Source organism: Nuphar pumila, chromosome 2, assembly GCF_984573655.1.
Source record: "Nuphar pumila chromosome 2, dmNupPumi1.hap1.1, whole genome shotgun sequence".
Classification (NCBI taxonomy): domain Eukaryota; kingdom Viridiplantae; phylum Streptophyta; class Magnoliopsida; order Nymphaeales; family Nymphaeaceae; genus Nuphar; species Nuphar pumila.
In genome coordinates this window covers 45,609,276-45,662,510 of record NC_143250.1, presented here as the reverse complement: position 1 = coordinate 45,662,510, position 53,235 = coordinate 45,609,276, and the positions used below count along the sequence as shown (strand labels likewise).

Genomic DNA, 53,235 nt, shown 5'->3' with positions numbered 1-53,235 from the left:
TTGTTTCAGGGATAGTTTGAGAAACTCTGATGTTATTATTCATTGATAATGAAATGAAATAAATATTTTGGTCTTGCTCCCACTCTAATGTTCCGGAATACTTAACTTTATAGTATTGCTTATTTATGTTGTTTCAAAAAAATAATAATAATTCCTCAAAATTTGGGTTAAGATTTTAGAGTGTTACATCTAACGGTTCATATAGAGCATAAAACACTTAAAACCATGAATTTTTTTAGGGTCCTAAAAGGTGGCCTAACGAGAAAGGAGGCAGGATAATCCTCCTCTCTCGTTGTAGCTAAATTGAAAAAAAAAAAAGATAGATCTCCCCTAAGGGCTTCACTAATCAGGCAGGGGCAGCACGTGAATGTCACCAAGTTGACGGAATGTTACGAATTTGAAACTCACGAGTTGTCACAGACATTATGCATATCTCAAGACTTATGTATAGCAGGTAAAAAAGAAACGAAAGAACTGATTGATCTTAATAAAATTTAAGAGTGCTAAAAGGTCGTATTACATCTGATTTCAGAAAAATGCATTACTCGCAGAAAGACACGACCCATCTTCATCGCATTTTGTTCTCTCAAGAGGTTAAATGAACAAAACAAGGAAAGCCTCCAATGGGCTAAAGGAAGAAAATTTATGAGCTGCAAAGCACATCAAAGCATTGCAGATACCCATCTGCTCTGTGCCATTTGAAGTACCACACAAAAGCAACCGGGAACAAGAAGTATCATGGTACAGCCATTTGCAAGCAACTACTCAGAATAACTCATGAATCCACTGATGCATATATCGGAGCCGGCAAGAAGGGAAAAGGAGCAATCGAAGCATGTGCAACAGGAGATCTCGCTTGAGCAGAAAGTGCAACTTTCGGCGGCATGCTTTTGCACTCATTATCGTGCTTCTCTTCCATATAGCCATCCTCTAGAGGGAATTCTTCTCTTGCATATTCCTCCTGCAAATTAGGCAGTCGATGGAAAAGAAATCCTGCCATAAATAGTGGAAGGTAGAGGAGGCTTGCATGAAACATCCTTCTTGCACTCTTTGCCGTGCAGTTAAGGTAAAATGATAAGGAAGTAGCAGACATGCACAACGTAAGAAGTGTCGACTCAAAACAGAACCATCCAGAAGTCATTCCCCCTGCAAGAAAGTTGGTGCTCTAAGACAAAGCTGGATGTTGAAACTCTCAAAATGCTTACTCGTTCCATGAGCGTGCATAGCGTGTGTACGATTAATAGCAGCATAAGCAACTTCGGACCATCAATGACAAAAAAAAACAGGAACTCTCTAGAAAGATAAAAAATAGTTCAGTTCAGTTTCCTCTAGAAACAACAAATTAAAATTAATGAGGACCATATAGCGCAAAGGAGCAATTTTTTACAGGCAAGACCAAGATTAGGGGTTATGGTTTGGTTTAGCTGTTTCATAAAAAGACGCACCAGAATCCACTTGGAACAATTTTAGTAGCTAGGGCCAATTTTGACCAATATCAATATTTACTCAGACGTGTTGTATACATAAATAATATGGTTGAATTGGAATGACAATCAAATTTTCATTTTGAAGCAAGTGGAAATTCCAAGCCCATAACATGCAACCAATGATTAGAGTACACTGGAAATAACATCAGGAAAAACAAAGAATGACCCAAAGCTGTAACTTCTGGCAAACAAGATGACCAGGAAGAAGATGAAATTACAAAAGAGGATTAAAATGGCCAATAAACCCAATTAAGAGAGCAACCTTCAAATTTTACTATGCTAGAACTTACAGTCATAAGCAAAGAAGCCCACTGGAAGCAGATATAAACAATTACGTAAAGCCACCAAAGCTGTCCTTTCTCCAGAAGAATCAGAAAATGAGAACATTCGGAACCTGAAAACAGATGACAACACATACTAAGCAATAATTATGAACCGTCATTTCTTATTGAATCAGCCAAATTACGCAAGATGGATACAAGAACATACCCTCCAGCAACATAATCATTTCGGCACAAATAGGCAAGTGCCATAAAATGTGGTATCTGCCAAAAGTAGAGGGCAGCAGGAAGGATCATCCCTCCAGGTGTAATCTCCCCAGAAGCTGCTGCCCACCTGGAACATCACATTGAGTACATCTTTGAATACATGAAAACAAACATGCAGGCACATTCATGATAAAAGTCCAACAAAGATAAACTCTATATGCTTCATGCAAATATACAAATAACAAAGCCGACAACCAATGACAAAAGTCAGAAAACATGTATGAAATACTTCTATTGTAAGCCAAAGGAGTATAAGATCATTACAATTTAAAAGGTGTTAAATTATAGTGAGCTTGCTTACACAAAAAACAGAAACAAGTGTCACCAATGCTATTTAAGGAGTGGATGGAACAAGTCAATTATGATTATTGACTGATATAGCCAAATATTGTCGCAATATTGATCCCCACAATATATTGGTGAAGCAATTTCTGAGGATATGATAAGATTTTCTATATATCTCTGTCAAATTTGGGCATCTCAAAAAAATGAAAATAAGAAAAGAACAGATGTTTTTCCATTAAGGATGGGGAAACCACCCTCGGGTTCAGAGACCTAGTTGTGTTGGCTAAGCTCGCTTTCCCACTGGTGTAAACCTGTGGTGCATCCCTTTCTCCCAGGGAGTGGCCCGACTGCGGCTGAGCAAGGGCTTATCCCTTGCCCTCATTAATGCAAGGGGTTTGACATTTATGGGAATGGAACCCTGACTACCTGTCAAATGGCCAAGGCCCCCTCCACTGCACCAAACCCCTTGAGGCTAGAAAAGAACAAATGTTATTTTTGGTAAAATTACAGAAGTGGTAGAAAATATTGCAAAAAAAAAGTATATTTAAATTATATAATAAAAATAAAAAGTCTTGATAACATAGTGACAAAATGTCATATGCCAATAATATTATCATATTTTAAATTACCATAATTGAAAATATCACAAATTTTTTTTTCTTTGGATGTCCATGACCATGAGGTAGAATAACTCAATCATTCAGACACCTTGGACGCCCCCCCTCCACCTCTTCCCCCCAACCCCCTAAAAGAGAGAGAGAGAGAGAGAGAGAAAGAAACCACGAGTCAAAATTACAATCCCTCCAATACTCTAACCAATGTTGTTAAAATTGGTTCACAAGGTGGAACCCCTTTCTTGAACGATCCAACAAATTCAATTGAATAGAATCGGATTGAACTGGTCATGCTTTTAATGTTTTTTTAACTAAATTAAGAAAGGAGAGTATAAATTTAAAGGGATTTTGCAAAAAGAACCCTGCCTTATGCCTTTTGGGAAAAAGGTACCTGCCTTTATCACCGTTAGTGCAAGTTCATCCTTCTATTAAAGTTTGTTAGGCTAACCATGGTTAGATGGCTATGCTAATTTACTATTATACCCCCATAATTTAGAATTCCAAACTCTACTGAATGTCTGTTAAAAATGTATATATATTATGTAGATATATAACTAGGATAGTAACTAGGTTAGGTCAGATAGGATTTTTTTTATTTTTTAGTTGGGATGGGACTAGTCAACAAAGGTTGACTAGTCAATCCAATGACTCGTTGGGAGTCCAACGGCTCTATTTAGAGTTGTTGGACCCCCAACGACTCTCCCTTTTGTTTGCCGCTTTAGTGGGTGTTTGTGTGTAAGCCCATCTTATGACTTGTGTGTGTTCTTTGGGTACTTTGGTAGAAGTCTTTTGAGTGTCTACATTGTTGTTCTTGGTGAACATCTTCTCACGATCTTGTTTCCTTTCATGGTATCAAAGCTTGAAGATCTAGCTAAATGTTTGGTGCATTGGGAAGCATCTCACTCAAGATTTTCAAGAGATAAAATCTCTTTTGCAAAATTCATTTAAGTGCTTGTGAGATTGTTGTGCCCTCTTGGTGGTGGAGTGCCCGTGTATTCGTGTTTTTCATTGGAGGTGCTCTCTTTGTGGTAGAGTGCTCGTGATTCTTTCTTTTTTTCTTCTCCCTCTCAATCTTTTATTCTCTTTCTTAGCCCTTGTAGACATGGATGACAATGATAATGTCACCCTAAAACCCATGAAGCTCAATGACAAACTTAATAACATGGGCTTCTATCATGAAGCACTTTATATGGAAAAAAGGGTTGTGGGGATTAGTAAATGGGTCGGATTTGGAACCCAAACTAATTCTTACTAAGATAGAAGGAGAAAAAGTACATCTTACGGAGGCGAAAAAAAGAAAGGCTATGGCTTCCTATGAGAAAAAATGGAAACAGTGGAGAATGGGGCATGCCAAGATTATGTCTTGGCTCATTAGTAGTGTTGATATCAAGAAGTACTCGAGTCTTGCTAAATTTAAACATGCAAATAAAGCATGAGACTATCTTAAGATAATGTACTCTCTTAAAAATATTGCTCATGTTTGCAATTTGCAAGACAAAGTGTATACTATGATTGAAGGAAGAAAAAGTATTAGAGAATACTTTAGTGAGTTGTCTGATCTTTGGAATGAGTTGGTTCTTCTTGAGCCACAATGGCATTGTCTCGAAGATATAGAAATTCGCTAAAGACAAATTGATGTGGAACATTTCTATCAAATTTATTAATGGTTTAAGGCCAGAGTTTGAGTCTACTAAATCGGCTTTTCTTCATAGAGGGAAAGTTCCCTCTATTGAAGATACTATTGAAGAACTAAGTATATGGAGGAAAATAAACTCAGAAAGAAGACATCTAAAGATGATGATGACTCAGTCCTAGCAATGTCTAGGCCGGAAAACTTTGTTCATGCCTACAAACCACCACATTATGAAAGATCGAACTACGAACAACATGGAAGACAAGGCAATAAGTTTGACAAAAAGAAAATTATTTGTTACTATTGTCGTGAACCTATGTCACATGGGTGCGGGTGCGGGTGCGGGTGCAGGTGCGGGTGCGGGGATTCGGCACTTCCAAAAAACCTAGGTGCGGGGGTGCGGCGGGGGCAAAAATGTAATATATATATATAAGGGGGGTCTGGGGGTTCCCCCGACGCGGGTGCGTCTGTCGGATCGATTCTCGATACAGATCCAGGTTCTCCAGACCAGACCCAGACCTGGAACCCAAATGGGTCTGGGTGGGAGCCTGGGTCAGGACTGACTCAATGAGATCCGGGCAGACTAATCCACCCAAAATGGGTTTGGATCGGGTCTCTCATTGGGTCAGAATACCCGATCTGACCTCGATAATGAAATCGCTTAAAACTTAAAGTTCAATTTCTGAGAAACCGAACGATCAGTTTCTCAAAAATCAAAATCACCAAAAAAGGGCAAAAACCCCTTCGGCCTCCTAGTTACTAGGAAAATCGTTGGTGAAGCTATCGATGAAATGGCGACGCTCGACGAAAGAAACTCTCTGTTTGCCTGCGACGGCAGCCGGATTGCTGGCCAGAGCCAAAAAACACCAAGTGCTGAAACCCCAGCGAAGAATCCAACTAATGCACAGGTTTGGGGTTTCGGCCAGCAGTATCAGTCTGGTGACAGCGAAAATCCGACGACCATCCGTAGCAGCCAACGACGCAGGCAAGGCCGCCAGCGATCCACGACAAAAAACCCCTTCCAACGAAGGGCATTGGCCACCCGATCCTGCTGACAGAAACCGAAAGTGCCACTTGCGAACGGTGGTACTCCAACTCTGCCAGCGACAGCGATGAGGCCGCCGACGATTGTTGGCCCCCTCATCTCCCCGATGAAAGCCACAATGGGTAAAGGGTATAACTTTTTTTATTGTGCATTCCACCGGCAGCCAAAAAAATGGACCGAAATGAACCTGGGTGCGGTCAACGCACCCAGGATCGGGTTGACTGCACCCGCACCCGCGTCGAGTCTCGTCAACGCAGGTGCGGCACCCTTCTAGCCGAATCCCTGTTACATAGTTGTGAATCAGGACATGTCAAGACATATTGTCTTAAATTGAAAAGACCCTATGAGAAGAAGGTAGCCTCGGTTACACAAGAGACAAGTGAGTCCAAAGCTTTACAAGAATCAAATATCGGGAGCATGTCCTTAAAGTCAACTTATTGAATCCCTTCAACCTTTACTCAAAGGAGCTCCATCAACCGAAATCGTGTAATGAAATATGAAATGGACTAAATCTAAGAACGTCGCTTATGGACAAATAAGAATGCACTTCAATCAAGTAGAATACTTGATTGAATAATCCAAACCACCCTCACAAGGGTCAAAAATATATGGGTCAAAAATATATATATTATTGAGTGGAGGAATTCTCCAAGAGATAAGAAAAATACAAGGCCTTAAAGGCCTATTTATACAAGAGGTGTGAATGGGGGCAGCTCCAACAACTAGTTTTTCATCTGAGAGTCCTGATCGCTCAACAATCTCTGCTGAGTACATAGTCTGTGATAAAAAATAACCACGAGGTGAGTAAGTCACTTCAATTCCAAGAAAATATCGTAAAAAGCCAAGATCTGTCATATCAAAATTGTCTTTTAAGCACATCTTTGATATGATTAACTCCCTTCTTATCGCCTCCTGTGGTTATCATATTATCTGCGTAAAGTAGTAGTAGTATAACCATTCCTACATTGGAAGACTTAACCAATAACGCAGTGTCACTAAAACAAGATTTAAAATGAAGTTGTGTCATCACATTACTGAACCTATTATACCAAGCTTTGGGAGCTTGTTTTAAGTCATAGAGGGTTTTTCGTAGTTGAAGAGTTTTCCCATGTGTTAAATTTAAACCTGGTGGAGGATCCATATACACCTCCTCGTCCAGATTATCATTCCAAAAGGCATTTTTTACATCCATTTGAAATATAGGTCATTTTTTAATTGATGCTATAGAGATAAGAGTTCTAACAGTCGTTATTCGAGCAACTGGGCAAAGGTTTCATCGTAGTCAATTTCATTCGATATTTTTTACCGTATCCCTTAGCTACCAGTCTAGCTTTATATCTTTCCAATATCCCAGCACATTTAGTTTTTATTTTGTAGACTCATCTACATCCTATAGTTTTCCTTCATTTAAGTAATGTTTGGATTTCCCAAGTTTTTGACTTTTCTAAAGCTTCTAATTCAGCATTCAGCGCTTTAATCCATTCTTGATGATTTTTAGCTTTATGGTAGGATGATGGTTCTGTATATGAGTGTATAGCCATGAAACATGATCTATACCTAGGTTCAAAATAATAATATGATACAAATCTACTAGGGGCTTTTGAAATTCTTACCAATTTTCTAATATTAGTAGAGTCCACATTTTGATTTTGAGAATATCTTTCTAAAGCATATTGTGGGTGATCTTCGATACGTCGAGTATAGGTTTGTATGTTATAATGAGATAGGTCATTGTTTACATTTTCACTTGCATCATGAGTATCTTCATTTTCACTCTCATGCTCATTATGAATGTTTTCACACCTTTCATGTTCATTGACAAGATCAAAAAGAAATGAGTAATCATAGTTATCTTGGATTTTTCCTTTGCTAAAACTATTTTCATTTTCAAGAAAAGTAACATTTCATAAAACATATAATTTGTCCATTTCTATATCATAACATCTATATCCCTTTTGATTTTCGACATAACCTAAAAAGACACAAGGGATTGCTTTTGGGGAAAGTTTGTCATTCTTATGAGTAAGAACAAAACAGTTACATCCAAAGACTTAACTTTTATAATCGGGAGATGTTTTAAACAATTTTTCAATAGGAGATATATTTTCAATATTTTTTTAAGGCATTCTATTTATCAAATAAACTGTCGTAAGAGCGGCTTCGGCCCAAAATACTTTTGGAACATTTCTTGATACAAGAAGTGTTTTAGTGGTCTCAACAATATGTTTATGCTTTCTTTCAGCTAGTCCATTTTGTTGAGGAGTGTATGGGCAAGATTTTTGATGAATAATCTCATTTAGATTAAGAAAACTTTTGAATTCTTTTGATACAAATTCTCCCCAAAAATCCGATTTAAAAATTTGAATGTTGGTTTTGAATTGAGTCTTTACATAGTAATGAAACTTTTTAAAGCAATGATTTTTGCTTAAAAAAAAAGATCCAAGAATGTCTACTTATAGTCATCCACAAACACAACATAGTACGATGCCCCACCTTTGGATATAACAAGAGTCGGTCCCCATACATCCGAATGTATTAACTCAAATGGATTTTTAGATATAAAGTGTCTTGGCCCAAAGGGTAAAGCCTTCTAAATTTATTTTTAAACTTTTTTATTATGTTCAAAGCTTTTAAAAAAACTCGAATCAGCTTATTGATATTTTCTATATATTGTATTTTTGGTGTGATTGACCATCCTCTCTCCATAACATATAACTAGTATATCTATAGTTACTTTTGAAATCTTCTTTTATGTTTTATGATATATATCCTTGTGTATAGTTTGGATGTTTTGTTAGCTCTATCTATAGGTTCTTAAGTAACGATGATATTGAAGATCCTAGAGACCCTTTGTGTAATAGAGCATACGAAGAAGATCAAGCACACCCTTCAAGGAAACAACTAATGGAAGAACTTGATGAAGTCAATGAAGACATTTTATGTAATGGGTTCTTTTTTTTGTAATTGCAAACTTACGGTGAGTCACCATAAGTTTGAGGAAGGGTGTTAAAATTAATGAATTCTTTTGTACATTTTTTGTATATATAATATTATATATATGTATATATATTTATATATAATATTATATATATGTATATATATTTATATATAATATTATATGTATATATATTTATATATTATGGTTATTAAGTCAACTAAAGTTTACTTTCTACTAGTCGTTAGAAATTAGTCAAACGGCTATAGAGGAATCCCTCTCTCCTCTCTTTACTCCATCTCTTCTTCTTTTTTTCTATATATATAATATATATATATATGGGGAAGTGTGTGCATATTGTGTGTGTGTGAGTGATGGGTAGTTTTTAGGTTTTTGAGTGTTTTAGTGCATTTTGTAGTGAGATCTTTTGTTAAAATATATGCATTTTGGTTTTCATGTATAATATTATATACATATATTTTTTGATATATATGTATATAGTTGTATATTAACATAACTCTCAAGGGTATGTTTGTCTTTCTTATCATATGTCAGTCCATTAAGGACTTTTCTTTTTTTTATTTTTTACTTTTTTTAGTTTTACTTTTTTGACTTTTTGACCATGGACTAAGTTGTCCACTTTATAGGACTATTGGGGAGCTCCCAGCAGCTCTATTGAGCTCCCCTTGTATAAATAAGGGACCTTATCCCCTCTTATTTGTATGGCTCTTTAGAGCATTTTATTAATAAAATACATTTTTTTTTATGTTCTCTTGTGCTATTGTGCCTAGACACCTTGTGACTTTATGTATCTTGCCCATTAGTAGCTTGTTATTGCGTATTTAGGGATACCACTTGCGATCCCTCATTTCAGTACATGGTATCAGAGCCGAATGGATTCTCTTAATCTTGGAAGTCTTGTTTGTGGTGATTGAAGATCGTGACAAAGGTGTGTTGCCCTCTCTTCCTCTTTACCTATCTTTTTTCGTCATGGAGCATGAATCAAGAGTAGAGTTCTCCTTCAAACTCAATGTATCCAACTACTTGATAATGGCTTCGGCTATGAAAAATCATCTTAAATGAAAGAAACTTTGGGGCTTTGTGATGGGAACTTCTCTTGAACCATCGTTAAAACACACCAAGGTCGAAGAAGGTGTTGAAAAAGCTCTTGTTGAAGATGATCATGTTAAAGCCATCAATGAACATCAAATAAAAGTAGATGATTGGGAAAGCAATCATACAAACATTTTGGCATGGTTTATGAACAATGTTAACATAAAAATGTGTCAACATTACTAAATTTAGAAGAGTCAATGAAGCTTTGTTCTTTTTTAAGGGTATGTATACCCAAAAGGATCTTGCTAGACAATATTTTTGTCAAGACAAGATTAGATCCACTAAGCAAGGGGACATGTGTGTCCGGGATTATTTTAGTATTTTGTCTCCTCTTTAGGATGAATTAACACTTCTTGAGCCTAAATGGGTGGTTCCCGAAGATGTTAAAATTAGAAGAAAGCAAATTGAAAAGGAACACTTTTTTCAATTTCTTCATGGTCTAAGACCGAAATTTGAACAAGTGAGGTTTTCTCTCCTTGATAGAATCAAAGTTATGCCTCTTGAAGATTCTCTTGCCGAGGTATGTCAAGAAGAAACTCGTCTTTGCATGACCAATAAGAATGATGATGTTTTGGTCGTTACTAGGTCGGGTTTCAATGTAAGGGTTTATAAGCCCCCTCACTTTGTAAAACAAAAATAACTATAATAATGGTTTCAACTATAATAGTGAATATAGGAAGGGCGCTATTTGTCACTATTGTAATGAACCGAGACACATTGGACCAATATTCCCAAAGCTCAAAGGCAAAATCGCTTTCGTTGGAGAAATCACATCCAAGAAAGAAGAAACAAGCAAAAATAAAAGAGATATTAAAGACACACTTAGCCAAATATCGGAGGCACTTCAACTTCTCAAATCATCTTCTACCTCGGGTGCCGCCATTGTATCTTCTTCATCCCCTTCAGGTATGTGGATTTTTTACTCGAGTGTTGCCTTTCATATGACACCTCATAAGAATGTCCTCTCCAAAGTTTGCACTAATTCTACTTCATCTTATGTTTCAATGGCCGATGGAACTTCTTTAAAAATAAATAGTATTGGTACACTTACTCAAAAAATTCTTAAAAATTTCTTATTCCAAGAATAAGGGTGGTTTTAAAATTAAATTTAAATCTTTTTTCCATCTCTCAAATTTTCGATCATAGTTGCAAAATATTTTTCTTATCTAAAGATTGCACTGTGTAGGATCTTTAGTCAGGAAAGCTAATTGGGCAAGGTCACAGGAGAAGCGATCTTTACTTTATAGATTTTTTATTCCTTCCACCCAAGTCATTTTGTAATTATGTACAACACAAAAGTATTGATACTTGGCATAAAAGACTTGGGCATCCTAGTTTTTCGAAGATGTATCTCTTTCCTTTTTTAGAAAATATATGAAATGAAAAATATATCTTGTAAAGATTGCATTTTAAAAAAAAATGAAAGTTATTCTCTTTCCTCATAGAACCTTTATTTCTACTCGGCCTTTTAAATTAGTACATCGGATGTATGGGGTCCTTCACCGGTCATATCAAAAGGAGGTTATTTTTATTATGTTATTTTTATTGATGATTTTACTAGATACACATGGATTTATTTTCTAAATCATAAATCCGATGTGTCCTCTTTATTTAAGAAATTTCATATAATGGTTAAAAATCAATTTCTTAGCAACTTATTTATTCTTAGATCGAATTCGAGAGGGGAGTATGTGTCAAATAATTTTGAAAGTCACTTGAAACAAAATGAAATTTGTCATCAAAGATCTTGTCCTATAACTCCGCAACAAAATGGGTTAGAAGAAAGAAAGAATAGATATATAATAGAAACCACTATGACTTAATTTCAAGGGACATTCCAAAAAAAATTGGGTCAAAATCGTTTTAACCTCAACTTACTTAATAAATAAAACTCCGTCTTCGATACAAAATGTTTCTTCATTTGAAAAACTTTTTAAAATAACTCCCGATTTCAAAAGACTAAGAATCTTTCGTTGTAAGTGTTATGTACTTACTCATAAAAATGATAAACTATCTTCAAAAGCCATTGAATGTATTTTCTTAGGCTATGGTAAAAATTCAAAGGGTACCGATATTTTGATCCAATAAATAACAAGCTCTATGTTTCAAAAGATGTCACCTTTCTTGAAAATCAAAATGGGTTTGATAACAAAGAACCTAAAGAAGAAATTGATTACTCGTTTCTATTTGATCTATTACCAAGACATGATGAGCCTAACTCTATTGAGGTGTTTGATTCTTTTGACAATAACTCTAGTATTGATCATCCAATTGTTGATGAAGTTAGTCATCAACATGAAAGTTTGAATGAAAATGTATCAAATGGTATGCATGTGTATACTAGATGGGAGGAAGGTAATCACCCATGTGCCTTTGACAAGTTTTCTTAAAAGATACTTTTAGAAGAATCTCAACTTAGGAGATCAAATTGAATCTCTAGTGCTCCAAGTAGATTGGTATCATATGACTAATTTTCTCCAAGCTTTAAAGCTCAGTGTTGTGAAAAGCGTGTGAAAGTATCTCCAACAAGATACTAATATCAAGACCTTAATATTCTTGATATTGAACCCACCACGAAAGCACAATAAGAACACTTTAGAACACTTGTGCACAAAAAGCACAACCCACAAATAACTCACAAATGCACAAAGGCATAAAAACAATGGAATCAATTTATTGAGAACTTGGGCTTTGACTCAAAGCCATAAAAGAATACAAGGGGAGAGCCCCTATTTATAACAACCCAAAAGGGAGCCTTGGAGGGGCTCCACTCATAGACGTTGGAGGGGCCCAACGTCTATTTGAGTGGGTCCCCCAAGGTTCCTTTAAGTACAAAAATAAAAGAAATAAAAATAAAGAAAAAGAAAAAAACTAAAAAGAAATTACAAACACATTCAAAAGGTGAATGTGCATAAAATGGAAGAAAAGACGAGACTACCCCTATGACTAAATAATAAGAAATATATATATTTTATATATATAAAAAGTAGATACATATACATATATATTAATATATGTATATGTATTACCTTATATATATAAAATATATATATATATATTACATTAGGTGAAAAGGTACATAATTTAACACCCCCCCTCAAACTTAGGGCAGGATGACCGAGAGTTTGCTAAGAAGAAAGTTGAAACGCGGAGCACACAAGGCTTTGGTGAAGAAATCCGCCAATTGATATTCGGACGTGACATATGGAAGGTCAATGATTCCCTTGAGGTACGCCTCTCGAACATAATGACAATCCATCTCTATGTGTTTGGTCCGCTCATGAAAGGTGTGATTTTTTGCGATATAAATCGCACTTTTGTTGTCACAGCAAAGCTTGGTAGGTCCTTCAATAGTGATTCTCATGTCTTCCAGCAATTGGTGAATCCAAACAATTTCCATGGTAGTAGTTGTCATGGCACGATATTCGGCTTCAGTTGATGATAGAGACACCTTTTGCTGCTTCTTGCATCTCCATGAGATTAATGAGTCTCCTAAGAAAACACAAAAATCAGTGGTGGAGTGACGGTTATTTGGGTCACCTCCCCAATCAGAGTCAGTATAAGCAATTAACCTTAACTCAGAAGAAGAAGACAGAAAAACTCCCTTATTAATAGTGTGCTTTAGGTATCTTACGACACGTAGGATAGCACTCATGTGAACAGAAGTTGGTGCATGCTGAAACTGACTTGCCGTATGCACCGCATGAGAGATATCTGGTCTGGTGATACTTAAATACATCAACGATCCTACTAGTTGCCTGTAGGGAGTAGGATCAGAGAGAGGAACACCATCATCAATCTTCATTTTAGCTCCTACTATAGCAGGAGTTTCAGAAATTTTATCATCTGTAATGCCTGACCTGTCAATAATCTCATATGCAAGCTTAGTTTGAGACAAAAAATATCCTCTATGAGAGTAAGCTGCCTCAATACCCAAAAAATAAGTTAGAAAGCCTAAGTCAAACATTTCAAACTTATCCTTTAAAATGGATTTTATGCTTTTAATCCCTTTAGAATCACTCCCAGTAATAAGCATGTCATCCACATATAGCAACAGAATAACAATCCCTGCATTAGACTTTCTAACAAACAAAGCAGTATCAGTAAAGCATGAGGAAAAACCATTATCTAACATCACGGAGTTAAACCTATCATACCAAGCTTTGGGAGCTTGTTTTAAACCATAAAGTGTTTTCCGAAGACGAAGCACTTTTCCTTTAGGATACTCCATTCCAGGAGGAGCATCCATATATACTTCTTCGTTTAGATCTCCGTTTAAAAACGCATTCTTAACATCCATCTGATAGATGTTCCATTTATTTATTGAAGCAACGGTTATAAGACATCGGGCGGTGACCATCCGAGCAACGGGGGCAAAAGTCTCCTCATAATCAATCCCATATTTTTGACCATATCCTTTTGCAACTAATCGGGCCTTATATCTCTCAAGAGACCCATCACTCTTAGTTTTGACTTTAAATACCCATCTACACCCTATTGCTTTCTTATCTTGAGGAAGGTCTTGAAACTCCCAGGTTTTTGCTTTCTTTAGGGCTTCAAGTTCATTATTCATAGCAATTATCCATTCCGGGTATTTTCGTGCTTCCTCGAAATCCCTAGGTTCTATGTACGAGTGAATGGCGCTTAGACAGGCTCTATATTTTGGTGAAAAAGACTCATATGAGATGAACCTAGAAGGGGTTTTTCTTGATCTTTCGGTCCTACGAAGATTTCCTTCACTTGAAGGGGTAGACTCACTATCATATCTTTCGAGGGCACTTCTAAAAGTACTCCTATCTCTATGAGAGTAGGTAATAGGATCTCTATGTGGTTCTTCATTAATGGGTTGATCAGTATGAGTTTCATCATTTTGATTTGTTTCATCATCGCTAGTATCATCATCTTCAGTTAACAAATCAAACATAAAAGAATAGTCTATATTCTCGTTATTAGTTTCAAGTTTTTCGAAACCACTAACATTTTCCAAGAAGCTTACATTTCTGGAAACATAAAGTTTATCACTCTTAACATCATAACAGCGAAAGCCTTTATGAGTTTCAGAGTAACCAAGAAAGGCACAAGGAATGGCCTTAGGGGAGAGTTTGTCATTTTTATCAGTAAGGACAAAACATTTACAACCAAAAACCCTTAACCTGCTATAATCAGGTTCTTTTCCGTATAATTTTTCAAACGGGAAAATCTTGTTCAAGTTCTTAGATGGAAGTCTATTTATGAGATAGACAGAAGTAAGAGCGGCCTCCGCCCAAAGTTTTTTCGGTATATTTTGAGAAATGAGCAAAGTTCGTGTGGTTTCAATAATATGCCTATGTTTCCGTTCAGCCAACCCATTTTGTTGGGGGGTTTTGGGACAAGACTTTTGATGAAGAATTCCATAGTTTTCAAGATAGCTTTTAAATTCATTGGAAAGGTATTCGCCACCCGAATCGGTTCTAAAAATTTTAAAATTTCCATTGAATTGATTTAAAACCATCATATGAAATGTTTTAAAAGTTGAAAAAACTTCATATTTATGTTTAAGAAAAAATATCCAACTAAACCTAGTGAAATCATCCACAAAGATAACATAGTAAGAAAAGCCTCCCTTGGATATCACCGGAGTTGGGCCCCATACATCGGAGTGAACGATTTCAAAAGGTTTTGTTGTAAACATGGATCTTTGAGGAAAAGGAAGACTTCTCATTTTTCCAAGAATACATTCATTACAAACAAAATTTTCATTACAAAGATGCTTAATAAAAGGCAAATAAGAGATTTTAACAATGTTGGGATGACCCAATCTCTTATGCCATACATGAATATCTTTGTTTTGAGCAACATTACAAAATTGATTCTTGGGAATTTTAAGAAAATCAACATAGTAGAGGTCTCCTCTCCTAGAGCCTTCCCCAATCAATTTCCCGGACTGGCGATCCTGTATCCAACATTTATTAGAAGAGAATTTTATATCGCAACCATAGTCCGAGAGTTGAGAAACGGAAAGTAAATTTAAGTTTAGTTTTGGAATAAGATGAATTTTTGGAATAAAGAAGTCTTGTTTTTCAAAATTGCCCATTCCTTCAATTTCAAGAGGGGTTCCATCCGCGGTTGAGACAAAAGATGGAAGACGATTTTCAGAATAATTAGAAAGAAAACAATGATTTGGAGTCATATGAAACGAAGCACCAGAATCAAGTAGCCAAGATGTCTTACCAAGAGAAGAAGAAGATGACATAGCGGCTCCAGAAGTGCCTCCTTTGAGAAGAGGTTGAAGAGCATCCATAATTTGATGAAGCGAAAGAGGTTCATTTGATGTTGAAGGCCGTTCCTCCGATTGGGATGCTAAAGCCGCGGCGAGGAATTTCTTCCATTTGGGACAATTGGGTTTGATATGTCCCGGTTCTTTACAAAAATGGCAAGTTAATTTGCTATAATCTCTCTTGCCATATCGATCATTTTGCCCTTGATTTTTGAAATGAGGCGGTTTGTAGGTCTTCAAATTATTACCGGGTCTTGACACGGCATTGACCCCTTCATAGTCATTTTGAGAAGGTGTAGCAAGAATGCTTGGGTTATTTTTACTAATCCCCATACGTGTTTCCTCACCACTTAGCTTGGTGATGACATCTTCAATAGATGGGGAGGTAAAAGCCGATAGAAGGGATGACCGAATTTGCTCAAATTCGGGTCTAAGACCATTTAGAAAGTTGAAGAACCGATCTTCCTCTAGTTGTTTGTGTCTTAATTCAATAGCTTCTCCGCTCCATTTTGGTTCGAGCATGGCAAGCTCGTCCCAAATAGATGATAATTCGGCAAAATATTCCCGAATAGATAAATCATTTTGTTGAAGAGTCAAGGCTTTCTTTTGAAGGTAGTATTTGTGAGACAAATCCCTTGACGTATACATTTTTTCAAGGTATAACCAAGCTTCGGAGGCCCTTTTAAACTTGATGATGTTGGCGTTGATCTTGGTTTCCACGGACGAAAAAATCCAAGACAATATTTTAAAGTTCTTCATTTCCCACTCATCATGCTTTTTGGAATATTCTTCTAAGTCCTTTTGTCTATCTTCTCCTTCAAGAATTTTAATTTTCCCTTTCTCTATGATAGAAAGCTTGGGTTCGGGTTCCGATATGGAACCTTGAACATAACCCCAAAGACCTTTCCCTTTGATATGGGCTTCCATGTTGCCGGCCCAAACATGGTAGTTCGAACCACTAAGTTTAAAACCGAGGGAGAAGTGGGAGTCTTTTTCACCCATTATGGAGAGGAGAAGATGAAAAATAAAGCGTACCTTAATGGATTTTCAACCTTTTCTTGACAAAAGTTGCTTCTAAAATATTGCCCGGAGCAAATGCTTAACTCAAAAACTTCACTAGCTTGAGGGCACGATTTTCGAGGTGCTTCACAAGAGGCGAGATACACGATCTTCTTTCTTCCAGCGAGGCTCTGATACCATGTGAAAGTATCTCCAACAAGATACTAATATCAAGACCTTAATATTCTTGATATTGAACCCACCACGAAAGCACAATAAGAACACTTTAGAACACTTGTGCACAAAAGGCACAACCCACAAATAACTCACAAATGCACAAAGGCATAAAAACAATGGAATCAATTTATTGAGAACTTGGGCTTTGACTCAAAGCCATAAAAGAATACAAGGGGAGAGCCCCTATTTATAACAACCCAAAAGGGAGCCTTGGAGGGGCTCCACTCATAGACGTTGGAGCCCCTCCAACGGTCACAAATGTGACCGTTGGAGGGGCCCAACGTCTATTTGAGTGGGCCCCCCAAGGTTCCTTTAAGTACAAAAATAAAAGAAATAAAAATAAAGAAAAAGAAAAAAACTAAAAAGAAATTACAAACACATTCAAAAGGTGAATGTGCGTAAAATGGAAGAAAAGACGAGACTACCCCTATGACTAAATAATAAGAAATATATATATTATATATATAAAAAGTAGATACATATACATATATATTAATATATGTATATGTATTACCTTATATATATAAAATATATATATTACATTAGGTGATAAGGTACATAATTTAACAAAGCGTTGAGGCGTAGCGAGGCGCTCCACCAAAAACCAAAGCGAGGCGTAAAGCGTAAGCCTCAAAAAAAATTTTGAAAACTTAAAAAAATTTATAAAAAAAATATCTAAAAATACAAATAAATAAAGAATTGCTTTATTGATGAAATAACAACCAATAAGAAATAGAAAATCTCAAATAAGTACTAAAAAATATGAGATTAACATATAAAAGTAACTAAAAACTGATTGCATAACTAGAAAATATATGAGATTAACCAACAAAAGTTAAAATATACTAAGAAACTGATTACATAACTGAAATAACTAGAAAATATATGAGATTAACCTATAAAAGTTAAAATATATGAGATTATTCTAAAAAATATGAGATTAACATATAAAAGTAACTAAAAAACTGATTACATGACCGGAAAATATATGAGATTAACCAACAAAAGTTAAAATATACTAAGAAATTGATTACATAACTGACATAATTGGAAAATATATGAGATTAACCTACAAAAGTTAAAATATATGAGATTATTCTAAAAAATATGAGATTAACATATAAAAGTAACTAAATAAATTATTACATAACTGGAAAATATATGAGATTAACCAACAAAAGTTAAAATATACTAAAATTGATTACATAACTGAAATAACTGGAAAATGTATGAGATTAACCTACAAAAATCTTGTTAATTATGTCTTAGAAATCTTGTTGTTTGTAAACAAAAAAAAAGTATTTTTTTGCGCCTTGAGGCATAGAGGGCCACGCCAAGGTGCATTTTTTATAACACTAGTGCTCCAAGTAGATTTGTATCATATGACTCATTTACTCCAAGCTTTAAAGCATGTTTAATAACTCTTCACAATTGTTATGAATCATCTCATTATAATGATGTCAAACAATACCCTCATTGGAATGAAGCAATGGAAATAGAACTTGCTCTTAAAAAGCCAACACATGGAAAATAGTTGATCCTCCTTTAGGCAAGAAATCTATAGGATGTAGATAGGTGTTTAAAGTCAAAACCAAAAGTAACAGATCATTAGAAAGATATAAAGCAAGGTTAGTTGCCAAAGGGTATGCCCAAGAATATGAAATAGATTATGAGAAAATCTTTGCTTCCATCGAAAAAATGACTAGTGTTTGAACTCTCATTACCATTGCTTCTAATAAAACATAGCTCATTTTCCAACTAGATGTTAAAAATATCTTTTTAAATGGAGAACTCGGTGAGGAAGTTTACATGGAACCCCCTCCAGGGGTTAATTTAAATGAAAAACTTTTAAAAATTAAAGGCCTTGTATGGTCTTAAACAAGACCCTAAGGCTTGGAACAATAAATTTAGCAATGTTTTGATTAATTCAAGATTTATCATTTATTATACGGACACTACTTTCTTTATTAAAAAAACAGGTACTACAATTGCGATTATTCTTCTATATGTTGATGATATGATCATCACAAGAAATGACAAAGAAGGTGTTATTGAAATTAATTAATTAAATCAATTTTAAAGAAAACTTTTGATATGTTTGACTTGGGGCTTTCGAGATACTTTTTAGGAATTGAGGTTGCCTACTCTCCCAGAGGATATATTTTCTCTCAAATAAAATTAGTTGCTGACATATGTGCTAGGTCAGAAGTTTTAGATGAAAAGAAGGTAGAAACCCCAGAAGTCTTAAATGCAAAATTAAGACTCGAAGATAGCGTATTGCCTGAAGATCCTACTCCATATCGTCAATTGATTGGATCTCTCACTTACCTCTCCATCACCCGAACTGATATCGCTCATGTCGTTCATGCAGCAAGTCAGTTTCAGGATGCCCCTACCACAGTGCACATGGCGGCAATTATGAGGATTGTGCAATACATTAAAAACATCATTTCAGAAGGGTTCTTTTTATCCTCTTCATCATCTTTAGATCTAACTGCTTATATTGATATTGACTGAGGTGGTAACCCAAATGATAGAATCTCAACAAATGGTTTTTGTATTTTTTTAGGGGATTCGTTGATCTCTTGGAAGTGTAAGAAACAACATAATTTTTTGTTATCTTCAACTTAGGCAGAATATCACGCAATGGCAACGACAAACAATGGAGATTGTTTGGCTTAGGTCTCTTCTTCAAGACAAAGGAGTTTTCATCTCCAAGTCCTCAAAAAAGTACAATCTACATAGCAAGCAATCACACCTTCCATGAAAGAACCAAACACATTGAGATAGACTGTCACTATGTTCGTGATGAATATTTAAAAGGAACTATTGAGTTACCATATGTCACATCAGAGTAGCAACTTGCGGATTTCTTCACCAAAGCCCTTCCTGCTCCTCGTTCTATTTTTCTACTTAACAAACTTTAGGTGATCTCACTGTCAGTTTGAGGGGGGGTGTTAAAATGTATGCATTTATGTATTCATGTATACTATTATATACATATATATTTTGATATATATGTATATAGTTGTATATTAACATAGCCCTCAAGGGTATTTTTGTTTTTCTTATCATATGTACTTAGCACAGTCCATTAAGGACTTTTCTCTTTTTTATTTTTTACTTTTTTTAGTTTTACTTTTTTGACTTTTTGACCATGGACTAAGTTATTCATATTATAGGACTGTTGGGATTCTCCCCAGTCACAAATGTGACAGCTGGGGAGCTCCCAACAACTCTATTAAGCTCCCCTTTGTTGTATAAATAAAGGACCTTGTCCCTTCTTATTCGTATGGCTCTTTAGAGCATTTTATCAATAAAATACATTATTTTTTATGTTCTTTTTGTGCTATTGTGCCTAGACACCTTGTAACTTTATGTATCTTGCCCATTAGTGGCTTGTTATTGCGTGTTTAGGGATACCACTTGTGATCCCTCATTTCATTACATCTTTGTGTATTTTTAATGTTCATTATTAATGAAATCATTTATTCACAATATTTGTATTGTACTTGTTTTAATATGTGTCTTGTTTGTATCCAAATGCTTTTTGGTTTGGCATTTGGATTTCGGTTTGGAGTATCTTGGTTTTTGCGCCACTTCGTGATAATAATTAAATGTGCTTCCAGTAAAAAAAAACTAAAAAAGATGTGTTGTAAACGTTCAAATCCACCACTTTCCAGCTAGGCCCTTCTTCCAGCAAAGCATGGGTTTCCTGTCACCATTTTTTGGCATAGAAAAAAAAACTATGGTTTTTGAAAAAATGATGACCAAAATGTGTTTTTTTAATTAGTGGAAAAACCTAAAATGGTATCGAAGACATCAAAAATGTATCATAGCCCCTTTTTAAGTTTTTTGGTTTAAAACTTCACAATCAATTTAAGGAAGAATTGAACCGATTCAATTGATTCTTCAATTTGGGTAATAGTCGGCCAATTATTGAGAGTCCATCTAATCTATGCATTTTGACTATTGTTCCAATGCAAATCAGCCAATTTGATTCAATTGGCATTGACATTAATTGCAATTAGTCTGACAATGTTAAGATATTTCTTTAAATTCAGCCTCATTTTGCATACTAAGTTTCTAGAATAAACCTCAGCAACCTATCCTCTGACTGCTCACAATGACTTATTAGCAAATAAGCAAAATTTAAAAGAGTAACGAAATAAATTATCTCACCCTATGAGTGGTGGAATGGCCCCAACAATTGCTCCAACCCATGTATTTCCTGGGTGTAATTGCTTTAAAGGAGTGTATACAAATGCATAAAGTGCAAGATTTGAAGCTGCCAATCCTGCTGCCAAAGCATTAGCCTGCGCAGACCTTGACAAGGAATTTTCATAAGCAGTAGACTCAGTACATAAAATGTAAACAAAAATGGTTTATAAGCACGTTAGGTAAAGCCAAAATTAACAAAATGATTAAACACCTTCCACGCTAATAAAGTTGTGCCAGCAACCCCAATAGTAGACGCCCACATGAGTGCATGAGGAACACCAAGACGCCCAGAAGGTAAAGGTCTTCGCATAGTTCTTTTCATCTTGGCATCATTAGATACCTCAAAAACCTGATAATCCATATAGACAATGTTACTGCCAATTTGAATGATAGAAAAGATATATGATAATAATAAGTGCTAAACTATGGAGCAGATAATGACTAGAAGTTATCCATTGATAAGCCCAAGTTCCAGCACAAGTTGATTGCAGCCAAGGGCATGGAGTGATACAACCCAAGACGCTGCACACCCGCACTCGGCCTAGGCAAGGCCCCACCTGGCTGGGTGCATGGACGCCCATGACCTTGGGTCGTTCCCTCTTGGTCCTTTGTCTTTTTGGCTATTTGGATTGTGATATGAGGCCTGACAAGTGGTGACCCGGATCGGAATAAGTGAGCTTGTCTATAAAAGCTCGCTATTGGTGAACCCTAGGATTATGAATGATATTGGATTCCTTCTCAGAAGCTCTCTCTCTCTCTCTCTCTCTCTCTCTCTCTCTGGATTGACTTGTAGACGCCTCTCTCTCCTTCATCCTCAGGTTGCAGCAACCCTCTTGGGCGTTCCTTGGGTGACATGGGCTTAGGCAAACCCCGGGAATCGGTAAGCCTCCTGGTGCTGTGCCCAACAGCATCAAGCACACTGGTAGCTCGCTCCCGCATAGCCACAGCCCTCCTCTGCTGTGGGTGACGAGTGTAAGGCCATCACCCACGAGTTTGAGCCTTCCCTACAACTGATCTACCCCCTGCACGCACTGCTTGGTGGTTCTGGAAGCCCTACGCACAGTTGATGTCCCATCGGAAGCGCCAAACGAAGCCCCGCATCACCCGTTCACGCAAATACATTTCCAATATCGACGTAGAGAGCGTGGGCCGCACCATGGAGTTCATGAGTGGTCTTTGACAAATAGAAACCAACATCCATACGCTAACAGAATTTAATATATTAAGATAGTTGTGCTCGGCCTACAAATAGCTACTCTCTAGAGAATGTCAACACCATTACTAATGCAGTTTCCAGAAGTCAACTGATAAATGAATCTAATGCTCCCACCAAGCCCACTAGTAGAGGACCATGCCTCGACATAATATCCATACAAGTCATCCAAAAGATGTCAACACAACCATCAACATGAATAATGCATGGGCAACAAAGTCATAATCAAGCAATAAGTGTTCAACTTTATAATAGAAAATGCTTGTTTTCTCAACTTTGTTAAAATCATCCAGTTGGCAATAGAAACAAAATAACTAGAATGCCCTGGACATTTATTTCTTTGGCAAAAGAATTAAGATGGTTACGCTACCAACAAAGCGCAAAAAATATTTTTATACTTCAGGTGGATATTTGAAGTGACTAAGAAAGCAGCAGTTAAATAACTGAAAAAGTTGGCAGCTATTTGCTAATAGCAAATAGGTTGGGTGGCTTTTTCGAATTTAAACTTGAGATTTGAATCTCATACATGCATGCACTATCACAGCATTATTGCCTACCACCGCTCGTGGTTGTTGGACCATTCATGAGGTACCTAATGATGCATAATAGCACATAGTGGTGCATGAAGTCAATGCAACAGGCACGGCTATGCAGTGCACACTGTAATGAAAAGAGGCAGAAGCACCAATAGAGCAAGTGTCACTCTTTAAGAGTGATCACTAGAGCCAAGAACACAAACGACAAATGTGCACACACAAAAACTCTCAAATATGGAAATGACTTAAAGTCATAAGTTGGATATTATTGAAGAAGAGAAGAGAGGGGTATAAAACCCATCCCTATAAGAGAGGAACACCTCCTCTATTTATAGAGGAGGAGAGCACAAGAAGGGACCACAAGGGGGCTCCCTTGTAGTCGTTGGGAGCCCCCAACGGTCAGAAATCTGACCGTTGGGGCCCCAACGACTACAAGAGTGGGGCCCCTTGTGGTTCCAACAAAAAGCAAAAAAAGAAAAAGAAAAAAGGGAAAAAAAGGAAAAAGAAAAAGAAAAAGCAAAAAGAAAAAAGTACATTTGTAGTTTTACAATAATACCCCTATCGGGTATTTAACTAAAAAGCAATATGTATATATATACATATATGTATATATATACTTATATATATACGAATGTATATATATAAGTATATATATATATATATATATTTTAACATGCCCCCTCAAACTTTACGGGGAGAAGACCGAAAGTTTGCTAAGGAGGAACATAAATCGTGGAGTTGGAAGTGCTTTGGTGAAGAAGTCAGCTAGCTGATATTCTGAAGTAACATATGGCAATGAGATAGTCCCTCTGAGATATTCGTCTCGAACATAATGGCAATCCATCTCGATATGCTTTGTCCGCTCATGAAAGGTGTGATTGCTGGCAATGTATATCGCACTTTTGTTATCACAGCAGAGCTTGGTAGGAGTAGAAATGAGGACGCCCATGTCAGCAAGGAGACTTCTGAGCCATACGATTTCCATAGTTGTCATCGCCATAGCCCGATACTCAGCTTCAGTAGATGATAAGGAGACCTTCTGGTGCTTCTTGCATCTCCACGAGATGAGAGATTCACCTAAAAAAATACAAAGACCCGTAATTGAGATACGATCATTGGGATTTCCTTCCCAGTCAGCATCAGTAAAAGCAGTCAATTCAAGAGATAAGGAAGAGGATAAGAAGAGTCCCTTGGAGATGGTATTTTTGATATATCGCACAATTCTCATTACGGCCGCCATATGAACCGTGGTAGGTGCGTGCTGAAACTGGCTCACTGCATGAACCGCATGAGCTATGTCAGGACGGGTGATGGATAGATAGGTGAGGGATCCAATTAATTGACGGTAGGGAGTTGGATCTTCAAGAAGAACACCATCTTCAAGTCTTAGTTTCGCATTGATAACTTCGGGAGTCTCAACTTTCTTTTCATCAGATATTCCTGATTTGGTACAAATTTCCGCAGCTAACTTCATTTGAGATAAGATGTACCCACGCGCTGAATAGGCCACTTCAATTCCTAAAAAATATCTCAAATAACCAAGGTCAGACATATCAAAAGTATCTTTTAATATAGACTTAACATCATTTACTCCCTTTTTGTCATTCCCAGTGATGATTATATCATCAACATACAGCAGAAGCATAATAATGGAGTCACCTGTTCTTTTGACAAAAAGAGCAGTGTCAGTATAACAAGAAGAAAAACCTAAATTGATTAATACATTACTAAACCTGTCATACCAAGCTTTAGGAGCTTGCTTAAGTCCATATAAAACCTTTTTTAATTTTAAAACTTTTCCATTTAAATTCATACCTGGAGGTGGTTCAATATAAACTTCTTCATTTAAATTACCATTCAAGAAAGCATTTTTAACATCAAGTTGAAAGATGGGTCATTTTTTGACAGAAGCTATAGCAATAAGGGCTCGAACACTAGTCATTCGAGCAACTGGGGCAAAAGTTTCATCATAGTCTACCCCATACTCTTGGGCATAACCTTTGGCTACCAACCTAGCCTTATATCTTTCCAATGAACCATCACTCTTAGTTTTTACTTTAAACACCCATCTACATCCAATGGGTTTCTTGCCATTGGGAGGATCAATGATTTCCCAAGTTTGTGTCTTTTTAAGGGCATTAAGTTCAAGCTTCATAGCTTCATTCCAATGATCATATTGTTTAGCATCATTGTAATGAGATGGTTCATGAAAGGAGTGAATAGCAAGAAGACATGCTCGATAATTAGGGGAAAAGGAGTCATAAGAAACAAATCTATTTGGAATCTTAGGAATGCGATTTGATCTTCTTTGAGAGGTTTCTTCTATCGACTCATTTTGAGAAAATCTTTCAAGGGCACATGGAGGATTTCTTTCATTCCTTCTAGAGTAGACTTGTATTTGTCTTGAAACATTTTCTTCTAAGTTTTGATCATTATTTGGATGTTCAACAAGATCTTCATTAAGAGGTTCATCAAGATCAATATGATCATCTATGATGTTTTCTTGAGGTAGCAAGTCAAATAAAAAGGAATAGTCAATATTTTCATTTGGTTGATGCGAAAAACCATTTTCTTCTTCGAGGAATGTGACGTCTTTTGAGATATAAAGTTTATTATTAAGTATGTCAAAACATCTATATCCTTTTTGTTTTTCGCCATATCCCAAAAAAATACATTCAATAGCCCTAGGAGAAAGTTTATCATTTTTGCGAGTTAAAACAAAGCATTTACATCCAAAAATTCTTAATCTTTTATAATCGGGAGACATATTGTAAAGTTTTTCAAATGGAGAAAGATTTTTCAAAGAGGATAAAGGTATTCTATTGATGAGATATGTTGAAGTTAGAACCAGAGTTACCGGAAGCGCCTAGGCAAAAGGGGAAGCGCGCTTCCCCGAAGCGCGCTTCGGAAGCGCGAAACGTCGCGCTTCCGAAGCGTGAGGGGAAGCGTCCCCCTTTTTTGGGAAGCGCGCTTCCCTTTTATGGGAAACGCGTCCCCCTTTTATGGGAAACGCGCTTCCCATAAATGGGAAGCGCGCTTCCCCCACGTTTCCCCAACGCTTCCCCCACGCTTCCCCTTCGCTTCCCCCTCGCTTCCCCCATTTTTTTCATTTTTTTTCGCTTCCCCTCGCTTCCGGTTCGCTTCCTAGGTCGTTTCCGAGACGGTTCGGAATTTTCTTCTAAGTGGTCCCACGCTTCCCCGCTTCCTAAATTTTTTAAAGTGCCTCGCTTCCCGCTCCCGCTTCCCGTATCGCTTCCCGCTCCCGCTTCCTCGACTGGTAACTCTGGTTAGAACCGCTTCGGCCCAAAAGGATTTTGGGATATTTTTTGAAATCAATAATGTTCTTGTAGTTTCTATTATGTGCCTATGCTTTCTTTCCGCAAGACCATTTTGTTGCGGAGTGTTGGGACAAGAACGTTGATGACAAATTCCATTTTCTTTTAAGAAATTTTGAAAATCATTAGACATATATTCACCTCCCGAATCGGACCTAAGAATAGATAGATTTCCCAAAAATTGATTTTTAACCATCGCATGAAATTCTTTAAAGAACGAAAAAACTTCAGATTTGCGGCTTAAGAAGTATATCCACGTAAATCTAGTGAAGTCATCAATAAAGACCACATAATACGAAAAACCTCCTTTAGATAAAATTGGGGAAGGTCCCCATACATCGGAATGAACAAGTTCAAAAGGCCGAGTGGCAAAATAACTTCTTTGAGGAAACGGAGTAGCTTTAGATTTCCCAAAAATGCAATCTTTACAAGTCATGTGATTGTCTTTACAAGTATTGTCCAAAAAAGGGAGAAGAGACATTTTTACAAAATTTGGATGACCAAGTCTCTCATGCCAAATTCCAATACTTTTGTCTTTAACAAGATTGCAAGATGACTTGGATGGAAGCGTCAAAAAGTCCATAAAATAGAGATCACCCCTTCTATGGCCTTGCCCAATCAGCTTCCCTGACTGGAGATCCTGCACGATGCAATCTTTAGGTGAGAAAGAGACTTGGCATCCATGGTCGGTTATTTGGGAAACGGAAAAAAGATTTAAGTTAATTTTTGGAACAACTCTTACTTTAGGAACAAAAAAGTTTTGAGAATTTTTGAAGTCAAGTGTTCCAATACTTTCTATTTTTAATGGCGTTCCATCGGCCGTTGAAACATAGGAGGACATGGGTTCGGAAAAAACATTGGAAAGGGAGGTTTTATGAGATGTCATATGGAAAGAAGCACCAGAGTCTAGTATCCACATACATGGAGGTGATGAAGAGTAGGCGATGGCGGCTCCGGATGTTGAAGGAGAAGACTTGAGAAGGTGTTGGAGAACTTCAGAGATATGATTAAGAGTTTCTTTGATATCTCCTTCTTTGGTACTTTCTTCCTTCTTTGGAGAATTTTCTCCAACCGCGGCAACCTTTCTTTTAAGCTTTGGACAAACCGATCTAATGTGCCCCGGTTCATTACAATAGTGGCATATGATCCCCTTTCTAGGCCCATTGATATTTTTGTTAAAGTGGGGAGGTCTATATGCTTTAACATTTGATCCGGGCCTATTAACGGTCAAAACTTCATCATTCCTAATGCTCAAACCAAGTCGAGTTTCTTCTTGACATACCTCGGCAAGAGCATCTTCAATAGGTAGGGCTTTGCTTCTATGGAGAAGAGATGCCCTCACTTGTTCAAATTCCGGGCGAAGCCCATGAAGAAATTGAAAAAAGTGCTCCTTTTCAATTTGTTCCCTTCTTAGTTCAATGTCTTGTGGAGCAACCTATTTGGGCTCAAGAAGGGCAAGCTCATCCCAAAGAGGGGTTAGAGAGCTAAAATAATCCCGAACACTCATATCCATTTGTTTAGTGGAACGAATTTTTTCTTGACAAAAGAATTGCCGAGCAAGATCCTTTTGGGTATACATACCCTTAAGGAAAAACCAAGCCTCATTGGCTCTTCTAAACTTGGCAATATTGGCACAATTTTTAAGATCTACATTGTTCATAAACCATGCCAAAATTTTGGCATGGTTACTTTCCCAATCCTCGATTTTGGATTGATGTTCATTAATGGCTTTGATGCGCTCATCGCCATCTAAAGTCTTTTCAACTTCATTTTCAATTTTGGTAAGGACAAGAGAGGGTTCGGGAGTAGTCCCCATAACAAAACCCCAAAGTTTCTTACCTCTTAGATGATTTTCCATAGCGGAGGCCCACATGAGATAGTTGAACCCATTTAGCTTGAAAGAGAGCTTCACTTTAGAGTCACGTTCCATCGGCACCAAATACTCTTCCTTTCTTCAAAACTTTGAGAGGCACGCTTTCCAAGATGACAAAAGAAAAAAGCTCAATCACCAACCGAGCTCTGATACCATGTAATGAAAAGAGGCGGAAGCACCAATAGAGCAAGTGTCACTCTTTAAGAGTGATCACTAGAGCCAAGAACACAAACAACAAATGTGCACACACAAAAACTCTCAAATATGGAAATGACTTAAAGTCATAAGTTGGATATTATTGAAGAAGAGAAGAGAGTGGTATAAAACCCATCCCTATAAGAGAGGAACACCTCCTCTATTTATAGAGGAGGAGAGCACAAGAAGGGACCACAAGGGGGCTCCCTTGTAGTCGTTGGGAGCCCCTAACGGTCAGAAATCTGACCGTTGGGGCCCCAATGACTACAAGAGTGGGGCCCCTTGTGGTTCCAACAAAAAGCAAAAAAAGAAAAAGAAAAAAGGGAAAAAAAAGGAAAAAGAAAAAGAAAAAGCAAAAAGAAAAAAGTACATTTGTAGTTTTACAATAATACCCCTATCGGGTATTTAACTAAAAAGCAATATGTATATATATACATATATGTATATATATACTTATATATATACGAATGTATATATATAAGTATATATGTATATATATATTTTAACACACACTTAGCTGCTCGCTTAACGGTTTAGTTCACATGCCAAAAAGGGTTGGCATGTGCAGGGCATTGGCGCAGTTGAAAAGTAGTGCCATGTCATTGTTTCGAAAACAAAAGGTTGCCTTAGGGGGCGTTTGAATCAGACTGTGGAGAACGGAACAGCATGTCCTGTCCAGTTGCATCCTCAGACAGAGCAGGACAGCATGTCCTGTCCAGTTGCATCCTCAGACAGGGCAGGACAGCATGTCCCGCCCTGTCCATGCAACACCAAAAAAACATTTGTTTGTTTTTTTGTCCGAGAGTGTCCATTCTCGCTGTTCCATGGAGGGGGCACGGAACAGCAGTGGATGTCAAATAAGCATCCGCAGGATGCACCAACTTAGCGTCCACGAGTCCCGCGTTTGCGTGGGTGTATGGGGCCCACGCTTGGTTGTCCCGTGGGCGGGGATTCAAACACCCCCTTAGTGTGCACGTCGTGTTGGTCATGGCTGGCACTGTTAGTGTGAAACAGTAGCACAATCATTGGCGGGCAACAGCACAGCAATGGCAGGTATACAGATCGCATGCAGTGCTGTACGATGTGCAAGGCCTGCAGCAGTGTGCAGGAGGTATGCCAAGTAGCACCATTGACTTGCAATGCACATTGAAGCAGCACTGTGTGTGCATGTTTGAACATTCGAGCATATGTGCACATGCGTGCACACACCCCAGGTACTCTTATACTTGTTTTCACAAAAGCTTTTTCATTTCAAAAGCGATTTCACATCATGAAATTCATGCAACTCATTAACCATTCTCAGGACCATACCTGATTTAGGGAGTTAGCAGAAGCAGCAACCATCATAGTACCAGCACACGTCCAGCACAATCCGGAAAAATCAATCACATTGCTGCTGCCAAGGACATAACCTGATCCCGAGGTAGCTACAACAAGTATGCTGGACAAAATGAGATATTTTAGTATGTAATATGTGTAACACAAACACATGCATGCACACATACAATTGAAGGAAAAAGTTTTTCCACATCAAGAACTAAAAAAAATGGTTGGAATCATTTAAAGTTAAACTGTAGCAGACTGCATATTAAACAAAATTGTTATTGACAAGAGAAAGTTGGGAATTAGTAATTACTACCATTCTCATGCAGCTAAATGAAATAGTATAACAGTATTGCGGTGCCATATATGCAACATCAAAAAGGGAGCTGTTTGACATGGTAAATTTTCCCAATGCACATAAAAGAGATAAGAAAAACGACCTTATACATACATACATACATATGTATGTATGGGTTAATAACTTAATATTTGGTGCTATTAAAGGCATGGAACTATTGAGCTGGAAATCATAAGTTCAAGCTTTATCAACTCAATCTGAACACATAGATGTGTTCAGCATTGTTGATTTGCTAAGTATCAAACCTTGGATCATGCTATTTCTATCTAAAAATAGTATTTTTTGAGACAGTGAAATTTTAGTGCATTGCGAGCCATTGATTTTTGAAGCCCTTAAAAAACCTGCATACATATCACAATTTCAAAACTCATTTTCTACTAAACAAACCTTTTAGATCACATCCATAAGGTCCAATCTACAAAAAGATCAAAAAATATGAAAAGAAGGTGATTTACACTCAATAATCTCGAACCTTCAATAGCAAATTAAAGGCACGGAAATAGTGACATAGAAATCATTTTTTTAAGCTCTATTGACTAAATATGACCACATCAATGTGTTCACCATGGTTTGTTTGCTAAGGATCACACCTTGGATCATGCTATTTCGATCTAAAAATATGATTCCCTGATTAATGAAATTTTAGTGCATTGTGGGTTGTCGATTTTTTAAACCCTTGAGGGTGTGTTCCACGTTGAACACGTATGCGCCAAACGCTGGACCGTGGGCGTCCACCGCGTTCCAAGAATGGTGAAACACCATTCCAACCCCCCCCTCCCCCACTCTCTCTCTCTCGAATTAGGGATTTTCGATTTAGGGTTTCAAATTAGGGCTTTTAGATTTAGGGTTTCAAATTAGGGCTTTTAGATTTAGGGTTGAATTAAATATAAAAATAAGAAATTTCTTTGATTAGGGCTTTGAATCAAATTTCTTTAATTAGGGTTTTTTATGTTTAATTTGATTAGGGCTTTTCTTTAATTTTCTTTGATTATGGTTTGAAATAGGGCTTTTTATTTCTTCGATTTTATGTTTTATTTTTCTTGTAGCTTAGAGTTTTTTAGTTTATTTATGATTTATTTTCTTGAAGTTTAGGATTTATTTATGTTTATTTTCTTGCAGTTTATTTATTTACAAATAAGAAAAATATGATTTCCTATTTGAGTTGAAACAAACACTGAACGAAGAACAGTTGTTAGAGAACAAACAAAACATGTGTTATGTCTGTTTTGTTCTACTGTTATGCCCAATCTTGGACAAGCAATCAAACACACCCTAAAAACCTGTTTACATGTCATGATCACATGATTCAAAACTCATTTTCTACTAAACAAACCTTGTAGATCACAGATTCACATCCATAAGGTCTGCTTTAAAAAAAACACTAACAAATATGAAAAGAAGGTGAGCCATACTCAATAGTTTTGTGCCTTCAATAGGACCTAACCCACGTGCACACACACACACATATATATAGGCATCATTTTAACAAGGATCTTAAGGAGCAATTTGCATATCAAATTACATATGAAGAAAATGAGGAATGTTTTTGGCCCTCTACTTTTTTCCAGAAAACTGTACTTGATCACACCATCTGGCTCTTCTTGACAGCATGAATTGTTGTATATTTGGATGCACTTATTTGAGTCAAATATGATTCAAACTGAAAACAAGAGAGTCTAAATCTGTTATAAAGGAAAATTTTGCAATACAGCTCTTAACAGTTACTGCCCCTGACATGGTTTGTACAACTCACATGATCAACTAGTCTACAACCATTCTATGGAGCACTGACAGTTTTTCCTTATTTCAAGGCAATCAAGACAAAATGTTCAATTAAAATAGAACTAAACAGTATCAATTACCAAATGTTTGAGCAAGCAAGCATGGATTTACGCACACACACTTGCATGTGTGCAACCAAGCAACACAGGAGCACATATGCTTGCAGATAGAAAGGCAAGAAAAAACCCACATAGCAGAATCCGGTAATGAAACATTGTGTGGCCAAGACAATTGCACCTCTTCCAACCCACACCCTCCTACGACATTAAGCAATGGCAATTGCCTCTGTGTTGCATTTGTTACATCATAGTTGGACAAGTAGGTGTTTCTAAGTTCTACATCTAATGTCCCTCTGTATATTTGCATACAGCCATATATACCGCCACAACCATTCCTTCAATTGGACCAAGTTGTGAAGAACCCACATTTCCAGCCAATTGAGAGTTCTCATGTACCCTTATGGGGGGGGGGGGGGTGATTAGCCGTTCTACCGCGGGACGCCCAGCTCGTGGAGCCCATGCGCAACCACGCGCCCACCCAAACGCAGGACAGTGCGGATGGGCGGACGCTGTCCCGCGGACACTGTTTGAGCATCCCCCGCTACTCCACCCCAGACGGAGAGAACAAACTTGAAAAAAAAAAAGAGAGAATGATCTTGATGCCTCCCCCCAACGAATTCCTCTCCCGTTCGCTCCCTCTCTGCCCCCACTTCGCTCCTCTCTCCCCTGACGCCATCATGGCCAGCCTCTCCATCTCTTTCAACACCCTCAGCCTCCGACCCACCTCGGACGCCTTCGAGACATCGAGCTTCAGCCCAAAGTGGCCACCGAACCCACTTCTTCATCAGGAGCTGATCCAAAATTGTTAAATCTGCCAGAGAAATCTGATCTCTCATGTGAGTCCTGTCACCATCAAAGAAATCCTCTTCTCTGGCAGATAGTATTCAAGAAGTTTTTGTTATTGTTTTGATGGAAATCCCCACCTCAGGCAGAACATCTTCTTCCGATAACAAGAAGGAATCCTCCAATGAAACATTGATGGGAATTCTTGGCGTCGAAGAAACAACCTCTCTGATGGAAAATTGTGATTAGAAAGAAGGAATTCACCTGAGATTTGAGGATGAGCCCTCTATTACCATCCAAGAATTCTCTTTATCTCCAAATAATATTCAGGAAGTTTCTGTCAATGTTCTGATGGAAATCCCCACCTCAGGCAGATCATCTTGTTCTTCTGATAAAAGAATTGTTGATACATGTTTACATCCTCAATCCATATGTACCACAAAATTTTCAGTGGTAGAAAGTAGAAACACGTGTTTTCTAATTCATTTGTTTATAAATTTTACAATATATTTTGATATTTGACATTTTTCATTGTTTGATATTATGATTTTGATTTTTTTATATATGCACAACATTTATTTTTTTAATTTTTGAAATTCTCATGCTTCAAGGATTCTACTTTTCTAAATTAGTGGTTTTTAAGTTGTTGAATTTTTTATTTACTTGAATAATTTAATATTTCATTTATTGGAGTATGCTTAGATTTTAGAGGTTTTTGTATTTTAATCCTTATTTTTGTAATTTAATAAGTGAATGATGCTAAATCCAATTTTTTTTAAGATGCTTAGATTTTAGGGATGTAGTATTTTAATTCTTATTTTTGCAATTTATTAAGTGTCTTTAATCTCTATTTTTGCAATTTATTGAGCGAATGCATGCTAAATCCAAAATTCTTTTTCTATACTTAAAATATGATTTTTTTATCAAAATACACGAATTTTAAACATGTGTCCAAGTGTATGTGATGATAAATCAAACACAGGACACATGGACAGTAGTGTTCTACCGTGGTCAATGCAAACGGTAGAAATAGACACCTTGTTACTGTCTGAACAGGGCAGAACAGAACTGAACAGGGTGCTTCCATCCATGGCTGTCCGTGAATCAAACGCCCTCTACCATCACATATAATCGTTGCGCGCACACACACACACACAAAAAAAAAGGATATAAAGAGGCCCACCAAGATAGGCATTAAACTTTCCATGCATCTCTTCATATAGAACACATATGCTAGACGACCATTTAGCTTCCCCATAAACTTTGCATCTCTTCATATATAACACATATGTCAGACGACCATCCATCTTCCCCATAGATGTTGTCACTAGGTAAGCTTTCTTTAAAACAGCGGCCATGAAAAGCATACAGTTATAGGAACACTAAAAGTTGTTCATGGAATCCTGGGCTTTCGAATAAGTGATACCAACTATTCACAATAAACATCAGTTTGCATGGCATTGCCATTCGAGGTCAACAACATCACGCTCGCAAGTACCTTTCCTTCCATGTTGCGTCCAGAATACCAAGCAATCCTTCTGAGAATGTGAGTTCCCGTGAAAAGTATGCATCCATTACAATACCTTCTAGTCACAGAAATGCATGCCGCATGTCAATATGTCATGCTTATCCCACCACAGCTTAAATACAATATTGGCGACGTCAGTCTATTGAAATCTCCATGACCATGCACAATGCGTGACCAGCCATTTTCAGGACTACAGTACAGACTTCAAACAAACCGTTCGAAATTTTGAATTCTAAAGATTTATTTCTCCTCCGTGTGGATCAGCTATTTAACAACAATCGCAAATCCCAACCATGGTGATCCTCGCATACAGAGACACTCTTGCTTCAACCAAAACTTAACAATAACGGACTCGAAAACTATTAATCGCAGTTCCCCACACGAAAACCTCTGCCATCTACTTCTTTTATGCATCATAGGTCCTTTCTTATACCAGCAGAGAAACTTGAAACTCACAATTTGAATCACTGAACCAATCAATTCATAAAGGAAGCTGCTAACGATGAATCTACATCCCGCCCGCAAACACAGACATTATCCCGATATCAACAAAGCGCAATGAATACATAGTTACCAAATTAGATCGTTTCAGTGTGAAAAATCGCCGAATTTTCCAATCTACCACATGAAATCGCCTAGCTCAAACCCGCAAGACGCAAAATCTTATGATGGTGATGCCGATCGAACAGGAAAGGAGATAAGGGATGGAAGGAAAAACTGTCATAGAATCGGAAACCCTAACCTGAGGCGAACCTTGGAGAGCTCATAGTAGCAACGCCCGTAATGCCGAAGCGCCGCCAGCGGGCTCGTCGCCCTCCCGATTACAAACCCTCCCTCGAGCCCTATCCCCACAGAGGAAGGATTCGACGCGATTCCCCTCGGACGGGGAAGCGATGGAATCGGCCCGTGGAGTCCGCCACCGATGCGCGGAGAGGCAGGGGAATCGTGGGCATGTTGGAAGGCGAAGCGAGGGAAAATCCGTTTGAAGGAATCGGGGGACAGGCGCGAGGTGTTCCTGAACATGGTTTCCTCGAGGAGAAAAGCTTTCCTATGAAAAGTTTCCCCCCGAGAGAGGGAGAGAGATCAGAAAATCAGCAGGCCACTCTTAAGAAGACAACTTCCCGGTTCCCGTTTGATTGCGTATTGGATTTGGTAAGTGAACGTTTTACTTTGATGGTCGGCTGGGAACATACGTCACACAGATACGAATATGACGCGTCTCGACAATAGACACGGTTCAGTTTGCAAGTTAGGTATCTTTTAAAAATTGGGGCACGACGACACGAGTTTTTAATATTTAAATCAGTACCACTTTTCTGAATTCGCTATTTAAAATATAATTTATAGTATTTAGATATCAAATCACCATTAAAAAAAATCTTAAAATGGTATCCCTACTTATGGGTGGCAATGTCGGCATATCCAGACGTGTCAATACGGACACGCAGCCGAAAATCGCATGTCCTGTGACATAGCTAGAAACGGGTGGAATATGGGTCAAAATGGGCAGGTTCAACATGGATAAAAAGGAAATTGGTTGTTTTCGACCAGGATGGTACTGTCCATTCCGGACGGTGGTTGGGGGTCGTTGACATGATCATGAACAAAGTAGAAGTCCGTTCGGCCATATGAAAAAACAAAGAATAGGGGTGCAAGAGATAAAAAAAGGCAAGTTCACAAGCAAGCCAGAGACTTGTACTCACCATCAGTGTTGGACTGTACAACGATTTTTTACCAAGAGACAACGTTGGAGCCGAGAAAATCTACAAAATCACAAGTGGATTTGTGATCATCCAGGCAACCAACCCACTCAACATCTCAATAATCCCTTAGTTGGAGCCAGATGGATCGTTGAAAGGGCATTCTACAGTGGAGTGTGTCATTTAGGTAGTTTGACCGTAGACCAATGAAAAATGGTGGGTTATTGCATATATTGACAAACCTTGTTGACAACAAACGCCACGTTTGGGCAAGTGAAGGTAAGATATTGTAAACTTTCAACGATGCTATGGTACAAGATGGCATCCAAGGAGAAAGGAGAGTCATCTAGAGTAAGTTTGGTGTTGCAACTCATAGGAGTAGAGATAGGCTTTGCTTCGGCCATAACAGCTTTGCACAATAGACTTGGAACATAGTGGCATTGACACAATTGTAGTGTAACACCTTAAATTTTTTATCCCAAAAATCGTATATTTTTTTTTTAGATTTTATAAAATTACAGCAAAAATTCAAACGGGATAAAAAGTTTGGCGCATTACTTCTCAATTATATTTTTTTCAAATACACATTGAATTTAAAATTAAACATGCATAATTAATGAATTATCCATTACACATCGAATTTAAATAATAAGAGTCCTTTCAAATTAAAATAATATCAAAGTCTTGAGTACTTATAAATGTTCGTAATCTAAAACAATCCAAAAAGTAAGAAAGGCTTGGCTCGATCCCCATCACAACCTCTCGTCATCGCTTGGTCCATCATTCGCTACCTAAAAATATTTAATTTAATAGGGTCAGACAATTAAGTCCTCAGTAGGACAAAACTATTCAATACACATAAATTAAAACAAGTAAATATGAATTAATTTGACACGCCCAAACATGATTAAGCACACCAAAGCATACATGCATAGAAATTCTTTACAGGGCATTCAAACATACATTTACAAAGTTCTCTCAATCAAAGCATTCACTTAACTATGAATAATTAAATATGCATGAGCAATTAAAATGTATGCACTTACCATTGAAGATGTTGAACTGTATGCATAAGTGTCTTCTTATCTTTGATTATGTTTTCTTTTTAGATGATGCACAACATGCCTATCTTAATACGCAATCGCTTTAAGTTTTAGTTCTTAGTCATGTGAATACTAACACAGGCTTAAACCTCGATCAGGGTCATGGCGCAAGTGGTGTTTTTGTAACGCTCCCAAAATTTTAACCTTAATTATTGTTCAAATATTAAAATTTTAAGACATTTTTTATAAGTATAAGTAAATCATATCTTATAATGCGAAAATAATTTTAAAAAACAGTTAAGACTTTGGGCAGGGTTACACTAAAGATAACAATCAAATCAAAATATACAGCATATACACATTTCAAACCACGTATAATATAAGACTGAAATATGAAGAGTTTTAATTTTATTTAAAATCAGAATATAAAAATAATAGTTCAGTCTCTACATGATCAAGTACTTAAAACGAAAAGATCATGTCTACCAAGATCGCAAGGTAAGAATGGACCCTCGAGGATGCAGCTCGATAAGTCCTCTCCAACTACTCATCACACTTTATTTGTTGTCCCCCATAAAATAGGATCGGACTCGCTAAAGTCTGATAAAGCAACAAAAACTCAAACTTATAGAAAACATATCAAACATTTAAAGGTAAAGACATAATATATTATTCATCAATCGTCAAGTGATAGACAAGCGAACAACATCCTATGAGTCATTCATTTCAAGCATTCAAATATAAAGCATTCATAAGTATTTCATCACTTAATATTCTATTCAACCTTAACTCACATAATAAAGCATAATCTATATGCATTAAAGTCATACAAGTCATCGCATATATATATAAGACATTCAGATCATTGCATCATTTTCATATGCATTCATAATTCTTATAAACAATAAGTCAAATCATATTTAACCATTTCAGCGTAAAACACACGTGCATACCTTCTAAGTAATCTAGTTAGATATTCATGATACACATCAATCATGATACATAGGTATGATATATTCACTCAAATAATCATAATATAATTATTTATAATAAGACTATGTAAGTATGATGTATCATTCGCCTAACAAGTCAAAACTAGTCATTTATAAGCGTGATATGGCATTCATTTATACGCTAACATAAGTGTCACAATCATAACCTCATAACAAGATCTAAAATCAATAAGGATATGATTCTTACATTTGAGTTCAGTATATAGTCATGCTATAACAAAAAGTCAAATCTATAAATTTATAACTGTCTATCTCAATCAACTCAAAATATCACCACAAATCATAATAATATTTTATTTAATCATATAAATATTCATAAGAACCACGCCGGATTGCCTGGTCTAAAAAATGTACAGCCTCACAAGGAGTTGTCGCCCTAGATGGATGGTTTGTCTGGTCTTGGATAATGCACTTCCTCAAAGGAATTTACAGTCTTTGCGGGCTACCCACTCTTGCACAATGCACTTCCTCATAGAGACTTACCGCTCTATTCGGATTACCTGATATGGTCATGCACACCCTCATAGAAAATTCTTTGAGAATAGTTTCTCAACGGGTACCATACCAAGTGAAAATTATTATCATACATGCATCGATACAATTGACTGTTCTCCAGGTCTATAGCCACAAACACGGGCATAAGCATGTATACAATCAAAATATATCACACCGCATATCACTTCATATGGCATCTAAATTATAAAATCATGCATTTAATCAATAAGGTTCCTTGAACCATAGTTCACTATTGAACTTAAACATTTATCGCATGCATTCATAATTTCATATCACGTGGCATTTAAATCATATCATAAAGAAGCATATTATCTTACACATCATATCATCGTCACAAGGAATATTGCATTTCATAAATTGAACATCGAAGCATGCGTAAATAAAACATGAGTTATATGAATGCATACGTGAACATGCACATTTCATAATATGAAGCAACTAAACCTCAACATACGTAGCTTCTACGTAGTTCGAGTTATGCACACATGATTCAAGTCATATATACATTGTTTTATCACATGAATCAATATGCAAAGCATGTATTTCATGCAAATTGTGTCTCATATATATATATATATATATATATATATATATATATATATATATATATATATACATATATTAATAGCATTCACATAAATCATGATTTGTTTATGAGAACACAAGACGTATCAGTCCATGCATAATGGTATTTGCATAATTCTATCATGAACATGATTCTATCATTCATGATTACACAATTATTATTTTACACTAGTATTCAATATGGTCATGTCAAACACATCAATTTATGCAACATTCATTTACATAAATGCATGCTCAAACATGTACTTGCAAGAAATACACTTCATATTCTGCTATCTAAAATCATGACGAGCATGATATTCAAACTATGATAAGAAAATCACTACTATTCTCACACATTCAAATCATGCTCAGCATGATCTCTAAACACCAATGACAACAGTCCTAGATATTCACAGCTAAGTGGTGTGTGTGAGCAGAAAAGTGTTGCCCACAATAAAAATAAATTTATTGGGTGATACATTTATACCACGTACTTACCACGAACATTTACTTTATTTGCATTTTGCATTGTATTGCATCCAAACCACATTGGCTTATAGTTGTTTTAATACTTGGTGTAAGTATCACATTTTTAGTATATCTTACACTCAAATCAGTTAAACATATAGGCAACCATAACACCCCTAGATATCTACAACTACGTGTGGTGTGTGTGCATAACTTCTATGTGTAATTTAGTGAAGTTTTTAACACAACACCACCATGCTTATGCAATTAGTGCTTAAACATGCTCTCTACAAGTTTGGTTAAGAAAACTTACTTTAATAATGTGAAGAACAATTAATCGAAACCCAAAAGACTGAGGGGTTTTGAAGTTCGCAAAGACCGCTACCCAAGCAATACAGTGAATCCTTCGTGTGCGATCGTAAATGTCAAAAACTCTAAAAATGACAATTATACCAAGATTAGCCAAAAATGACAAATTGCCCTATACACAATTACCAAGAGTCGCATAACACACAAATACACTCCAATAATTTACAAACTCCATTAAAAATATATTTAAATATAATTTATATATAAATAGTGATTTATAGTTCAAAATAATTTTATAAATGCAAGTTATGCCATGATTGGCCATAAATGAATAAATGAACATGTAATATATCAATAAATAAAATTCAAAAACTAGAAGTATATTTTTTAATTTAGAGATAAAAAAATGAGTTATTTATTTATTAATAATCCTTAAAAAACATGGGTTTTACAGTTTTCATACAATTATGGCTTTGGCCTGACCGGGCACCTTTCACCAGTTAACAGGTGAAAGATAAGCATATCGAGAAAGTGCTCCCAACACTGTCATCCTGATACATCAGTTTTCCACTAATGAGTTTCTATCATCTATGTTGCAGACTAATGCAGAGGTTTTCCTTATTTTCGTGGTTGGGGAGGAGCAACCTTCCGTACTCAAAACAATGCCCACGAAACCCAAAGTATTGCTTGCCCTCTTCTTGCAAGCATCGATCTTTATTGTTACATGCCTAAACTTTTTAAATTAATTACTTTCATGCAACACTCACATATGAATCCAACTCAGGGATTCGGCCTCTTCTGGGCCCATGGATGCACATTCATAAACATGTATATATTTCAAGTATCTTTGCATAATGTTTTTTCTTTCACTTTGATCTAAGCATACATTCAAAATAAAACAATGATTTTAACAATTAAATGCATACAACCATTTGCATTAACATGCATATACCATTATTTATACAACAACATTCATAAATGATTATAAATTCATATTCAATCAAACTCAAAATCTATTTGTCTCGTTTATTAGCAAATGGCCACAAGTGCAAGTGGGTGCATGAGCACCTTATTCAATTCGCGCTTCATATTAGATACTCATTTTTTGTATACAAATTTTCTTAGCACTTTACATGCAGCATAATACTTATACGTGGAAGCATAATTGAAAATCACATAGAAGTCACACATATAGGCTAACCGGGCCTTGAATCGGTTTAGATGTTGTAAATTCTTAATTTTGTTTGACAGTTATAGATGTCATGAAAAAGTGTACATTCATCAAAAAAAGCTAAATTTTTTACAAGTTAAAGATAATTTTGTCAGCTTTCTAAAGCTACTAAAAATCCCTCTAGATGAGGAAAATACAATCAGTTTAGTGCATGCCTTTACTTTTCTATTATGACTGTAACGGTTCAGTCCTTAGTCTGAAAACAAAGCCCAAAATTTCACAAAAGCTGTAAAATTTTATTAGCTTTCCAGCACAATAAATTGTTCATAAAAACTCCTCTAGACGAGGGAGATACAAACGTTTTACCGATCGGGTGTCAGGCTAGAATTATGTAATAGCGAGTTATATGCATTCGAGTGAGTTGAAATAAGCCCCCCGAATTCATATTTTTGTTTTTTTACATGAACACATCAAATAAAACCTCTAAAATAATATCACATAATTTTTATATAATCTACTATAGTCAAATCTCATTTTTATAGCTGCTAGGTCAGAAAATCGATCTGTCTCTCCAAACCCTATTTCCTCATAAATAATTTGGTATTTTTGCAATAACAAGCACAAGGATGCATATATTTTCTCTGACAAAAATAACAAAAACATGCTAAGCACTATAGCACATGTACATGAACATTAAACTATGATTTCTAACTAAAAGTTTTGCAAGAAATCAATAAACTTTATACTATTTTCAAGTAAATATGCTTTTTATTTCTGACAAGTCCATAACATGCATTACATAATTTTGTTCATTTTTATTTTCAGTATTTCGATCACTCTAGGGTGTGGAACTGATTTCTCCTTGCGGAAAATCATAATCAACCCCTCTTCAATAAATCAAATTTAGGCTTTACGAAAACTCTTTCTTATAACAATATATTAATTTGAACTAAAACATACGTTTTTGTCAAAATGGTTTTTTTAGAGGGATTTGTTTCTGAAAACCCTCTCTATTCAATTTTTGACAAACCCAACACCAATCCCACACATGGGGGGGGGGGGTACAAGGTTTGTTCTTATTAGAAATTAGAATAACTCATGCCTATGAGTTATGATTTACATATAGAGAATAAAACCCCATATCTTTCACATGAAAACACTTATTTCGGTCGAAAAAAGAGATCCTCCTAAGTGAATCGGCTGTTTGCTTCATGTGGTGGCTGCGTCTAAACTATCAAACCACTCCACCAACGTACGTAGGTTCACCTCTTGGTTGCACAAGAGGAAAACTATAAGAAAAGAAGAAAAAACAAAGCAAGAAGGAGAGGAGAGAGAGCAAGAGAAAAATAAGAAATGGGCAAATAAAGGGGGCATGACCCCCTCCATTTTTATAAACTTATGGGATTAGGTCAAGGGCTGGGCTAATCTCAACCCTTGATATAATCTCAAGTCTTCTTTCCTTTCCTCTCAAATTCTTGTTTCCTTTTCTCTCTTTTATATTTATTTTTTTATTATAGTAGCCTGAGGTTAGTTTTTATTTAATGCATAATGTATAATATATAATATATACTATAAACCATATAGTATGTTCTAATATGGTTTGGTCAACACATCCATATGGGGTTTCAACCTTTTCATATAGCTTGATGTCAAGCTTGCTTGCTTGGCAAGCAAGTTTGGCTTGTCAAACTAGATTTTTTTTTCTTTATTTCCTTTTCACAATTCCATCTTTCTTTCTTCTTCTTTCCAGCCATTGGTAATTAGGCAAGTTCTCTCCTTAGTAATAAGGCAAGTTTTGACTTTGGTAAAAGATTTGGTTTTTGGTAACTTTTAAAAGTTTGAATTTAAAGCTTTAACTTTACTTTTTTTTAAGTTAACAAAGAGGTGTCACATAGGATGAGATGGCCCACCTATGGACCTCTACCATCTTATTCAATTTAGTTGAATTATATTTTTCATTCTATTTTATTATTTTACTAATTAGCTATATTTTTCATTCTATTTATTAGTTTGGACTTCAATTCTTTCAAAACCATAATTTAAGTGTTAAATGAAATAACTCTAAATGCAACCCAAATTATTTTCAAATGTATGTGAACTTCTTCTAAACTATAATTTGTCTAGCTTAAATATATTTTTTTCTAAAAAATCTATTTTCTCATAATTGTATTTCGAAAATGATTTCCATTAGGGTTGACAGGACCCCCTTGGCATTTTGAATGTATTCTATATTTTTTTCTAAGTCTTATTCCAAGACCTAGTCTATGTGTATTATCTAATACATATTACCATTATCACATTATCACATGCATGGACATTAGCAAAAATTTATGAAAATTCCTCAAAAAATCATGGGCATTACATGAAGTCTGGTGGATGAGCAAATAACTTCAATGCAAGGAAGTAGTGGAGTTGTCCAAGATCCTTGATAGAAAATGTTTTTCCAGATGGTCAATAAATTGGTGGATGGTGGTTGGAGAGTTGTTTGTGATGATAATATCAACATAAAAGGGGCCCATTGCTTTGGAAAATAAAAAGAGAGGTATTTGATTCTGAGATAGAGAACCCATTAGAGGTAAGATAAGAACCAAGCCTTTGGTGCCATGCCTGAAGACTTTTTTTATTTATAACATGAAGAAACAACACATGGCACAAAGACCTAGTCCGCTGGCTCAACTTGCCATACTTGTAATGCCCCAAAATTTCTTAGATTTTTTTTTTAGGAAAATTTTAAAATTTTCTCTGTTGACATGAAATGGGCTTTATAGCAAAGCATAAATCCTTTGGTTGATTTAAGATAGCAAACATCGGTGGGTTATAGGACTAAGGGGAACCACGTAGGTCTGAATCCAACCCATCCATAGGGCTTGGATCCTGGTATAACATTGATTCCACCTTGATTTATAATCAAACCATCAATCAAAGTGAAAATGCTTGTAGATAAAACAATACTACTTTTAGCAAAAGCAAATATAACTTCATTTTGATGAAATAAAAACTTTCTTTCTCAAAATTTTGATATGAACACAATAATGAACTCAAAAGTCATAGAATATGCCTCAAAATTCTAAAATAGCTCATTTAAGTATTTACTAAAAAATCATGAATATTATAATACCTATAGTCATTGTGCTAACAACATAAAACTCTGAGGCTAGGACCCTTGCCCTTGGGACCTATGCTATGTGTTGGTTTGTGTAGAGGGGCGACACCTATAAGAATCGAACCTTAAGTATCGATCTAGCAGCCAAGGCCCCATCCCACTATGCTAACCTCCCCTTAGGGCCATGCTCGAGGAGCTTGTTTAAGCCCATATAGCGCTCTATCCAGTTTGCACACATGACGAGGAAATCAAACATCCTCAAAGCTCGGAGGTTGACTCATATACATATTTTGAAAAGAAACCCATTTTGGAAGGTGTTATTGAAGTCAAACTAGTGAATTGGCCACTGCAAAGAAACAACAAGACTGATAACTATTTGAATGATGGTTGGCTTAATAACAGGGTTGAAGGTTTTAAAAAAATCAATGCCCTTCTTTTGTTGGAAGCCCTTGGAAACTAGGTGAACCTTGTAGCGAGCTATCGAGCCTTCAACATGATGTTTAATCTAGTAGACCCATTTGAACCCCAACAACATTGAAGTGGGATGGGCGGGGACAAGATGCCAAGGGCAGTTTTGGAGTAAGGCTTGATATTCCTCCTCTATGGCAGCATGCCATTTGGGAAACCAGTCAACTTGTTTAGAGGAGGTTGGTTCAAGTTTAAGTAGCTCAATGTTGAAGCAAGCCAAGAAAATGGGATAAAGTGTGCACAGAAAGGTTTGAGGTTTTAGAGAACCTGTCATGGATTGAGTGTCCATTGGGTGAACATGGTTAGCTGGATGATAGACAAGTTGAACTAGGTGAGAGACAGTTGATGAAGCATGAAGGGTAGGGTTAGACAAGGAAGCTAAATCGAGGGTTAGAGCATCACCAATATTGAGTACAACATACCAAGGACTGCTCCTCGGGGACAGTGAGGGTAGGACTAACACAAGAACAAGCCAGGAGATGGGCTTAAGCAATCTCAAATCAGACTCGGTAACAGGGGGAAGGGTAACATGATTGGGTAATGAATACAAGCCATCAATCCCGACATAAGCAAGGGCAAGACAATGGGAGCAGGAAGACCCCAGTGGGTGAGGTCAACAGAGGATGTTAAGGTAGAGAGGAGAGACAGGGAGAAGCTAGATTCGTCCAATTAGACATGCCTGGAAAATGTATGTGTGGTGAGAGTGGAGATCAAAGCATAGGTATCCCTTGTTCCTAGAGGCATAGCTAAGAAAGAGGCATGCTTTGGTTTTTAGGTTGAAACTTATACGTGTTGTAGGGAGTGACAAGAGGGTAGCACAGGGAACCAAAGACACGAAGATGATGATAATTAGAAAGGTGGTTAAAAAACAATTCATAAGGTGACATGCATTTTAGGACCAAGGTAGGCAACCTATTGATAACGTTTGTTGTTATTCGGAAGGCATCAAACTAGAACACATATGATAGAGAGGCTCCATTCAACATATTGAGACCAGTTTTCACGATATGCAGGTGTTTTTGCTTGACTAACCCATTATGTTTGGGTGTGGGCATGATAATTTATGCAAGATCTCATGATTTTGAAGGAAATTTTTAAAATCATGACTTGTGAATTCACCACCATTATTAATTGAAATGATTTAATAACAAATCCATATTGTTTTTCAACCACTATTTGGAAATTCTTGAAACACGCAAACACTTGCGATTTATATTGTATAGGAAAATTCCAATAGAATCATGTAAAATCATCCATGATTGAGATAGTACCAAAAACCTTCATGAGACACTAGTGGAGTTGGTCCCCAAGCATCAACATGCAACAACTCAAGAGGGTGAGACATGATAGTTTGAGAGTGACCAAAAGGAAGCTTGTGAGCTTTTCCTACTAAGCAACTCTCACAAACTTTTATTCCCTTATCCTTATTTAAAGAAATGGCATTTGCAAAATTCAAAAAAGAAACTATCTTTTTATTTATGTGGCCAAGCCATTGAGTCCAAAGGATGTTTTTTTTCTGCATAGGATGCCCATATGAGGTTCATGTGCCTTAATTGGGTAGAGACTCGCGTTGGTTTTTTAACCCTGAAGCCGAATCTTGCATGTTTGTCAATCCTTAATAAATAATTCAAACATAATAAGTTTGAAAATGCAATCACTATCTTTGGTATATAGACCTACCAATAAGAGATTTTTTACAATGGTGGGAACATGCAAAACATTTGTCAAGTGGAATTTAGAGCAATTAAACGATAAAACTAAGTCACCGATGTTTGAAATTGGAATGGTCTTACTATTTCCAATCATGATAGACCTGTTGGCTTGTTACTACGATTTGTTGGAGAATTGTTAGTCCTCCATAGTTAGGTGCTTTGTCAAACCGGTGTCAGGGTACTAGTAATCAACGACGCTTTGTTGTAGGGACATAACTAAGAAGGCTTTGGGTATGTCCCATCAATTTTTGGCAATATGCCTACATTTTTTACAGTGTTGACATGGCACAGGTCCTCTTTGATTTTGGGAGCTACGAGGACCTTGATTAGTGTTTGGCTACTGCTGATTCCCTAAAGAACCTCTTCCATGGCCCCTGCCATGTCCACAATATAACTCATGCCCACGACCGCAGGCTCTTGAGATGTTGAAGGCAGTGGGAGAACTTTTTGGCATGTCGGGTTGCTTTGGGTGCAACATGAGCACCTATTTTTCTTGGTTGATGAGCAACTTGTATAGATCTGCAAAGGAATGAGTGGATGACCCAGTGGTGATTGAAGTGATAAAGTTCTCGCATTCAATCAGAAGACCATTAGGCATTATTTTAACCATATCACTATCATCAACAAGGTGATTTGCTGTTACGAGAGATTCAATAAGAAATTTGATGTGGTCCAAGTAGGACAACATCTTCATGTTTTCCTTCTTGATGGAGGTGAGGGCTTTACTCAAAAGCATAAGCCTCAGAGTAGACTGAGACCCATACACTTTTTTCAGCGCAGTCCATGCTTCATGAGAGCAGTGTTGTTTCACATGATCTGCCTGAGGATGGACTCAAACATGGTAGCTTTAATCCTGCTAAGAGCAAGCTGGTTAGAAAGACAACAAACAAGAATTTCATGATTTTTTTGCTTATATCCATGGTTGTGATGAACTTCTCAGGTTGTGAAGAAGATCCATCGATGAACTTGAAAAGATCTTGACTCACCATAAGGGATTAGAGCTAGGATCTCCAGAGAAGGTAGTTTTCATGATTCAACTTGATGGAAACCACGCTTGTGATGAAGTTTGATTGAGCATCTAGGAAGATGGATGCCATTGAAGAACCTGAAAAACTCGTAAGAGCTTGTAGGGATCCTATACCATAAAGAGAAGGTAGGTACAATGAGAACTCTCGAACTTCACTTGTTCACCGTGAGACGAGAGAGTTTTTAATATATGAGAGAACGTTTGATAAAAAACATGGTCTTGGATAGATGTCAAACATTTTACAAAATCAGAAAAAATCAATTACAAGAATATATAAAACTACATTTGGAAATGTGATCACATAGATCACTTTCCTTTTTGTTTCCTAAGATTGCCTTTCATTATCAATTTCTTCATTGATTTGGATAGAGTTCATTGAATGTGTCTTTCTTTCTTTGTGATGCGGATCAATTTCCTTAACAATTTTTAAATAATTTGGATTTGATTTAGTTTAGGTACATATTGGGTAAAATCTTAAGTGAAACTATTTTAGATCAGGGTAAGAGAGTCAAATTTATGAGACAAACCTAAGGGTAAATGTTAGCTACTTGTCACGACTCCAAATTGACCCTAAAAAAAATGTGGATTTTTTTTTAAACAATTATGAAAACCTCCCAAGGACCAGGGGCGCATAACAGATTTACCATATTCATTCCATCAACCATTCCAAGCATAGAGTAAATTAAAAACAACAAAGTGAACTTCATTTATTTAATCAATAAGTCAAGAAGTTCAAATTTCAAAAATCAACTCCATCCAACCCTGCACACATCAGAACTCAAGTCACCAAGTTATTAAGCCTCAAATCCTCCAGCCAACCAGTCCCACTTATCACTAAGTCTCTATGCCTGAAAAACAATTTTAGAAAATGGGTAAGAACCGAAGTCCTCGTATAAATTTCTCTAAAAATCCAACAATAAGAAAATAACATAAATTAAATCAAACACAAATTTAAGAGAAAATCACAAGCAATAATTTATCAAAACTAATCTTACCATTATAGCATAAAATAACATCAAGATAAAACAAATATTCAAGAATGCAAAAAACTAATGCGGAATAGTAAAAGATGCATAAATCAATGCACATGCATGTATAACTTCTTAATCTATTTATTAGAGTTGCTTTTGCATGCATCTCCCTATTAAATGCACACAAATTAAATTTTTACTTTTTCTTACAAACCCGTAGATACTCAAAACAAAGTTTTTGAGGTTTAAGGTAGTTCACAGTTATAGCTTAACATATAATTTATATTTTAATTACTAGATTCCACACTTGTTCTTCGATTGATATCGAAAATCCTCACCATCCATCGAAACATAAGGAATCATCACTTAATGTTGAGGCATCAATGAAAATCCACAACCATTGACATCACTTTCTTGGCATACCAATAACTACAGTTGAGTCAACACCACCAACTTCCGACAAAGTAGCTGAAAGTTCTCAAAAACCATGGTCGGAAACATGAACCTCACATCGGGTTCTTGGGGACAACAATTGCGCATGAAGTTTTAGAACCCTCATGGTCCTCCATGACCGTGGGCATACATTGTTTGGTCTCTTTTAATGGGACATCAAGAAAAAGTATTATTACATTGTTTGGTCTGTATTAACATTTTAATCAATTAAAAGTTATTCACAAAAGAATAGTTATGCAAATCTACATGCAATAACAAATTCGGGCTCTTGCTCTAACAATTCAACAGTATAATTAATTTTGGAAAACCAATCATTTTCATAAATCATTTTGCAAAGCATAAACAATTTTAGTAACACATGAGCAACACATGCTTCCGGATTACATAGGTCCATCGGTGGTTCACACACAACCAGTAATCAATCACATAAATAGTTCATTTCATTGCAAAATTTTAGTGAACATAAAACACACATGAATACACAAATTTATGTTCACAATACACAATCATCAATGCATATTTATGTCAAATGAATGAATGCAATCTTTTTAAATTTATCACATTAGCTTTTTTAGAATTGGCTAGTTTCAGTATTTATTCATCTCAAACTTAGAAGAATAAACAAAAACCAAATTACACTTCACAATTTTAATAGAAATCCGATTTCGCAACACGATAATTCCCATGGCCGAATTTATATGACTCTATTTAAATGGAAAGTCAAGCATAATATGCATAACCACTTCATTGAATAAAGAACAATACATCAAACAGATTTTTACATATATTAATTGTAGCATTATATATGCATATATATGCATACATATATATATACACATTGGTTGACGTGTATATATATATATATCTAACTCACTATGAATATATATATATATATATATAATTGTAGGTCTGCACTTGTAGCGCCAGCAACATGTGCAATAAGCCATGTGTGAGTGTTGTTAAATGCCTAACAACACTATGTGTTGGCTGTTACATGCATAAACAACACTTGCACATGGCCAGCAACAAGTGTAAACAACCATGTGAGTGTGTTGTTACATACATAACAATACTTGTACATGATCAGCAACATGTGGGTAGCATGTTATTGTCACGACACGTGTGCGAACAACCCCCATGCACGTGCTGTTACAATATAAACAGCACTTGTACATGACCTAAAACATGTTGGCAGCATGTTGTTACATGACCTGCAACATGCAGGCAACATGTTGTTGTCATGCCACATGTGCGAACAACCCCCATACACATGTTGTTACAACATAGACAACACTTGTGTAGGTTGTTACATGTAGGAACAACACTAGCATGGACAACCCAAAACACTTAAAGAACCTAGCATAAAGCTTATGTTTCCTGAGTATCTATAACACGATCCTCAAGTGCTCTTTGTGCTCCTCCACACTCTCATAATATATCAGAATGTTATCAATGAACACGATGACAAACTGATTCAACCATAATCAAAAGACTCAATTTGTCAAGTCCATAAATGTTGTAGGGGCATTTGTGAGTCCAAAAGACATCACCAAGAACTCATAATGCATGTATCTAAACCTAAATGTTGTCTTCAGAATATCCTCTACCTTGATCCACAACTGATGGTACCCAGAATGAAGGTTGATCTTTGATTATACCTTCGTTGTGCATAACTGGTCAAATAGGTTATCAATCATAGGCAAAAGATACTTATTTTTCATGGTGACTTGATTCAGCATGCAGTAGTCTACGTAGAGTATCAGTGATCCATCCTTCTTTTTTATAAACAATATCGATGCACCCCAAGGTGACACGTTTGGCCTGATAAAATCCTTGTAAAGAAGTTTCTATAATTGCTTCTTCAACTCAACAAGCTTGGCAGATGCCATACGATATGGTGCTCGAGACACTGGTGTCGTACTAGGCACTCTCTTGATAAAAATCTTGATCTCTCTGTGAGGTGGTAAACCCAGTAAGTCCTCTGAAAAGACATCGATAAACTCATAGACCATATCCAACTACTTCAAAGGTGTCTCTTGATTGTCCATAGCAGACACATTGGCTAAAAACATCGCACAACCCTTCTTCCAGTACTTTGAGATCTTCATCACAGATACGATATTTACCTCACCCACTGAATCGCCTAAAACACCAATGGTGACAGATTGGAGTACTCCAAGCAAACCTTCTTACTCCGACACTGAAGAGATGCATTATGTTGAGACAACCAATCCATACCCAAAATGACATCGTAAAATGTTATGTCGAGTATGATAAGATTGGTAAACAACCAGTGTCCCTCAATGACTACTTAAACTGTAGGAAGGTACTTCCCACATTGAGTGTACACGTTCATCGAAGACATAACATCTAGTGTCTTCTCTAAGTTAGATGGTACAACAAGCAATTCAACAAAAGAAGAGGATATAAAAGAATGGGTTGCCCCTGAATTAAACATAACACGTGCAAGATGGTCAACAACAACGATAATACCTTCGATCAGATCAGTCTAATCGTTTTGTGCTATGGTCATGGCGGCGTGCACTCGCCTATTAATCTTCCTTTGTGCCTGTTGCTGCTATATCTATTGCTACTGGCTGCCCTCAGCTACTGACTTGTTCGGGCAGTACTAAGCAACATGTATAGGTTGCTGCTGACACTGATAGCAGACCCCCTTGAACAAAGGACAATGATCAATAGGATGGCTCTTGTTGCATCTTGTGCATGTCGGTTTCGTCTTCTCCTGCTGTTGTCTCTACTAAGGATGACTCTGCTAGTTTCCCTGTTGGTTCTTATTTCTTTTATTCTTCTCTCCCTACATCTCTTCACCCACAGGTATGTTCTTTTGAGCTCCACCATTGTCATTGCCACTATTCTTTGATTGCCCTCCCTTGAATCGCTCACACTCCTCATTTAGGATGACAGTCGACTCAATGGTGTCGCTAAATATCGTAGGATGACTAGTCATCATACGAACCCGTCCTTTAGACCATGCACGTACTTTGGTTGTCCTAGCCTTATCATCAGCAAAAAGCTTAGGCCAGTACCACTTTAAGCTTTTGAATTTGGTGGTATAGTCTACCAAACTCATGTTCTTATGTGTTAGCTCAAGGAACTATTGATGCGTCATTTTTCTGGGAAAAGATGAAAAGTATGCCTTCAAGAACTCCTCTTGGAAGGTCTCCCATGGGAGAGTATTGACTGTTGCGTACTTCACCCTGCGTAGGGTGTCCCTCAACTTCTTGGCATCGTCCTTTAGATGGTGCATGCTAAAATCAATTTGTCGGTCCTTAGGCATAGGTAGGACACAAAATGCATGCTCAGTCTCCTCGATGCAGTTCTCAACGGCTTCAGGGTTGTCCTTCCTAGAGAAAGTTGGCAGATCCAACTTCAGAAACTTCTCATATATCATTGCACCATTATTCACTGTCGCAACTGATGCAGGTGCACACACGTTATGGGTTGCATAATTTGTGCCTCGATGTGAGTAGTCATAATCATAGCAAGACTCTTGAGGGCATTCATCAATAAGTTCCTCTGCTCCACCCAGTTCGTGGCAGTGCTAGTACAACCACGAGTATTCATCTATAAAAAAAAGAATCCAACCAGAAATTATCAGCAAACCTTACACCTCTAGATCAAGCCTAACCACTTAGGATTGATCTGAGTACCACAACACAATCATATCAAACATATAATTTAAATTATCACACATTGATTTAAATATAATTATCTATATAGTCAAAAATAGAAAATTCTAAATTTCAAGACAGTAAGAAAACAAATTCCACAAGATTTTACCAGTAATGTAGAGACTATTTCTGGAGTATGAGTTTATGACCTGTATGTTGGTGGTTCTGATTGGCTTTGATACCAACTATGTAACGACCCCAAACTGACCCTCAAAAAAAATATAGAATTTGTTTTAAACAATTACAAAAAAAAACTCTCAAGGACCAAGGGCATATTACATATTTAATATATCCATTTTTCAATCATTCCAAGCATAGAGTCAATTAAAAATAATAAATTAAACTTCAATTATTTAATCAATAAGTCAAGAAATTCAAAATTCCAAAATCAACTCCATCTAACCCTCCACACTTTTAAACTCAAGCCACCAAGTCATAAAGCCCCGAGTCCTCCAGCCAGCCACTCTCACTTATCACTGAGCCTCTATGTCTGAAAAATAATTTTAGAAAATGGGTAAGAACCAAAGTCCTCCTATGAATTCCTCTAGAAATCTAATAGTAAGAAAATTGCATAAATTAAATCAAGCACAAATTTAAGAGAAAACCACAAACAATCATTTATGAGAACTAATATTACCATTCAAGCATACAACAATATCAT

At 36.6% G+C, this 53,235-nt stretch overlaps 1 protein-coding gene across 1 annotated transcript; it reads right to left on the bottom strand.

The window, feature by feature from the left end:
* Positions 1-455: 455 nt before the first annotated feature.
* On the bottom strand, positions 456-35,456 carry LOC149845390 (protoheme IX farnesyltransferase, mitochondrial-like). The gene is made up of 7 exons (XM_089997604.1): positions 35,104-35,456; positions 29,840-29,969; positions 21,588-21,725; positions 21,338-21,471; positions 1,977-2,102; positions 1,778-1,881; positions 456-1,146 (listed from the first exon to the last, which is right to left on the bottom strand). Exons 1-7 carry the CDS (start codon positions 35,382-35,384, stop codon positions 776-778), a joined length of 1,284 nt encoding a protein of 427 aa, XP_089853730.1. The 5' UTR covers positions 35,385-35,456; the 3' UTR covers positions 456-775.
* Between the last annotated feature and the right edge of the window lie 17,779 nt (positions 35,457-53,235).

Bases quoted from the DNA above. Each gene is read 5' to 3' on its own strand.
- LOC149845390 (XM_089997604.1), bottom strand. From the start codon at position 35,384: ATGTTCAGGAACACCTCGCGCCTGTCCCCCGATTCCTTCAAACGGATT. The intron at 21,726-29,839 runs GTATGGTCCTGA...ATGGATTATCAG, and splicing joins CTGCTAACTCCCTAAATCAG to GTTTTTGAGGTATCTAATGA. The intron at 2,103-21,337 runs GTGAGATAATTT...GTGATGTTCCAG, and splicing joins GCCATTCCACCACTCATAGG to GTGGGCAGCAGCTTCTGGGG.